General features: G+C 36.1%; 5 protein-coding genes across 8 annotated transcripts; 2 read left to right on the top strand and 3 right to left on the bottom strand.

Annotated features, from left to right (window-relative positions):
* Positions 1–4,265: 4,265 nt before the first annotated feature.
* LOC122000680 (APETALA2-like protein 2) lies at positions 4,266–9,147 on the bottom strand. The gene is made up of 10 exons (XM_042555097.1): positions 8,488–9,147; positions 8,374–8,399; positions 8,253–8,283; positions 8,073–8,160; positions 7,822–7,967; positions 7,311–7,355; positions 7,102–7,205; positions 6,863–6,984; positions 5,617–5,718; positions 4,266–5,117 (listed from the first exon to the last, which is right to left on the bottom strand). The coding sequence occupies exons 1-10, from the start codon at positions 8,958–8,960 to the stop codon at positions 4,887–4,889; spliced, it is 1,368 nt and encodes a 455-aa protein (XP_042411031.1). The 5' UTR covers positions 8,961–9,147; the 3' UTR covers positions 4,266–4,886.
* Positions 9,148–30,427: 21,280 nt separating this feature from the next.
* LOC122000679 (protein trichome birefringence-like 28) lies at positions 30,428–32,250 on the top strand. Its single transcript, XM_042555096.1, has 5 exons — positions 30,428–30,948; positions 31,020–31,191; positions 31,286–31,485; positions 31,553–31,708; positions 31,793–32,250. Exons 1-5 carry the CDS (start codon positions 30,569–30,571, stop codon positions 32,151–32,153), a joined length of 1,269 nt encoding a protein of 422 aa, XP_042411030.1. The 5' UTR covers positions 30,428–30,568; the 3' UTR covers positions 32,154–32,250.
* Positions 32,251–34,056: 1,806 nt separating this feature from the next.
* Positions 34,057–39,301, bottom strand: LOC122000677. 3 transcript variants are annotated; one of them, XM_042555093.1, is made up of 4 exons: positions 39,030–39,301; positions 38,857–38,925; positions 35,947–36,140; positions 34,057–35,841 (listed from the first exon to the last, which is right to left on the bottom strand). In XM_042555093.1, exons 3-4 carry the CDS (start codon positions 35,968–35,970, stop codon positions 34,183–34,185), a joined length of 1,683 nt encoding a protein of 560 aa, XP_042411027.1. In that variant the 5' UTR covers positions 35,971–36,140; positions 38,857–38,925; positions 39,030–39,301; the 3' UTR covers positions 34,057–34,182. The 3 variants fall into 3 exon arrangements, with proteins under 3 accessions (XP_042411027.1, XP_042411029.1, XP_042411028.1); XM_042555095.1 differs by having other exon boundaries at positions 34,057–35,876; positions 35,947–35,983; XM_042555094.1 differs by having other exon boundaries at positions 35,947–35,983.
* Positions 39,302–42,878: 3,577 nt separating this feature from the next.
* LOC122000675 (regulatory-associated protein of TOR 1-like) lies at positions 42,879–58,562 on the bottom strand. The gene is made up of 23 exons (XM_042555090.1): positions 57,928–58,562; positions 56,237–56,339; positions 55,393–55,475; positions 55,156–55,314; positions 54,953–55,069; positions 54,693–54,853; positions 52,816–52,970; positions 52,594–52,738; positions 52,417–52,495; positions 52,176–52,277; positions 51,741–51,824; positions 51,533–51,643; positions 51,017–51,370; positions 50,752–50,941; positions 49,955–50,545; positions 49,469–49,798; positions 49,217–49,340; positions 45,826–45,950; positions 45,592–45,737; positions 45,395–45,496; positions 44,371–44,456; positions 43,728–43,812; positions 42,879–43,599 (listed from the first exon to the last, which is right to left on the bottom strand). Exons 1-23 carry the CDS (start codon positions 58,225–58,227, stop codon positions 43,261–43,263), a joined length of 4,071 nt encoding a protein of 1,356 aa, XP_042411024.1. The 5' UTR covers positions 58,228–58,562; the 3' UTR covers positions 42,879–43,260.
* A 441-nt stretch (positions 58,563–59,003) lies between these two features.
* Positions 59,004–61,836, top strand: LOC122000676 (transcription repressor OFP1-like). 2 transcript variants are annotated; one of them, XM_042555092.1, is made up of 2 exons: positions 59,004–60,949; positions 61,337–61,836. In XM_042555092.1, exons 1-2 carry the CDS (start codon positions 60,152–60,154, stop codon positions 61,343–61,345), a joined length of 807 nt encoding a protein of 268 aa, XP_042411026.1. In that variant the 5' UTR covers positions 59,004–60,151; the 3' UTR covers positions 61,346–61,836. The 2 variants fall into 2 exon arrangements, with proteins under 2 accessions (XP_042411026.1, XP_042411025.1); XM_042555091.1 differs by lacking the exon at positions 61,337–61,836 and having other exon boundaries at positions 59,005–61,064.
* Positions 61,837–65,629: the final 3,793 nt, after the last annotated feature.

The raw sequence follows: 65,629 nt of genomic DNA, 5'->3' as shown, positions 1-65,629 counted from the left end.
TGGCGGGTCATTCAGTATACATTCTCTAATGCTTACCCATGTGTCAGCTTGATATCTCTATATCCATGACTTGTGAGATCAAGTCATCGAGCTGACCTACATGCTAGTCTTATTGTATTAACATTGTCCCTGAATGTTAATACTCGACTAGGAATGATTTAGAGTAGTGTTCCCTATATCATCTCACTATCGATTCAACTAATCGATTGATATAGGTATGAACCTTCTACTCAAGGACGCTATTATACTTAGTCTATTTGGCACTAATACAAATAAGTATAATAACCAAACAAATGCCTTTATTAATATACAAGAATATGATACAATGAGTCCATACAATCATCAAATGATTGGCTCTAGGGCTCTAACTAACACGGACAGGATCAATCGTCATCTTGTCTCTTGTGAAATTGTTCATCGAGTCACTTGTCCTCACACTCCAGAACAAAATGGCTCTGCTGAGAGAAAACATAGACATATAGTCGAAACTGCCTTAGCTCTTCTTCATCATGCATCAGTTCCACGTAAATTTTGGGATGAAGCTGTTACCACTGCTGTATATCTCATAAATTGACTCCCTACTCCATTGCTCAATCATAAATGTTCTTTTGAAACACTTTATAATCAAACTCCTACTTTCACTTTCCTTCGAATTTTTAGTTGCGCATGTTATCCATGGTTACGCCCCTACTCTAAACACAAACTTGACTCTCGTTCACTACAATGTGTTTTCCTTGGTTACAGCAATTTACACCATGGTTATCGTTGCTTACATATACCAACAGGTCGAATTTATATTTCACGACATGTTACTTTTGATGAGGCTCTATTCCCTTTTTCAGTGTCTTCTTCGATCTCTCCTCCAGATACAGGTGGCACCTTCTTAATACCACCTAATTGATAGGACCTTGATTATGGCTAGAGGGGGGTGAATAGTCTTTCTTTGAATTTTCACCTACAATTTGTTAGCGGAAACACACAAAGAAATGAAATTGTAAAACAATAAGAGAACAAGGCTAACTCTTCGATTTACTTAGTCTCCACCTCCTTGAGGTGACTAATCCAAGGCACACACACACCCAATCAAGCTCCACTAAGATCTTCTCCTTTTCAATCCAAGAGTGATGGTGGAGAAACCTTTACAAGATGATCTCCTCCTTTTACAAGTTTTTGATGAGCTTAGGGAGGAGAGAATAAGAGTAGTAAGACTGGAAGATCACTTGGAAAGCTTAAACAGTAATTTGAATCAGTTGTGTTATTCTTTCCAAGCTCTCAACTTTATATACAGTATGCTGGAATTCGCGACATCAGTCGACTGCTAAAACATGCAGTCGACTGGTATCACACAACGGCTACTGTTTCAATCAAATCTGCTGAGATCCTGTGCGTCATCATCCCAACGGCATTATACCAGTCGACTGCTAAAACATGCAGTCGACTGCACCAGTTGACTGCATGTTTCATCAGTCGACTGGTGACTGTGGACCGAGCGAACAGAGGCATTCTGTTCGCTCCCAGTCGACTGCATCAGTCGACTGGTGTCCGGAGTTGCTCTTGAAGTCTTTCTCCTCAGCCTTTGTCCCTCAGATGCACTCAAGCCTGCAGCTATTCTTCGTGCCATCCTTCACATTGCCTTGAGATTCACTTCCCTTCACTCCGTTTGCTTCTTGTCCGTGGTCCATCGGATGCACCATCCTTCACCAATCTTCAAGAACCTGAGCCATGAAACTTTCCAAGCTTGTGCAATCTACCAAGTCCTGCACAACTTAAGTACATATTAGAACCAATGTAAAGTCTAACTTAAACCCTTTGACACACACATCAAAAACAAAGATCACCTATTTAATCCTAGGTCGATTGTATCAACACTAATATTGTCAGAAATGATGGCATCCTATGTCCTGCTCTGCTCTCTAATAACTCCCCTATGCCATCAGAATCACCTCAGGATGCTGCTCCAATTTTGGAATACTCGCCAGTCGAAGATAATATGCTCTCTAGTTCTGGATCCTCGGATAATACAAGTCTGTCATCTACATCACCATGTCAGCCTACTTCCTCATTACCATCAACAAGTGATTCAGATGATAATGCTCCTCGTCACATGCTTCCCATTAGTGACATTTATGAATGTTGCCCACCAAATGCGACTCGATATCCTCTTCCACGGGCTCTAGTTGTCTCTTCAAAATCTATTAAATCAACTTGTTTTACGCAAGCAAACAAGGATCCAAATTGGCGTAGTGCAACGGCTACAGAATTTGATACACTTCTTCGCAATGGAACATGGAGTCTAGTTCCACGCACTTCCTCAATGAATGCTGTGGGCTCTAAATGAGTATTCCATCTTAAGTATCGAGCTAATGGTTCTCTTGAACGATACAAAGCTCAACCAAAGGTTTTAGTCAGCAACCAGGTATTGACTTCAATGACACTTAGTCCAGTCATCAAGATTACATCTGTCATACTATTATTATTGATAGTTGTTAGTTCAAATTAGCCTATACGCCAATTGGACATCTCAAATGCGTTTCTTCATGATTATCTTAAGAAAACTGTATTTATGGAGTAACCACCTGGGTTCATTCATCCACAATTTTCATCTCATGTTTGTCAACTTAAGAAATCCTTATATAGTCTTCGACAAGCTCCTCGTGCATGGTTTCATCGACTATCCAATTTGTTACAAGCTCAAGGATTTTCTGGATCAAAGACTGACTCGTCTCTATTTCACAAATATAATGATGGGTCCATGATATTTTTTCTTATTTATGTGGATGATATCCTGATAATCGGTAATGATCACAAGGGCATCATAACTTTATTAAGTCTTCTCAATCAAGAATTTCCTACCCGAGATTTGGGCATTGCTCGTTTTTTTCTTGGTATTGAGCTTATTCCACATGAGGATGACTATCTTCTCTCTCAGAGCAAATACATTACTGGACTTCTTCAAAGAGTTAAAATGGATGGAGCACGCCCGGTCTCTACACCAATTGCTATAAACAACTCTTCATCTTCATCCTCTCCTGCTCTGTCTGATCCATAGATTTATCGAAGCATTGTTGGAGCCTTACAATATGTCGCTATCACACGCCCTGATATTACTTTTGCAGTAAATCGTGCTTGTCAATTCATGCATGCTCCAACTGAACAAAATTGGGATAATGTAAAAAGAATACTTCACTATCTCAAAGATATTATTCTACATGGTCTTCTTTTATATCATCAATCATCTCGAGATTTGCATGCCTATAGTGATGCGGATTGGGCAAGTTCTCCTGAAGATAGACGCTCTACTAGTGGATATGCAATATTTCTTGGACGAAATCTTATCTCATGGAATTCGAAGAAGCAACCTACGGTATCTCGTTCAAGTACTGAGGCAGAATATAAAGTTATAGCAAATACAACGTCTGAAATTATTTAGCTTCAATCACTTCTCTCTGAACTTCATCTTGCATCAAATATTGCACCAAAAATTTGGTGCGACAATATTGGAGCAACATATCTCACAGCAAATCTAATCTTTCATGCTCATACAAAATATGTGGAGATTGATTTTCATTTTGTTCGTGAATGTATGACAACTCAACAATTATCCGTCTTTTATATCTCTGCTGAGGATCAAATTGCTGATATTTTTACTAAGTCTTTATCCAGATAACGTTTCAACAAGTTAACAAGCAAACTCAACGGCAAAGATCCCCCGTTAAGTTTGTCGGGGGGTAAAAGAGATAAAAGAGAATTACTATAATTGACCGGATCAAATCATCAAATCAAATCAAATTAATTTTAAGATTATTCTAATAATTCTGTTATAATTATTATAATAATTCTCAGAATAATTTTTAGAATTATTTTGTTATTTATTAATTGATTAATTGACCGAGTACTTATTTAAATCCTATATATTGTATTGTCTTGAGGACAAGTATCAATAAACAATAAGATTAATTATTACTCTTATATTTTTATCTTCTTTCTATTCTTCTTTTAACAAAGGATTGATTTCACATGAAATCGACTAAAATATCCTCATCATGTGATGACGTAATTCATAATTAGTTATCTTCTAGGGATGATCTAATGGTTAACATATCAAATGTCATCATCATGAAATCTAAAATTCGAATATTGACAAAATCGAGATAAATATTTCCCTTATGTATTAATTACTATTCCAAAGACTAGTAACCGCTCATGATTTACATCTTCTGTGTTGATCCTAGAATGAATTGATGGAGACACTGAAGACAAGCATATTCATCTTTCACCATCGTATTTCACAGTTAATTGTTAGGCAACTAACGGAGGAGCCCTCATTTGTTGTACAGGACAAAAAGAGCCATTACCGCATTTAATTAAAAGAAAGAAAAGATTACTTTCAGATCAATGGAAAATCTTCAGAGGTCACAGCCAGCCACTTACAACTTCCAAAGCTAGCACAGATCTCCTAGGAAAGGGAAAGCAGCAGCACCAACAGCAGCACCAGCAAAGCAGGAGCAGGTGGTAAATTCACTACAACCATAGCAAGTCTTTTCCTCAGGCCCGAGGTTACTGGAGCCTCAATCTGCCATGAGTTAACGAGCACAGAACCAAAGGAACGGACCAATGAACGAAAAGGGGGCAGCTTTTAAAAAACTACATGTTTTAAGCTGCAGGAACAGCTACACTGGTAAACAACACAAATAGCGGGATAGCGGGATAGGCATAACAGGTTCACAGCCTACATACGATCTTAGTACATCGAATGCATAGCCCTACTCGGCATTTAACTCTCTTTCCTTGACCTACCAGCTGCTACAGTGCAATATCATACAACTTAAACGTTACTGCAACAAGTACACACTTTCAAAGCTCGCAGACGGTCATCCAAAGTGTAATTAGTTTCTGTAGTAGTAGCTAGTGGTCGCTGATGGAAGGAAATGGAATCGACCGGAGTTTGGAGGTGGTAGTGCAGGCGGAGAAGGATAGACCGCCGCGACGGTGGCTGTAGAGAATCCTGATGATGCTGCAGAAGAGCCCAATGGCAATGCAGTCGGACCGCGCATATGCCATGTCCTGTCTGGGAGAATTTGGGACCCTAACGTGGGTGGTCTCTGGGGAGTCCTTTTCTGCAATGATGAAGACTGACTACGTACTATATGACATTAATTGATGATTCAGAAGAATTGCAAGCGATCTTACAGACGGTATGATGAATTATGTGAAAAGCACCGGCATTAACTTGTGTGTGAAATTAAATGCATAGCCAGAATATGACATTTGTGAATACTTAGATGCGTTGCAGAGATATGATACTTGAGTAAGCAGGCATATTTATATATAATAGAAGCAACAGAAACAAAGCCATACCAGCTCATTGTAAGTCTAATATCCTTTGGATTCCCAACGTTTTTTTCTCAAAAATAAATAAGGAATAGATAAAGATTGATATTAGATAAAAACATGTGACAGCATAGACTTGTTTTCCAGTGCTAAAATGGCATACAGGAAGATGAAATTTAAACTAAGATAAACTAGTGAGAAGGAAAAAAGAGTTAAGAAGCAACAAGAATTCAGCTGATATTCTGAAAAAAAAAATCCCAGAATGAGGATTAGAACTAAAATCACCTCACAGGAAGGAGAGAAGCCCAGGTTATAATTTAAAGAACGAGGATGCTGAGATGCCATATCCAAACGAGGATGAGTAACAGGATGACTGGGGCTTTTAGTCTGCGACAGAATTAGAAAAGAAAATGATACAGCAATATCATTAATTAAAAAATCTAGAATATTTTTTAAAATAAAAATGTGATGAAAAGACAAATTTACATCATTAACACTGAGGAAAAGAAATTGTTTTATACCAAGCACAGCATGGATAAATTGATCAGAGTCTCTATTATCATCTCCATTTCTCACAGAATCCAAACACAATTAAAATGGAACAACAATGAAAGCATCATGAATTTGTTCCTACCAATTCCTGAAAGTATTATTCTGAAATAAGTTTCAGGTGCCTTTTTTTATGTGATGCTGGGTACTTAAATTGTTTACAAACTAGATCAATGCTGCTATTTTTTTTTTTCTTGAATGTGTTCACAATCATGAAAATTCTATTCATACCTGATATTATCTCGCTCTCTCATATCCAGTGTGTACGTAAGCTGAGATGGTGGTTCAAATTATAGTAAGACAGGAATAAGTTTTGCACTACAAGCCCTTGGGGAAGAGCAGCTGCAACTGGCTGTAAGAGTTTATGTGCTACTCATCTGAATTTGACTTACAATGGTTGAAGATTAAGTATTTAAATACGAAGGTCTTCGAGTGTACCATAAAGAGAATTAAACAACACCATATCACTATCAATATCTGAAATTGGTAAATATACTTGAAGGTCAAGCTCTGTATGGAAGGTTCTTACACAGACTGTTTACATTTTGCAGCAATCATTTCTATCAGAGACTGGAACTATCTCTGAGTATTAACACACGATTCTGAACAATTTTAGTTACTCCTTAAAGGGATCAACATTGGATTGATCCTGTACACAATTTCAGTTAATTAAATATATTTGTCTTTCAAAAAACATCATGATTTCAACAAAGGTGCTAGGTACTTCATTTCCAATGATCTTGCTGAAGTTTCTCTCAAAATGTCTCGATGTATAAAACATAAACCTAAGAAAATTATGATTCCAAAGGGATATGTGCTATTGAAACTTTAAAGAGAGTTCAGGTTAAATTATGCGGGCACAAGTGTGATATTTTGAAACATTTTGACCAACCGGCTTCTAAAGGAACAACTCTACAAGCCTGCATTTCCCAGAAAATATAGACATGGAATATCTTGAGAATGGACTACCCTATTATTTTACCTGAGCATTTGCAGCTTCCATTGAGCCACAACTGACATTAGTACTAGTGTTGCTGCACCTCTTTGGGCTATGGATATTAGGTTGAGAAATTCTCAAGCGTAAATCAACATCATCAGATACATCTATTCAAAATATAAGATCAATTCCATTATGTACTGACTACCTAAAAGTAACAAAGAGAGGCAATAACTTAGGGGAAACAAGCAAAGAACAAAAGAACAAAATAATGATAATAACACCTTCATTCTCAGTCTCAGGGAGTAACTTCTCTTCATAAAGGCTTGGCTCAAAATTCGTGATAGCTTCTCTTCCATTGCATCTGATAGCAGCCTTGTCATATGCTCTAAAGATCAAAAGAAAAAATGACAAGAGTTTGAAAACTACCAAGTTATAAATCATTAATGTATTTAGTAGCATAATCTTTATCATAGCAAAAGAGAAGCGAGACCTTGCAGCTTCAACTTCACTATCAAATAAGCCTAGATAAATATACCTGCACAATAGAAAAGCCTTTTAAGGTAGTCTAATAAGAAGATCAAATTGTCTAATTTGCATCAAGTTATTTTTCTCTTTCAAGACTTTTCATAGGGTACTTCTACTTATTGACAGAGAGAATCGAATTACAAATATGAAGATATTTCTAAACCTTTTTCCTAAAAAAAAGAACATTACATGCCATTGAAGAACTAGTTTTGTTAGTCTTCCAAGTATTCCATTATTTAGCCGACACTTTTCTCATTACGTATCTGCACTGCTAAGTTCCTATGACAGTTCTAATTTTCTTGATTGGCAAAGTTGTATTTTTATTTTTCAAATTTTATAAAGTTAAGACCGTGAGCTCGATCGATAAGGACACACCTGAAAAACATTTGGTAATGCTTATATGGATTTATAATGTCAGTCAAACTTGACAATGAAGAAAGAACATGAAAAGCTGCTACCACATAGCCACTCCATACTTTTTGCCAAGGAACTGCCCCATGCGAGCCTCCCAACGGCCACATTTGTGAAGTGTCACCCCTCTGTACTTGGAGCTTCCTCTTGCAAATCCAGTGCTTTGCCGACGAAGAATATGAACAAACTCTTCCTTGGAAAGGTTTCTCATCTAAAATTAAAAAGAAACGAGAAGGGTTAAGGCCCTCAAATGTTTCGTCCTACATATGATTATGAATAATAGACCACCAGTACCCACATAGTGTTCTGCGATTACCTGCTTCAAATCCTCATCATAATCACTGAGATTAAAATTGATGTCAGCGTCAAGCCCCCGGAACTTGATTGCTGCGCGATCATATGCTCTGCAATACATTTATAGTACTATAGCTGATTTTTAATTCATGAACTACTGAGTATATAAAGCAACCGTGTTCAAGAGGAGGGGACACCAAACCTTGCTGCAGCATGAGCAGTATCGAAACCTCCTGAAGTATCCGTCAAACGGACAACATATATAAAACTCAGAATCAGAGGAAAAAAGGATAATCTTTCGTCAGTTTAAGCCAAATTCTTACCCAAATAGACTTGTTTGCTGCAATCCCTGTCCAAATTCAGAGAGGCAAGTATCATATCATTTTTAACAAAGAAATTAATGAAAGATCAAGGAGAAGTGGGTAAAACTTGCGAACCATATGTGGGATTCCCATCTCCCAGTCCTCCTGTAGAAAGTAACTCCGCGGTACTGCGAACTACGGGACCTCGGTCCTCGTCTGCTCTTCTTCGCCAGTTGTTGCTGCCTCTGTAGCAATGAGTTCCTCTCCAACTCCGGCATGGCTGCGGACCCCACCTTCTCCTTATCGTTACCGAAGCCAAAAGGGTTTGCGGGTTCGTGAGGGTGCAGCGGCGACGATAGGGGGAAAAGCTGCCGAGTCACCTTGCTCGTCTCCAGAGACAAACCACCGACCTCCACCACCTCATTGTCGTCCTCGTCATCGTCAACATCACTTATCGGCTGTTTTAGGCGACCCACGAGGACGTCGAAACCGTTGGCAGAGTGGGAGTCCTCGTCGCAGGCCGACGACGCGTTGCTCGAGGATTCAGAGACATTAGGCAGCGGCGCATGGGACTCGCCAGCTGAGACCACATTGAGATCAAACTCCATATTCGCTTTCAACCAATTCAGAGATCGATAGCACACTTCGCCGAACGCGATGCGAGACGACGCGGTGCAGCGATCCGAACGAAATCGGCAGGAGAGGACGAAGACGATACTCCGGACCGAGGCGATCCCCGACGGCGGAAGACGGAGGAGCGACACGGAGAGCGAGAGAGAGAAAGCAAGTGACCAAGTGATATTTAATAATTTAATCCTAACATTTTATGTTTTTCGGAAGGGGAAAAAATATAATAATTCCAGTTGCAGGGTCGCCAGTACGTACGGAGTTTACAGGTGACCGCCGGTCATCCGGTTCGCTATCACGTGCCGCTATGCTAGCGCTACCGATTCGTAGGTTGTTTCACGAAGTGTGGGCCAGTTAAACCTGGGACAGAATCATGCAACCTCTCCGTTTGCCTATTTTATTAATAGTCAACAAATATAGTGCAGGTTTTTTTTACAGACTTTTGAACTAAAACATGGTAAGAAGGAAATGATCCACACATCCTTCAATTGAATATGTTTTTATTTCAGGATTCCGTCCACGTAGAGTTAGGAAGCAATCTCTAACTTATGTGGTAAAAAGATGATTCGTTTGTCCTCAGTGCCCTCATCAATTCATCTCTAGATCAACACGGAGGAGGTAAATCATGGGTGGCTACTAGTCATTAGTGCAAATGATCAAGATATGGGGGAGGTTATGCTTAGTCACGCCGAGTTTCGACCCCAAGACCTCATGTGGTAACCCCCCATGTTTTAACCATCGCACCGCCCGAGGGGACAAATCTCTAACTTAATACATTACTCTGGTGGATTAAGGCGTGATCCTGGTGAATTAATAGCCCCAATGAAATAAGGCGTGACTCTGGTGAAGTAAGACGTAATCCTGATGAAGTAAGACGTGACCCTGACTTTGTTGTAGTCTTTCCAAACTTGTTTCGACGTCTAATATATTTCATTTTTATTTCTAAATACGTTCTACTAATTAAAATATGAAAAGAATATATCTCTGAATTAAAAGAGTAAAAATATTATATAATAATGAAATAGGGTGTGATATTATAAATAATGCTCATGAAATGTAAGTAAATATATGATAAATAATATCTAAAAGTATATATAATTTATACACATCAACTACTAACTAACCTATGTAAGCCCAACACCTACATGGCTAACATTGATGGGCTACTAGATGTAAATACTCCGAATTAATTTTGATGTGATCAACTAAGTTAAGATAGACCATGTATATTTGATACCTTGTATCTGAGTATGCAGAGATTTAGAAACATAAGAAGTTAAGCGGAAGACACAGCGAGTGAGAACAATGGCACAGGAAGGGAGTCGATAGGCTTGGTGCATCCGAATGACGAGGAACTGTGAAAGAGTACACCGGTGGAGCAAAAAGGATGCACATGGTGCATCAGAGGGACGAGAAGTCGTGGAGGAAGCCTACTCGAGGAGAAAATCGAAGTTGAATTCGGGTGAACTCAATTCTAGATGACTGGAGATCGCCCAAACAAGTAGGGCCTGAAAATGATCAACTCGGATGTTGACCATGAAGACCCAAGGCACCTCAGTTGGCTTGAGGCACCTCGAATGCCCTAGTAGAAGAGCTCCCACTGAAGTGACTCGAGGCACCTTAATTGAATTGAGGTGCCTTGGATGAACAGTAGCATAGGTGCCTTAGTTGACTAAAGGCGCCTCGTATGAACAATGTCCGAGACACCTCAGGTCAACTGGAGGCGCCTCCAAGTGATATGAGGCACCTCCAATGCCACGTCAGCAATGGTAACTTTTTTTAGACTGCTATAAATAACACCCTAGAGCTAGAAGTTCAATACACACTTGTACTACAACTTTTGTTCTTAAGTTTTAAGCTTCTAACTACTGTAAGAGGCTTCTTTGCCTTTGACCTCTATCGAAGGAGTCTTTTTAGTAAGCTTTCAACTGTCTTAGATTAGCAACCATCCAAGTTAATTATAACCAAGTAAATTTTATCTCTTATTCTATTTTTTATGCTTATATTTTATTTGATTTAATTTGTGTGTCCTTGCTAAGCTAAAGTAAGATATTGTTAAACTTCCTTTTGTAGGGTTATTTACCCCCTCTAGCCAGTCCATCCACTTCAACAAGTGGTTTCAGAGCCCAACTACTTTAGAAGGATTAAACATCAACTAAAGCAACAAGAAGATCCCGATCTAGCATTTATCCACCAAAATTCGAGGGGAGTTCACAGTATGGAAGAATCATATGAAGGTATTTTTTAAAACTGATTTTCATATTTTACTTACAATTAAATATGGTTTTGAAGTACCTACGAATCAGAACGGAAAAGAAAAAGAAAAATACCAATGGAACAAGAAGCAGCAAATTGAGTTCATGGCAAACGATAAGGCCAAGTTCCACCTTCTGAGCGTGCTACAATCTTAAGAAGTCAACTGAATCGACGCATACAACTTAGCCAAAGAACTCTAGAAGAAGTTCTTAGAGTTGCATAAAGAAACCTCGAAGACAAAACTAGCCAAAAGAGATCTACTAAGAAACCAACTCAGTAACCCTCGGCTTGAAAAGGGAGAAATAGTTGCTCAACTACATGCCAAGCTAAAGAAGTTAATAACTGACCTCAACAACCTTGGTGAAATAATAACAAATCGAGACTCTCTCAGATATGCTTTAAAAAAAGGGCTTGCACTTATTTAAGTTGTCTACATATCCTCTTAGGATCTAGAGCTCATATAGTTCTCTTACCTTTTTACCCTTTTACCTTATGAAGTGACATTGTTACTCACTTCCATTTCCTATTTCCATTGTATTTGTTCCTTTTGGTATCAAATTCTTTTACTTCATCATCTGAAAATTGCATTTATTGGATTCTTTTTTCGGCTCTAGTCCAATCGTCAAATAATGTTTGAGTTTTCAATGAGTCGAAAGACAAAGTTGACCATCGTCTATCTAATATGTTACCGCTATCACTGAACATTTGTTCTACAATAACTGTTGACACTGGATCAGCAAAAAATTTTTGGTGATCATGGAGAGGATAGAAAAACTTTGACTCTTCTGTAACCACATTTTAGGACATTGAAATCTACTTCGTTGTCTGCTTTATTAAAATCAAAAGAAGTCATAAAATATTTTTTAAATTCCCGTGTAAAACTTGAGAATTCTCATGGATGTTTTGTCTATTCTTTTAATAAAGTTTGTGCTTTTATAAGTTTTAAATTACTACTACTAGTATTTCAAAAATATTAGGTTGTATTCTATATTTTATACTACATTATTTATAAATATCATATAAATAATTTCTAATATTCTATACAATATTATTTGAATCAAGAGAAGAAATTTTTTTAAATGAAATTACAGCGTCATAATACAAACCTAATATTTCTTGTAAAACTTCTAATTTATATCTAGGGTCTAAAGCAAATGCAAATAAATAAATTTTAATATGAAACAAATATTTTCCCCATTTTATTTTCATTAGTACTATTTTCATTTAAAACTAGTACTATATTACAAAAATTTCCTAAAAATAAATGAGAAGTAGGATAATAAAAATTGAAAAGTTGTTCGATTACATTATTAAATATTTTCAAAATTTTACAAATACTATTACAAATATTCTATTATTGTAAAAATAAATATATATTAGCATTATTAATATTTTGTGTAAAAATAAACATAATAATTATTTATATTAAAATAAATTTTGTAACAATTGATATGTTGAATTCCAACGTATTGTACATCACGTGGAAAAATTTTAAATCTCATTCATTAATTTTACAAAATTTATCTCTTTGTTTCATTATAATGGATACCACCATAAATAAGAAATAACATTTCTAATTGGTTCAATATGATTTACTAAAATTCTTAATACATCTTGAACACATAAATTTAAAATATTACAAATATAATGAATAGGCAAAAATAAACCATCAATAACAGGTTGATATATAAATTTAAGTTATTCAATACTAGCTATATTAGAACTAGCATTATCAAATGCTATTAAAAATATTTTATTAGTTAATCCATATTTTTCTAAAATTAAAAACAATAACTGTGAGATATTATGAATATTATGTGATTCATCAAAAACTCTATAAAACAATCATCTTTTTTGGATATTGAAGGAGTTATCAATCTAATGTAAGTCACATCCATATGAATGTGTTTGTTAATGATCGTTCCAAATATCAAAACATAAAAAAAATTTATTATTTAATTTACTAAATTCTACACTTAATTTTTTCTTCCCTTGTTTTACTAATCTTTTAATTATTTTTGTAAGTGGAGTTTTAGAAACATATTTAGCAGATAGATTAAGAGATTCTTCATAAAAATCTTCAAAAGTGCATTTAGATCCAAAACTAAATGAAAGATGTTCTAAAAAATAAATCTAGGTAGTGATTATCTTAATTTATTATCAGAATATAAAACTAAACTAGAATAACGAATTCCGCTGGTAGAAAATCTAAATAATTGTGCTCGAATATGATCAATTCCAAATTCCATCGGGTGTTTCACTTCTATATGTCATTTCAATGACTTATAGCCGTCGCCGACTTGGAATTTGTAAGAAACATTATAGTGCTTATATTTTTCACGGAATTCTCTTGATGGAAGAGTAACCTTATTAAAATATTTAGTAAAAATAGAAGATTTTAAAGGAGAAACTTTCTGAACCTTAGAAGTAATTATATCGATACTTCCTTGTATTTCGGGTGTCGAAGTTATTGGGATCTTGATGTCTGGCTAGAGGGGGTGAATAGTCGATCACTCACACTTTGCTTACTATACTTGTTAGTACGCAGCGGAAATACAAAACAAAATACTAACAAGAAAGCTAAATCCTAAAAAATACAAAAATAAGAAACACAAACCCAATGACACATTTATGTAATGTGGTTCGGAGATTAGGGCTCCAACTTCAAGACTGTAGTATATAAAACCACTTATTTAATTAAAGATATTTATTAGATTAAATTACAATTTAATTAGAATTCAGATTTATTTAATTACGAGGATTTATTGGATTAATTATAATTTAATTAGATTTTAAATTTATTTAATTAAAGGTATTCATTGGATTAAATTAGAATTTAATTAAATTTTAAATTTATTTAATTAATGATATTTATTGGATTAATTGTAATTGTTCATTTGATTTAATTAAGAATTTTGCTTACATAAATAGATTTAACTAATTAAGTTAGCCTAGAAGTAGGAAATTTGTATTTGTGAATTATATTATACAAATATATAAAGACTTAGCATTTATATAATTTATGTGTATAAATTATCCATCTAATCATAATGGAAATGAAATTTAAATAATATATAATATATAATATATATATGATATAAATTGTACAGTATAAATTTAATGTAACATGTGTATGATAATTAAGAAACTATAATAAGTGAATTATAAATGGATAAAACTTATTATCTATAAATTTTTAGAGATTATTCATCTAATTAATATAGAAATAAAATATAGATAATATATTACATAATATAAATGTATAATATAAATTTTAAAGTATAAATAGAATTAAATAAGAACAATATAAGATTAATATATATAGAATGTGCACATAATAACTAATTAACAAACTATAGCATTATAAATTATATATTATTATGTACCATGAATAAAGTTTATATGACTAAATAAAATATATATGAAATTATATAACTATGGATATAGGTTTTAGTATTAAGTTTTATAAAAATAATATAAATGACTTAGCATTTATAAATCTATAACTTACTAATTTTATATATGGGGATATATATGAAATTATATATCCATGGATATATATTTCTATTTAGACTTAGTATTAAGTTTTATAAAAATAATATAAATAACTTAGCATTTATAAATCTATAACTTAAGAATTTTATATATGTGTATATATATGGAATTATATAACCATGCATATAGGTTTATATTTAGACGTAGTATTGAGTTTTATAAAAATAATATACGAGACTTAGTATTTATAAAATCTATCTAGTATTTAAATAAAAGTATAAGAATTTGTATATCAACTTATATGCCTCACGTGTATATACATAACCTATAAAATAGATATGTTGTAGATAATAACTAAGAACTACAATATGATAACATACAAATTATATATGTATATATGAAATTTATATAATTATGGATATGGATAAAGTATAGGGATAAAAACTTAGTATAAGATTTTATATAAAATTTATAGGAATACGAAATTTAGACCAAGTCTTAAAGCTTCCACATTATATAAAACTCCCCCCTAGAACTCCACCTTATTTTCTTATTGTCGCCGGCCCTAAGCCCTCACCTCACCCAATTCCACCGATTCTAGAGCTCCAAGAGAAGACAACTAATGGAGGTGTTGGTAGCTAAGATTTAAAGGCACGGTCGCAACTATGTATTGCTTTGAGTTAGTTTATATGTCTAGTGAATTTCGGATACCATAGGTTGAGGTTTGATGCTTTAGTTTTAGTTCTTTACTTAAAGTTTTGAAGGCTTGTATAAATGCATGATTTCGGATTCATGAGGAGTAGTTTCCTCATTAATTGTTAAGGGTTGTTTATTATGTTTTCTTTACAAATTGTGCATGTTTCCTACTTTTCAATGCACTAGTTAGTTTCTATAATTTTGTGGAATTCAGATCCCTTTAGTTTTGATATTCTTGGCTATTTTGGGAGGATGATATCATGATTTAGGTCCTTTCCTTATGCTCCAAATAATTTGTATAGATGGTAAGTTCCAGATTTTTATAGTTTCTCCCTATGTTTCTCTCAGTTTTGAAAAGATGGCACTATGGTTTAGTTTCCTTTCTCATCTCTACTTGAAAACTAACAAGCTTTGATGCTCTAGTGGTGCTTGGGATTGGTTTAAGTTTTGGATCCTTTAAGAGGGAGTTTAATTTCTGTTTTTAGGAGTTAGTTATATGGATGTTCTACCCAATATGTTATATGCTTCTAATTGTTTTCCCTTGGAAGGTAGAAGACCCTTTTTATGCGCAATTATAATTATAAAGTTTGTGAGTTTTAGATTTATAAGAGGGTTTTAACCACTATTTTTTGGAGCTATTTATTTGGATGATGTACAAATATTTCCTTCACATTTTGCTATTGGTTTACCCTTAGAAGTTAGGGAATTTTTCATGCTCACATGGATTGTAGGCCTAGTAAGTTGCGGATTCTATAGGTTTGGTTTTAATCACTGTTTTTAGAAGTTATTCATCATGATGTTGTCCTATAATTGCTTCATGTTCTTCTATTTTGTTTACCTTTAGAAACTAGAGAACTATGTATGCTCAAATTATGTTATAGACCTTGCAAGTTTTAGATATAATAGGAGTAGTTTAAATTCTATTTTAAGAGTTTATTCATCATGAGATTATTCTACAATGGTTTCATGTTCTTTTACTTGGTTTCTATTAGAAATTAGTGAACTATGCATGCCCAAATTGTGTTATAGACCTTGCAAATTTCATATATGATAGGAGTAGTTTTAAATTTTGTTGTAAGGGTTTATTTATCATGACACTACTCTATAATTGCTTCATGTTCTTCTCATATCATGTTTTATTTTGGTTCCTCAAATTCATATATGTTTAGATACTTTAGATGAGTTTCGGTTTTGAGTTTGGTAGAATTAGGTTACCACTTGCTCTCACCATGAGGACCATATATGCTATATGTAATTTCAGAATTTGCCTTGTATGCTTGTGTTTACTCTTGCTCTACATCATGATCGTTTAGTAGGCGATAGATATGATATGAATTTGCATACTCTTATGTTTAGGTTCATGATTATGCCATGTTTATGTTGCTAAGCATGCACATGCTAAGTTGATGTACAAGTTTTTGCTTAAGCTTACGATATGAAATTACATGTTTATGTTTAGGTTCATGATTATGCCATATTTATGTTGCTAAGCATGCACATGCTAAGCTGATGGACAAGTTTATGCTTAAGCTTACGATATGAAAATTACATTCTTACCTTTAGGTATAGAATTATGTCATGTTTATATTTATGCATGCTCATACTATGTTTATGCACAGAATTATGTTGAAATCCATGCTTAAGCTTATGTTATGATTTTGCATGTTTATGCTTAAGTTTATATTCATGCCCCTCTTATGTCTGATTACGATACCTTAAAATTGTAGGACCGTTACGGCCGGCTAGAAGGGGGGTTTGGATAGCCTGTAAACACAAAAACAAAAATCAACCCTTCTCGAACTCTTAAGCTAACACTTGCATAAATAAAGTAAACAATAAAACATAAAGGAAGTAAAAGGCAGACAGAGATTTACTTGCTTACAACCGGAGAGGTTGTTAATCCAAGGAAGATGAAGCACTAGTATCTCCTTCAGGCGGAGAAGCCTTTTACAGCGTTTAAGCACAAAAACAGAAGCTCAACTCTAAACTAAAGCACACAAGCGTTGGAATTATAATTCTTGAGTTCGTTAAAAAGCTTCTAGACCAAGGCTATATTTATAGCCTTGGTCGGGGCGCCCCGAAGGGGTTCCGGGCGCCCCGGGGGATAAAACTTTATCCCCCAACGTTCAGATCAAGTTTTGACTCGATCTAGTCAACATTCAAGTCCGGGCGCCCGGAAGGATTTCAAGCGCCCTGGACTGCTCCGGGCGCCCCGAGCCAGAAATCAACTCTGATTGACTTTTTTCGTCCGGGTTCTCTGCCCCAGTTTGGGTCGTCTCGGTCCGGATCTTCTACTCCGGATCCGCTCGCTTGGGTGATCTCTGCCAATTGGAAAAGGGCTCACCCGAACCCAAGTTCCGGTCTTCTCGAGTAGACTTCCGCTTCGGCTTCTCTTCCCTCGAAATCGCCACATGATTCCTTCTCATCCGCCAGCGTACTCATCCGTAGTTTTTGTCCCTTGGTCGCACCGAGCCAGTCGGCTCTCTCCCGTGCCGACTTTCTCGCTAGCTACGTCTCTTGCTCCCCGAGCAATCTTCCGCTTCGGCTTCTCGTCCCTTGGAACCAGCGCACGCTTCCTTCTCGTCCGCCCGGTACTCCTCCGCGGCACCTCGGCCCTCGGACGCACCGAGCCCGTCGACTCTCTCCCCGTGCCGTCCTTCTCACTAGCCACATCTTCCGCTCGACTACCTGTGCTCCTAAGTTCCTGCACACTTAGACACAATGTTAGAAACACACAGGATCTAACTTAACTTCTTGATCACACCAAAATAACCTTGGGGTTCCAACAAAAGTGATAATAATAATGATAAAAATTTAATGAGGATACCCGTGAGAGAAAAGACCCTAGAGGGAGTCCGTTTACGAGAAAAAGCCTCAGAGGAAGTCCAATATTAGGTAAGTTAAATATAACAAAGTGATAATGATAATAATAATGATAAAGATTTAATTAGTATACCGTGAGGGAAAAGTTCCTAGAGGGAGTCTGTTTACGGGAGAAGGCCCCAGAGGGAGCCCAATATCGGGTAAGTTGACTGTGATAGAATAATGATGATTAGATGGGAACACCATAAGGGAAAAGACCCCAGAGGGATCCCGTTTACGAGATAAGGCTCCATAGGGAGCTCAATATTAGTTTTCCATGTTAGGCCACAGCCCAATAACGAGAGTTATTGATGCCCTACCGCTTGGTACACACTGTTTACAGCTGAGATTGATCAATCGACCATAGATAGCTAGTCACTTTCAATGATCATTACCTTAAAAATATTTATGATATATTATGCTTATGTTATGTTTATATATATGCTCATAATTATGTATGCTCGTATGCTTATGTTTATGCTTATGTTATGTTTATATACATGCTCATGATTATGTCTGTTCGTATGCTTATGTTATGTTTATATACATGCTCATGATTATGTCTGTTCGTATGCTTATGTTATGTTTATATACATGTTCATGATTATGTCTATTCGTATGCTTATGTTATGCTTATATACATGTTCATGATTATGTTTGTTCGTATGCTTATGTTTATGCTTATGTTATGCTGATGTATATGTTCATGATTATGTCTGTTTGTATGCTTATATTTATGCCCTCATGCTTATGTCAATGTCTATGCGTACATTCGTGGTATGTTAGTAAAAAGGTCCCTAGTTCCCTAGAACATGATTTCCCTTAGTACACTAGATTATAGGCGCCAATTGTTGTATGGTATGGTTTTGAATATATTGAGTCTCTCGACTCATGGACTTTAACCTTTCTTTTTTAGACAATGGAACAAATGAGATAGAGACGTTGACCAGTGAGCCAGCTCAGAACAATGGCAGTACAACCCGAAGACCTTACAATTTAATTTCCACATTTAGCTATGTTATTTTTTGAACCATCTATATAATTTTATTTGAACTAAGAAACCGCTATGGAAGTATGAGCAAGTGATGTTTGCAGTTACATTTATGAATGTAAAAAAAATAAAGAAAAAACTAGGGATGTTACAACGGCTATCCGTAAGGTGGACAATCCTGATCCGTTGGTGGATGACTCATCGGAAAGCTCCGGCTATCTCAAGTAGCTCCTTGTGAGTAGAGAAACTTCGCCATAGCCTCGCACAAGCACACTTGATCACACGAGAGCTTGGAAGACTCTAATAGGGGTTAACCACCTATATTTCATCAACCATGGTTGGCCACCCCAAGCTTTATTAAATAGAGCTTGGAAGAAAACACAAGCTGTGTTTCCCGTCACAGTCGACTGGTAAAGTCACCAATCGACTGACCTCTATGAAAAATTAGTCGTTACATCATAAAGGCTTGATACCAGTCGACTGTCATACTTACCAATCGACTACTACACTAATTGCTATAGTACCGGTGGACTGCTACAATACCAGTCAACTGCTACAGTGTCATTCGACTGGCTATAGTACCCGTAGACTAGTCTTCACAACCGTCGAGCATAGAAACATTCCGTGTCTTGGTCCAATCAACTGGTCAGTTGCTAGTCGATTGATAAAATTCTAAACCTAGGATTTTATACTGAGTACAATCTCAAATGCACTCATCCTTGCTCGCATAACCTCGACCTTCTCTTCTAGCCTCCTCTATCAACTTTGTGTTTCTCAGATGCTTCCCCATCTTTCACGGCTTGTCTTTAAGAACTTTCTTTGGCCTTGTCCTTTACTGTCGGGTCTTCCATTGCCAAGAAACTCCTCACCTCCTGGACTTCATCCTTTGCCAAGAACTCCTCGCTCTGGGACTTCAATCATGCCAAGACACACTTGGACTTATGTTTCGAAGACTACATATTTGGACTTACACCGCCAAGACTCCACTTGGACTTTCACCATTGCTAAGATCACATTTGGACTTTTCCTTATTGTCTATACATCCTGCACACTCACAAGTGCATATCAAATACAACAATAAACCTAACTAAACCTTTGCCCAAACATTAAAACCTAGGACACCCAGATTGCTCTAACAGAAATCTGATTTTAAAGTTGCTCAATTTCATTATCAATGGATTAAATGTTTAGATTTGCTATTTTCTTGCCCCTCCGAGATCGAAATGATAAACCTCCTCACCCTCGACCTCCTTCCATTGTATTTGAAACTCAAAAGAGGAAGTCAAAAGTGTGGAGAACTGGAGTCAAAAGCATGTAGAGATTGTAGAATTGAGAATGAGAGTAGAGAAGATGAGTGAAAATAATAAAATTAGCTCTCTATTTATAGAGTTTGGAGAGTAACAAATACTAAATCGTAGTCATTGATTAAAAAATAGTCAAATAATCTCAATCATTGAAAAAAATACAAAAACCTCTTTTTTATCTTAATCGACGATTCCAACGGTCGTGAAAACAGTCCAAAAAAAAAAATTGAACCGCTTGTTTTAGCACTGCCAGTTAACCACCAATGGGCGATTTTTAGAAGGGTTGAACAGGAACCGGGTCAACGAATACCCGGCCCGTTGACCCAGTTTTGGGACTGGACTACAGGCTCAGTCCAGGGTCAAGCCTAACTCCTACTACATCTCCAAAGATCTCGAAGTAAGTAGTTAAAAAAATATATTTTTGACATTAAAATTTTACGAATCTCGATGTACATAATTAAGAAAGAAAAAAGAGTCAAATCAGAACATAGCACTGCAAGTCAAGAAAAATGAATCGGATTCAGAGTCTTCTCTCGACAAAGATGAAGAAGCTTTTATGGTAAGAAAGTTTTCAAAATTTTTAAATCTAACAATTTTGATAAGAAATATGCAACAAAGCTACTTCAGAGAAAAAAAAAGTTTGGTGCTACAACTGTGATGAAGAATGACATATTAAGAATAATTGCTCCAAACTAAAGAATAAGGGAAAAGAAAAAGGCAAAGGGTCAAGAAGGTCCAAGCACTAGAATCTCAAAGCAACATGTAGTGACTCATCGTCTCAAGAGAACGAAGAATACGCTGGACTAACACTAATGGCCAGCCACCGAGAAGAAGACAACAAAGCTACTTCAGAAGATAGCATCAATGAAAGGGGAGCATCTACCTGCGAGTCTGACACAGTAAATGAGGTACGACTCTTACCTTCCGACCAATTATATGATACTATTAAAATGTTGTTAAGAAGTCTATTTAAAATTAGGACTAAATATATAAATTCAAAGAAAGAATATGCATGTTTATTAGATCAATTTGATAAACTTAAAGTTGAAAATGCAAAATTAAATGAAGAATAGACACATTAAAATAAAAAAATTCTGTCAGTTCAAATTCAAATATTCTTCAAATTTTAAATTTTAGAAATTATGGAGAACTAAATTGATATTTAAGAAAATCATACGAGTCAAATTTCAAAATTAGAAAAATGATATTCTATGAAAATATTTGATAAATTTAATAGATAAAAATTAATTTTTATTTTAAAATCATGCTTAACCTATTAAATTATCATTACTTGCATGCAAGAAATTTAATTTGCTTGAATTTTTAACATTACTAGCAAAATTATTTTTTCCATAACCTTGTTGTTCAACTATTTCTTGTTTAATTTTTTTTTTGTGATAAAAAATTATGTTTTCTGTTGATAGAAATTTTTTTGAGATTTTTCGATTGATAAATATTTTTTCATGAAATTTTTATCAAAAAAAATTTAATATTAAAAATTTCTAGTAATAAATTTTTGAAAATTTTGATATTTTCCAAACTAACAGATAGATTTAGAATGTACAAAAAAAAATTAGTAAAATTTTTAGAAGTCAAAATCTATTTTTAAGTGTTTAAGTTTAAAAATATATATTTATATACAAAAATATTTATTTTGATTATAATAAAAATATTTTTCTAGTATAAATTTTTATCATGATTTGAATAGTTCTATTTGCCATTGATAAAAATTTTGAGGATTTTTTCCTAGTAGGTCGAGTGGACCGAATGGTAAGGAAGTCCTAGTAGGTCGGGTGGACCGAGAGACAAGGAAGTCCTAATAGATCAGGTGAACTGAGGAGCAAGGAAATCCTGGTGGATCAAGGATCAGATGACATCAAGCGGATAGGCTTAAAAGGGTGATCCTTCGTTTGAGGGGGATTGTTGGGTTACAATAGTTGCAAACAAAATCTCATATTGAAAACACATGGAAAGGGTTATGGACTTAGAAGGGAAAGATATTTTCATTGGTATAAGACTTTTTGGATAAAGCCCAAAAATAAAATCATGAGGGTTTAGGTTCAAAGTGGACAATATCAAACCATTATAGAGATACTTGAATGCTTTTGGTCTTAAACATCTCAACCTGAAAATCTCTGTTTGTTTCTTCAGCGCCTAAGGTGTTATTCCTTCCTGGACACATCTCATTGTACTTCCTGTAAGAGTTTACCTCAACTCACCTGTCAAACATCGGATCCTCCAGACCTATTTAGGCTTTAACTGTTCAGCATTGGATCGGCTTACCAAGGCTTCAACTTGATTCAATATCGGATCCTTCAGGCCTATCGAATCCACCTACTGGATGTCAGGTCCACTTAACTCATTTGGATTCCTGCTTGGTTCCATGACTTGCTGAGACTTTGCCTAGTATCGAGTTCAACTGACCTAATAGAACTTTCCAAGTTGAGCATCTGCACACTTGATCAATTCATCATATAACAATAAGATTTAATTTGAATTTTTGACAACATCAAAATAAAAGTTTGATAATGGTGCTCCCTGTACAAAAAAATTTCTCTTTTTTGATATTTGACAATTCAAATTCAAAGTTAAGTTAAATAATTCAAAGTTTAAAGTAAAAAATCTCCTTAATTTAAATACTCCCCTTGAGTTCAATATCTCTACGCTTTTGACACACATCAAAATATGAAGTCATCATAAAAGATATTTTAAGTAAGAAATAAAAAGTAATTTTGAACCAAAATTTTGAAAAATGTTGCTAAGTAGAAATAACATCAATTTTCAAAAATGAATTAAGAAAAAAGGCACTAATTTTCTAAGTTTAAATTTTGAAAACAATAGTATTTTTCAAAGTGAAAATATTTTTCAAGATAAATTTTATAAATTATGACTAATTGAATAAGTCTGAAAATGATTTTTTGAAAATGAATCTAAAAAATTTTAAATGAAAATTATTTTTGAAATTAATTTTTAAAGTATTTTTTCTAAGTAAGATTAATTTTCTAAAAAAATTAAAAAAATGAAAATGATATTTCCTAAAATATTTTTCAAAAAGAAATTCAAAAATATTTTTCAAATTATCAATAACTTTTGAAATTTAAGTCTATGTACCGATGGTACTTGAAAATAATTTTTTTTAAAAAAAATCAAAAATGAGATTTAAAAGAATTTTTCAAAGAGAATACTTGTCCCTAATTCGACACTTCCTTAAAAATTTCTTGTTAACCACAAGAATCTTATACCTATATGTCTAAGGGTCTAGGAGTTCATAGGTTACCTTAAGGATCAATGAGCTTAAGTATTAGTCAACAATAATTTTCAAAAATTATGTTAATTTTTAAAAAGTATCTATATATATATATATATATATATATAATTGCACCCAATAAATCAATATTTTGAAATTAATTTTAAGAAAATAAATTTATTAGTTTAAAAAAAATCAAAAATATTTTCCATTTACTATTTTCTGATCATCTCACTCATTCTAAATGATCAAGCAAAAGAACCCTATAGTTTTGTAAAATGATTTGTTTAATTATAAATTTTATATTAAATTTATTAATTAATTTTAAATTAATTTTGGGTTAACTTAGATCAGTTGAAATTATTTAGTTTATTTAAATTTGGATTGAGTTAACTTTAATTAATTCATTTGGTATTGAGTTAAATAATATCTGAATTAATTAATTTGATTAAGTTGAGAATTAAATTTGCATTAATTAGATTTGTAAAGTTAAATTGATTAAATTTGAATTAGTTACGTTAACATTGATAATTAATTATGAATTAAAAGAGAGTTAATAGTTTAATTATAATTTGAATTAATTACATACATACTATTTATTGATTTATTTAGTTTTTATTTTGGATTAATTTAATTTATGTCTAATTTAAGATTAATTAATTTAGAATTATTAAGGTTAATTGTTAAAGTTAATTAATTAAGGATTAATTTAAAGTTAATTAAGTTGAATTTTTAAGTTAATTATTTTAATTAGTTTGGATTAAATTAAACTTAATTAATTTCAAACTAATTAGGAATTTATCAGAATAATTTATTAATTGATTTTGAATTAAATTAATAATTGATTAATTTATTAATTTTGAATTAAATTAATTTAGGATTGATTGATTAATTATTAATTTTAAATTAATTTAGGATTAATTAAAAATAATAAATTAAATTAATTTAAGATTCATTAAAGCTATTTATTAATTAATTTTTTTAATTATTTATTAAACTTAGAATTAAATTCGAATTATTTATTTATTTATTTATTAATATTAATTTATTCTGATTTCATATATTAATTGAATTGATTAATTTATTAACTTTCAATTAATTTAGGAATGAATGATTATTATTTTTGAATTAATTTGATTAATTATTAATTTTGGATTAATATAAGATGATTAATTAATTATTAATTTTAAATTAAACTGATTAATTTAAAATTTGAATTATTATTTGAATTAATTATTATTCGTATATGGACTTTAGTTTAATTAAGTAATTAGTTAAGGTTACTTTTGGATTAGATTAATTAAGTTTACAATAAATTCAAATTTAATTAATATAATTGTTAGATTAATATTTACTTAATTTCATTTAAAGTTGATTAATTAAATTGGTTTGAATTATTAAGAATTTTTTAAAAAGGTTGTTTGATCTTTATTTGTTAGATTCAAACTCAGCTTTGAGTTCATCAAAAAGTAATTTATAGAGTAAGCTTCTAGGTTGTGATGAGTCACAAAAGACATCATTAAAGTAACCATGTGCTTAGACAAAACTTTCCAAAAACGACCAACACAAATAACTTAATATTATATTTTGGTCTAACTAGCTCATGTTTGACTGAGATAGCTTCAACTAGATCCACTAAGTCTAGTGCATCAAATAGAACACATATGATTCAGCCTAGACATGTCTTCAACAAAATTTACTTAGCTACTATCATCCCAATCCATTTTGATGATATGTTGTCAAAAATTAGTTAAATCTTTTTATTTCTAATCATTATAAATTTTCAATTAAAACTAAGCGGTCATATTTAAAGCAGTAAATCAAATAATTATGCATTAACCGAATAAATTTTTTTTTTTCTATTGACTCCCACTAAATCATAACTTTGATATGGTCTATCCAGATGATGAATTTAATCCTTAGGAATTTAATATTGATTTGGTTCATTTAAGTTAAGTAAACTTGCTTTAGGGACCTATGTTTGAATTTGGTTTCTTACATTTTGACTAATCAAAGACAAGTACGACTTGTTTGTCGTGTTAACTTTGTATTCGAGTCCAGATTTATTATACACAACTCGTTGGGACCCAAGCATCATATCCAAACACTTGGAATCTAAGTTGAACTTCTTAAACATTTTCTTGAGTCCCTCCACTTGACCTTTCAAGGTGGAATTTTCTTCCTCAAGTTTTATAACTTGAGTTGAAGTTTCATCTTGAACATAGTTAGTTGAGGGATTCAAGTTGACTTGTTCCTTAAGGTCTTTGACTTCCTCAAAAAGCAAATTAACCTGATCCTTAGATTTAGTTAATTTTTTAAACAAACATTTAATTATTTTAAGCATCTATATTTAGAAGGGGTGATTACCTCATCTAATCCTTCTGAAACGGATATGGATCTGTGATATTTCTTGGACTCGAATTTTAGTTCGACTATTTGTTCTTTTGTCATTAGTGGCATGAAGTTTCTTTGCTTTGATTCCCCGTGTTTGACTCTTCCGAAGACAATTCGTCTCAAGTAGCCTTGAACGCTTTTCTTCTTCTTGAAGATTTGGGGTTCTCCTCTTTTAGGTTAGGGCACTCGTGTTTATAGTGACTCTTTTTGTTGCACCCATAGCACGTTATCTTAAATTCCTGTTTTGAACTGGTTCTCGATCTGACTAGAGTTAGACTACTCATGTAATTCTAACTCACAAAACAATTAGTTTGATTTAATAATGAAAAAATCATTCGAAACTTGCATCTACGATAGATGCCTACGTTGCATTTCAAAAGAAAGAATTTAGAATGTACCTTATTATGTCCTGATTTTCGAATTAGTGGCCGATGAGGTGAAGTCATGTTTTTGTTTCCTGAGTATAGTTAAGTCGTAGTTTCTCCTTATAATATTTTAATGTTAAATAATTAACTGAAAAGAATGTCACATTTAGTTACCTTTCAATCATTGGTTCCTTCATGTAAATTGCACCAAAGGCAATTTATGACTATTCGACAGGGTCATTTATGACTAGCCATTCAAAATATAGAAAGATCTACCCTCTCCTTCGACAGCTGTCTGGTTTTCTTCTGTACCAAATGCTACCAAATAACCTAGAACTCAGAATCCCTATAATTGCATATAAGACATCTGAGGGCAAGGCTAACGAATCTATTCAACCCACTCTACGGTAGGCAATGCATCTAATCTTATTTAGAAGTTCGGATGCAGCTGTATAAGAAGCAAGTCATTCACGACGGCTGCTCTATTGGCACAATTAATATATCACTATTTTTGTTGGCAATTAAGTTCATATAAAACATCATGGAAAGCATGGTACGAGTGATAACGACGTGCGCCTCGGCTCAATAGGGTCTGGATTCAAGTGCCACTGTCTCTTTGTTCTAGTCCGATCTTTTTCACTCAAATTCTGTAGCTCCCATTCAAGGTTCGGACTGACAGGACTGACTTAAAGGAAAGGTGAAACCAAATGACACAAACGTTCGTCGCTTTGCTCGTTCCTCTACATGAGTTCACTTTGTTCTTGAATTTGAATTCCATTTGATCGAGACCGCCATGAGTGGAAGACGGTAAGTCTCACAAACACCTCTTCTTCAATTGCCCAATCAGCATAGCCCTATATAAGTTGGTTGTTATGGGTCTTCAAAAAGGAGATTAGAAGCTCGGATCACATTGCCAAGACGAGGACTTTAGCCATATCCTATATGTTCTACCTCATTTGACAGTCCCAAAATCACTGTAACTTGGAGAGTGGTGCAACAAACCTCTGCAATTTCTTAGCCCAAATTAGAAAATGCAATAATATAACCTCCTTCCTTTAAACACTAAAGAAATCAGCAAATCCAACAAAGCAAGCAAACTAATTTTCCTTAGAAAAAATGAATTCTCAAATTTCCATAACAAACCTCATTAACCATCTTCATCGAGTATTACAGTTAACTAGTCTGAAAAAAGTGTTTCACTTCCTGAGTCATCATGCTGAGCATCTAATAATCATATTCAGAATCCTAATTTCCATGAATATATTTGTATAAACCACATGATCTGACATGCTCAAACTTGCAGAAAATCATTTTAATCAGCAAAAGTCCTAATTAATTTATTAACCTAGGATCACTTACCTATATTTAATGTATTTTGCACAAAATGAGAAAATAACCGATGACAGTAACAGATTATAGATGATCATCCTAATTCCCCATCTTCGACATATTTAGCTAAGTTGTCACTTGCCAACGAGATGGACTGCTGCTAACATTTGTGATTTAGGGGTGGCCTAATCTAGCCAACGATTGAGTTCAACCAGCCTCATTGACCATTCAAGAAAGTGGTTTGAAAAGTTGAGCAAGTTTGATGAGTAATCAAAGAGAGAAATTTCCAAATGAGCATGCTTAAGCTTTTCCTCCAACTTGCAAAAGCCAACACTGAGGGGTTCTGGTGATGGAAAAATGGTTTGAGAAATTTTAACACAAAATCCTAAACTCTATTCAATTCTTAAGAAATAAACATAATGATTAGAATTTCGGAAGCATGCCAGAATCCATGTTTTGCAGTCAAATTTAGGGAATAATTTTCAATTTTGCAGATTTCTGAATCTCCCAAGAATTTTGCCGATGGGATACAAAACATAATCATTTCTCTACGAATGTGGGTCATAACCCTTATTTATAGAAGTCTAAGTTTGTTTATTTCTAATTTGGTCTCTCAACAAATCAGAAATTGCACATGATATCCACATTATTATATTCATAACAATTAAGCCCTTAAGTCAATCTTTAATTCTAAATTTGACCACATTGATTTATGACTTATTTAGATGATGACATTAGACATTTACAATTACAATTATGACCCAAAATTCTAATACCTGATACAAGCACTTTAACGCTTAAGTCAATACAAATCCAATCCAAACAGTCTATACCAAAGAGCAGGGACAATTGCTATGGGAATTACCGTCATTTTGAAGGATGATTTACTCAACCCTTTATAGTTTTCAGAAGGAATAGGCAATGTATCCTTTCATCACTTATTTGGCATGGGTAGGCTATGCAGGGGCAATCAAAGAGCGTCACTTCATCCTCATATGTTCTAAGCATTGAATCATGAAACTAGTCACTTCAAACACGAAGAGACTCATCGCAATTAAAAGGTCATACGTAAAGGTGTGCTTGTTTTGCAAATGCCTTCGATCACAAGGGGTTGCTAGGGCTGAGGCATCGTCCAATTATTGCACTTCATAGGGAGGCTAGAGTGTTTGAAGAAAAAGTTAGTATGTATACCTACAGTGCTTCCAATTCCATATCCCCTCTAGCTGATATGGAACCTGGTTTAGGTTATCAGATTATTCATATGGTTTCTCTTTATCACCACCTGGTTCGACCAGAGCCCAACAACTATGATTAAGGCTGATGCAGAACAATGCAGATTCACAGCCGATCATTGCACATAACAAATTTAGGGAATGAGCACAAAGATTGAGCTATAAATGAGAGGATTAAACTTCATGGAATCACCACGGAAATACTCTACTGTATTTCAATCTGGTAAATTCGGACCAAACTTCCCCATCTAGTCCCTCTAGCCATCCTCTAACAAAAACCTAGAGCAGGCAGGAAGTTAAACAAGCTTTTCATCACAACATCAAAAATTGGACCTAGGGTTAGGCTACCCGAAATGGAAGACAATAACCATCAAGTACTAAATAGCAAGGCATACCTCGGAGCCTATGAACTCCTAGCACAAGAGGAACATTAAAAATGGTGCGATCAGAGCATTAAATAGAAGGAAACTTAGAATCAAAGGCCCGCCAAACCTTCCTTATAGAGCAGCCTTTTAACCCTTCCACCTTGCCTAGGACTAATTTTGATGAAGCCTAAAATGTATTTACGTTAATGTCTTTTTTTCTATTTACACTAAAAATAATTCCAAGATTTATTAGTAATTCCACAAGCGAAACAATCAGTGATCTAGAGTTCAAGACTCAGTTACAACGTATTATTATGAATTTTTCTCATCATTAATTTTTTCTGATTGTTTTATATAAAAAAATTATAGTTATCTTTAGTCCCATATCTTAGAATTGACAACATCAAAAAAGCTTTTATAAATATTTTAGACCGACGATATTAAAAAATATATTTTTTTAGTTTTTTTTACTAAGACAAGTATAATATTAAATTAAAATAATTTTTTGCATAGGAAAATCTGTTACAAGGATTCTCTTCTCTAGCGTCACTATTGTATGGGTTTGACGAATCTTATACAAATAATTAATTCTTAGTTTATAAGGGTGATACTAGAAAATCTAAAAAATTAAGATTTTCAAAGACCTAAATAATTTATATATTATTATATTACACACACGTTCAATCACACTAGTAATTAAAAAAAAAACTTAACCAAAGTTTGTCTTATTGTCTAAGAAATACAGATGGAAAAATAATTGAAAAAAGTTTTAGAAATTCACTCCAATTATGAGTGAATTTGGATCGAATAATATCCCTGGGGATAAAATGGTACGAACAGTGCAGAAACATCTCATTCGGTGATGCCCGAAAAGCTAATAAAATATGAAACACTGGCTGCGTATTCGAGCACGTACAGCCTTTCAAAGTCGGTCAGCGTTGGTGGGCAGATTTGTCCGATCCAACTCTTGTACGCTCTACAGACGGATAGATACCCTACCGGCTACCGGAAGCGACAATCACTGCCTCGAGGAGCTAACAGATCGCCGGCGAGATGGACTCGCCGCTCGCGGCGGTGGCCAAACTCGCCGGATTCTACCTCCGGAAAGGCGGTAAGCTCCCCATCTTAATCGTGGCCGTCGCGGTCTTCCTTCTCGCTGCCGTCCTGTACGGCGAAGACATGCGTAGCTTGGCTGAGTACTCCTGGTGGCGCTACAAGGCCCTCTACGAGACCGACTACGCCCCTGGGGACCCCTTCGTGCCGGAGGCCTGCGACCTTTCGGATGGCGACTGGGTGTTCGACCAAGATTACCCCCCTTACCGGGAGGGCGACTGCGAGTTCCTCTCGAAGCAGGTCTCCTGCTTGCAGAACGGCCGGCCGGATACCTTGTACCAGAAGTGGCGGTGGCAACCCAAGAACTGCTCCTTGCCCAGGTCAGTTCCTGTTTCTTCCTCGGTTGACTCTGTGCTATGCGAGTCTGATCTGTTCAAAACTCGGTCTCCAGATTCGACGCGAGGCGGATGCTGGAGTGGCTACGAGGTAGGCGGATGGTATTCGTCGGGGACTCGATTAATCGGAATCAGTGGGAGTCGATGGTGTGTCTGATGCAGACGGTGGTGCCGCGGGGGAGGAGAAGCCGCATCGTCGATGGATCTCGCATCATCTTCCCGATCAAGGTACTCCCACCCATTAGGGTTTCTCTAGATTCGGCGGTAGCCCCAAATTTCTCAACCAATCTGCTACACCCCATCCCCGCCCCCAATTTCGTAGGAGTACCATGCGTCGATCGAGTTCTACTGGGCGCCGTTCCTGGTGGAGTCGAACTCCGACGAGCCGGAGTTCCACAGCATCCCGGTGAGGGTCATTAACCCCGACAGTGTGGAGAAGCACGCGGCCCACTGGAAGGGGGCGGATGTACTCGTGTTCAACTCCTACATCTGGTGGATGAACGATCCCCGGATGAAAGTCCTGTGAGTAATCACTAGATTTGAGCTCATTCGCCTCTTTGCTCGGTTGATCATCGATCTCTGTGAGCAGGCGTCCGGGAGCCAAGAACTGGACAGAGCACCAGGAGATTGGAAGAAGGGAAGCTTACGAGCGAGTGCTGCGGACTGTGTTCGATTGGGTGGATCGCAACTTGGACCCCAACAGCTCCTCTGTCTTCTTCATGAGCATGTCCCCTCTCCATGGCAGGTGCTCAACTATCCGCGAGCATTGAATTTAATCCGCCATTGTTGAATTGAAGCTTCATGTTGCATTCCGCTTGGTGACGTTTAGGAGCATGGACTGGGGCAACCCGGACGGCGTCAAGTGCGCAAAGGAGCGAGAGCCGATACGGAACATGTCGGGAGTGCACATCGGAACGGAGATGGGCCTGTGGGCGCTGGCGAGGAAGGCGGCGGCCTCGACGGCGCGCGTGCCGGTCACATTCGTTGACATCACGGCCATGTCGGAGCGGCGCAAAGACGCGCACACGTCGGTGTTCACAATGCAGCAAGGGAAGGTGCTGACGCCGGAGCAGAAGGCGGAGCCGGCCAAGTTCGCCGACTGCCTGCACTGGTGCGTGCCCGGACTTCCCGATACGTGGAACCAACTCATCTACGCCAGGTTCCTCTCAGGCCGGCGGCCTCAACGATAGTAAATGGTTTTCACAATTTGGGGAATGGAATTTTGTGGTAGTTTTGACATGAAATTGATGAAATTATCATCAGCCCATCTCGTGGATTCAATCTTTTTCTGAAACCTAGTGATCTCTTCACCAAACGACATCTTGTCCTACCTAGTTTTGTACTCTAAATTCAACAGGAAAGGATTAGATTTGGAAAGAACACAAGCACCAAGATTCACCACGAACTGATCTGGCTTTTGGTACATTCTGAATTGTTGCTATCTAGAAAAACATAACAATCTCATTAGAGTCATTAATAGCCACCGGGGAGGCCAGCTCGGACTTGAAAGGTCTTTAACTGATAGCCACTCGGCCAGCTCCATGATTGTCAATTATTGCTTTCACTGAGACATTTGACAGCAGATGTCCGACTTACCAAACAAGCGCTTGATTGCCCCGCGGACTATAGGCATGGTAGATTTTTGACACTTGTGAATACTATTTTAGATTATCCTGCATCTCTATTTAGTAACGTGATTAAGACTGTATAAGTTCAGATTTACTCTCTTGTAAAATATATGAGGTTGTTTTAGAGGGGCTACGATAAACGATCATACTTTTTACCACCACCAAAACTAGCGCTTGATTAAAAAGATATACATAATATTTTTTTTAAGAAATAATTTTTAGATAATATAATGTCATATTAGTTTCTCACATTATAATTTTAATTTCCAATAATATATATATATATATATATATATATATATATATATATATATATATATATATATATATATATGCGATTCGCTTGTCCCAGCACTTCCGTCAATTTATTATTGATTCAACATGGAAAAAATAAATTATCAATGACTATTAGTCATTAGTATTAATAACCAAAATATATATATATATAGAGGGAAAGGAGGACTCAAACTTCTATGTTTACGTTGTACTATTAATCTATAATTTGCCTAAAGAAATTAAAAAATTTCCGTAACCCGCGAGCTTTGGCATGGAAGCCCAGGTTTAAAAATTGATCAACCCAAATGAATGATCAGATTGCACAATACAGGTCCCGCTTTCTACATCTCCACTTCTCTAACTTGAGCGTCAGAGTAACTATATGTGTTATAGTAGCTACGTCAGGACCTGGCCTACTTATTAATGCTCCTTCTCAACTTAGTGATCTTTTGTAATCATCTCATCGATAATTCAGCTTTAATCAGACGGTATCAGTACTCACTGATCAATTGTGTACAGTTGGGATCAACGAACGGGTCGGGAAGCCTTTAATTAGTGGAAAGGATTTAGTTGAGTCGTCACAATGATTGAAAATGAATCAGAAGAGGTGGAGAAGACGATGGTGGCGGGATGCGACTTGTTCGCCGGGGAATAGGTGACGGACGAGGAGTCGAAGTCGTTATACGCGGAGGATGTGTCCTTACATCCACCCGCAGCTCACGTGCCAGGCGCACTATCGGCCCAATGCCAACTACCAGCGGTGGCAGCCATAAGGATGCTCCCTGCCAGTGCGTTCATCTGTCTTCTATGTAGTTGAATCCTGTCACAGTTAGTTCATCAAACAGTCCGTGAGCAGCTTCAATGCGACGCTGGCACTAGAAATGCTCCGTGGTAAGCGATGCTCTACGTCGGCGATCAGGGACCAGTCGCACCGGGAGGAAGTATGAGCAAAAGCAAGATGCGGGTGGTCGGGGAGTTGGGCAGGATTACACTGCTGAACATTATGCAGCTGTCGGAGTACAGGAAGGATGCACACACGCAGATATACAAGAAGCAGTGGAGTCTGTTGACGGCGGAGCAGCTAGCAAACCTGAGAAGCTACGCTGACTGCGTCCACTGGTGCTTGCTCAGCCTTCCTGATACATGGAACAAGCTCCTTTACGCGAAACTCTTCTTACCCGATTGATCATTTGATCATGGAATGGGAATATTTCAGATACACTACAATAACTCGTTCAGTCTGTGGGCAAAGCCAAATTTACAAACAATCACAAACTCAAAATGCTGAAAGAAAAGGAGTGAAAGAGAACACAATTTACTCTGCAGTAGAAATAGCCGGTGACATATTGCCTTCTTTTCGTGTAACTGATGGAAATCCTTGTGCAGCAACAGGCGAATGCATCTCTGGAGTCTGTCCCGCAGAATAACTTACAGGAGTCGTCCTATATTCCATCCGAAAGATCGACGGACTGGACCGGCCTTGGAAAGGAGAACCCGGAGTGGATCTAAACAGAGGTGTGCCATCTTCGAGCTGGCCATCGTCGTTCTGTTTGTCACGTAGCTTGTCCTCCACGATCTCATAGTAATCTGCTGTCCTCACCTCCTGCGCGAGAGAGCACGAGCAACAGAAAAGCCACTGAAAGCAGTCGGTCGATGAGGCGTGCCCGCAGCAAAATGTGCTTGAAGGAAGATTGTATTTCTTCCTCATCTGAATCCTCCAAAAGCCACCGTAGAGCAGACCGAAAAAGCACAGCAGAATGCCTGAAACCCCCAGTGCCTCTCTGACCGCCTCGTTGTTGATATTGACAGCTGCCAGGTTGAAGATGAAGAAAGGAGCCAGGCAAAAGAGAAGAAAAGTCATAATATGAACATACATGTTGCCGAATCCAAGCCTCTCCATATTCCACCCAAATATGCAACAGCTGCAGAAGATTGAAAGATATGCGAGGGAAATGTCGTCCCAGAGATCAAATAGACCACCTACCCATTCTGGTTTACTCTGTGCCAAATTTTGGTCTTCTTTTACAACAAAAGAGAACTTTTTTTCAAGGGATTTTACCCGTGGAGTCAACCCCTCAGCGGTTGAAACAATCTTGGCTGGTGCTTCTGGATCAGTTTCACTTGTATAATCCCTCCCGAGGGGACTGAGAATATTGTACACGCTAGCAAAAGCTGGAGCAGCAATGGATACCGAGATGCACAATGCAACTCCAATTGCAGGTCGCTTGGATCTGGGATAACCCAAGTTGAGACCACACAGAGCATACTGTGCGAAACAATTCAGATGGAGAAGAGAAACCACAACCATCATATGCATCCATTCATTAGGTTTGTACATGCCGTTTTTGCAGTAAATTTTTCTGAGCACCAGAATGTCATTTGGTCCCCATCGACACAGAAGCACAAGATGGTAGAATCTCTTCGGGTGCTGATAGAGGCACATTAGAGTGAATAATGCATTCAAGATCTGATTGTTAACTTCGAACCAGGCGTCTCTTTGAGACTTATTTGGTAAAGCGGAATTTAGCATTCCTGTCATAACCATGAATAGGATAGCACCAGATATTGCGACAATAGAAATCCAGATGAAAAGTGCGATATTCATGGGATCTCTAAACCATTCTTTGCACATTGACCATAAGGATGCCCAATCAATTCTTCTGACCAAGAACACACGGGACTGTTGTGTAGGACTCTGCTCAGAGATCACTGAACGAGAGAACTCATCTCGTTCATATGCAAATTGACGAAACTTGGCTGAAGGGGAAGGACCAAGTTTCCTAAACTTGTTGCCATGAGGAATATTTCTAATGATATCCAGGAATGAACATTTCTTAGTATCCTGAAATACATTTTCATGCTGAGATGGCTGAATGTAAAGAGTGTTTTGATCCTTGACAGTTGGTGAGATGACAGAGCCTTGTTCTTCCACAATTTCCTTTTCATCTCTTTTATCGCCATTGGATTCCATTATCTTTGTAGATTTTATCCCAAATTAAAAAGATTCAGCTTGTAGAATGCAATGACCGTCAAAGCTCATAGAAATACAAAATAATCATGTATCTTAATATATATATACCTCCACCATCTTCGGTTGAAGCATGCAGAGTCAACTCCTAAAATGATAGAATATTCAAAATCTCAAGTTTTCAACAGGATGTACTCGAGTCAAGTGAAAAATTAAATGGCAGGTGATAAAATTAAGATATAGTCCAGGAACCCGAGTCTTTGATTCAAAACAGAAACTACAATGCATAGCCATGACACAATTTTCTGCAGAAGAAAAAACAAGCCATCATCACTTTGGGAAAGCTTGTCATTAGTAGATACCAAATGATTGACTATGCTTAATTATATTCCACATAAGCTCTGTGAAAATCCAAATCTACTAAGTTGTAAAACAATATTCGCTTACATGACCATCATACTTTATAATTAGATCTAACTAGATTATTTATTCAGTTTATTTAATTAACAAAAAAACATATAATAAAAACTACTGAAATTGTTAAAGAATACCATATAAGCCAATATGTTTTGTAGAAAAAAAATTCCACAACTTATTGGTTTCTATGACCATCAGTCTTTGTCTAAATGTATTTCACCACTGATGTTTCAAAACGTTGGCCAACAGATAGACTACTAATCAATCATTCTTCAAAACGATAAATACACTTTCACGATAAATCCCTTTGCTCAATCATCTCACATTTGCAAATCTGAGTATTTATCTTGTGACTTTTCTGTCTGTGACCTTTATGATCATTGCCCACCCATAACAAGTTTGTGATCCCTATTGAAAGCATGCCAATTCAATTTTTTAATGACACAATGCCACAGACACAATGTCTCTGCACTTTATGCTAATGATATTCTACTAACTAGCAAGTGATACGCAGAGTACCATCGAAATTAAATTAGAAGCTAAATTTGTTGCTTGGTATTGAGGTTGCTTGTAGTATTGAAGGAGTCTCCTTATCTTATGAAATATGAATGGATCTTCTTGTACCTCTTCAGCAAGGTGCAAATCTACTTGGGTACAAACCAGTAGGCACTTAGATTGTATTGAAACATAAATTGTGGCCACAAGAAATGATGATCTAGGAAATCACATTTTATTGATGATTTCAGGGAAAGCCTATTTTTCTTAAAGTCACAAGACTGTATATCTCAATTACTATTGGTAAGTGAGTTAATTTATGCAAAGCCTAAAATACTACAGCACTTGGAAGCAGTAGGAGTTTTACACAAAAAATATCCAAGGAAACAAGTACTTTAATAGGAAACATGAAGCTCTAAATATTGAAGCATTCATTGATGTAGACTATATCAGAACTGCTAATACACATAACCTCTTCATGCGACTACACTAGTATCCTAATGTTATAGGTAATATAGTAACAAAGGAGATCAAGAAACAGATTCATAGTTTGAGTGTATGAATAAACAGTTTGAGTCTCACATTGTTTATTTATTTACCATTGTACTTGGATCTTTTATACATGTAGTGTAATTGTTTTATGATTAACTCAATTACCATCCTGTAAAAAAATCCTAGTATACAAACTGCAGTTACAGACATTTTCTAATCTAAATGTCATGTTTGACATATCATGACATGCAAGTAAACAATACATCACTAAAGTTAGCATTTGTGTAAGTGCATAAGTCAATTGACAACAACATGGCTAATTTCAATAATCAAACATTCCCTATAAAGCATAAGGTATGCAAACAAATCAAGAAGATGGTAACTTAATGCCTTAACAAAATGCTTTACCACACCTGTTACACAAACAAATCCTTTAGAAATAATTCTATAAATCCTTGATCAAGGAAAAACTTTTCAAATTGAAATTATTTTATGTTTCTTTATGTGACATACTTATCAATTAAAAGAGCTAGGTATGTAGGCTTTTACCAGGGAACTGAAAGAACTCAAAGATGCTTGTAACAAAATTTTCACATAAACCATCCAACTATGAACTTTATATGTTTGTTTTCTCTAAAAGACTGAAGCAAGAAAACCAATGAAGATGACCTTATCTCTACAATTGAGCTTTTTTCCACAGGAAATTATCACAAACGCATTAGTATACCAAGCTATAATGGCATAATAAAGAAACTCAGAAATAGAAAAGATTTAAAAATAATAATAATAGAGGAAAAAGACAATAGAGAACTGCAACAATAAAGTTTGGATAGTATAGCATCTCTTCTAGAATAAAATTACCCTAAGAGCATAAGAAAAAGGAAATGTAATAGATGAAGTGCAAAAACTTTAAGGATGGACTAAGAAGAACTCCATGAAAATTTGAAGGTGATCAATCCAGCTACCTATCTCTATCTATCAACTATGATGATTGCCTCTAATTCCTTAATTTCCACACTAAAAGATTCAAAAGATCCTTTTCCATCATTATCACCGAGAAGCTATTTGTCTCAACTATTTATAGTCCCATGGATCATATCCCTACATTTAAGTGAATTACTTAAATATGTATTCTCCATTGAACTAGGTCTTAGGAAATAAATACCATTCAGGAATTAATGTAATGTTCAAATTAGGGAATAGTTCTCTAGGGAACTGGTAACAACACCATGATCTGAATAATTCAATTAGTCATGGCAAGATTTGCATTGGAACTCTGGGAAACTATTATGTATATTTCACTACCATGAATAAATAATAATAGATAGCAACTGATTTAGTAAATGAACGCAAGCATCCAAAATAATAATGATACTTGCAATATAATTTCTTTACACCTTTTTTCGGTCAGACTGTCAGCATGAAATTGCCAGTTTATTCTTTTTCACACCTTGTTTCAACAAATTTTGAGTGTGGATCAACTATGAAATCACATGTAAAAAAATATATGTATATATTAATATCCCTAAACATGCAAGTGCTTCAAAAAAGAAAACAATCCTAAACAAACTAGTATAAACAACTTCCCTTTAATCAAAACTCAAGCTATCAATTTACCTTGCAGTATCCGCTTGAAAGGGAGTTGTAGCAGATTACATCATCCTCTTCAATTCTTCAAAGGGGTGACTAATGAAAACAAAAACAAAAAAAACTTATAATTTTGAGGGAACAATAAACCCATTTGCCCAATAAAATTCGGAAATGATTAAATCAAATAAAACCATTCTGACCTTGATTCTCGACTCCTCGGTCTCCAAGTCGAGTAACCCTTGACTTGATAATTGGAGACAGACAACCTACAATCGAGACAGCATAGAAGCCCTGGTCGATAATCGATCTGCTAATTGAAAATCCAAGCAACGGCGGATGGCGATTCGGTAGGCCAAAAGCCGGCGGGGACGGCGGAGAGACGCTGCGAGATGAGGCTGCGTTGCGGCCACAAAGGAGTCTGCTAGAAGCTGCGTTACTCTTCTGAAACGCACCGAGAGAATTTTTCTTTTTCTTTTATTTTTCTGCTTGAATTCTCATTGGCTGATTTATTTATATCTAAAATTTACATTTAAGAAATAAAATTCGTTAAATAATGCTATTATTATTTGAGAAAATTATTTAGTCAAAATAAAATTATGTAACCTCTTTAAAAAAAAGACACATGGTATAAAATAATATTTTTTAAAAACTAAATTGTTCCTGTATAATAATATAATATACAAATCAAGATTGAATTATTAAATTATATTTAATATTGACAGATGTCGTTATTGTCGTGGTGAGGTGGACAAAGTATCAACCATGGAGGTAGCGTAGTGGATATGGCATGTTAGGCTTCATGCTTTGTTTCAATTAAGAGGAATCAATCGAAGCTTAAAAGAATAAGAATATAATTTTCGTTAAAAATAAGACTATAATTTTACTTCATGAGGTATTTCTTTATTTTATATTCCGTTTATCAAATGACACCCTGATTTGATAATTTAAATGGATTTAATAATTTTAGTAAAAAAATATTATAATATACCTTATCATAAATTGAATTTTACATTTGAGTTTTGTTTAAAAACAAATACTAATATATTTTTAATATATTTCTAAAAAATATTATTTATATGATAATTTTAATAATAATAAATGCTACTGAATTTATTGGGCAGGCAGTTTAAATTTTTTATAGTGCCCCATTTTGTCTATTACTTTCCAATGGAGCAGTTTGTTTCTCACATCACAATTGACAAATTTCAGCCCTAGCAAAATCTGACATTTTACTCTTATTACTAGCTTCTCTAACTTTGACATCATCAAACCCTAAAACCAAACCATGAAAACATGAACTTAATGCTTAGGTTTTGTTGCAGAATCGATGGGGAATAATATGGAAAAGGGACAATAGAAGTCCTTGGTGATTAAAATAGAGAGAAAAAATATGTAACTTTTTGAAAATAGAGTAAAGAATCATTAAGAAAGATTAATAACTAAGGCGGCATTTAGTAGGAGGTAATCTGTCTTGTAATTAGTAATATAATTCAGATCATATTATAAGGTTGATTAATTTGTTTGGTTTCATTTTTAACTTGTAATGCAATATAATCTGGATTACAAAATGTAATGATAATAGACATCAAACAAAAGAATATAAGCATCCTTGTAATCAAAGATTACATACATTACATTGCCAAATATAGTAATGTAATCAGGATTACATTACATTACATTACAAATTTGATTACATTACAAGCTCAATTACATTACACCCAACCAAACTTAACCTAAGAATAATTGATTGGAAATTAAGGGAAAGCTTGGTATATATTTGGCAATGGGAATGATGATGAGTTTTGATTGAAAGATTAATGGAAATGGAAATGATTATTGGATTGATATGCTTAGTATAGATAATGGAATGACTATTATTCCCATTAATATTGCTTGGTTTGGCTTAAATTATGGAATGAGAATCGGCCAAAATTCTCATTTTATCCTTATAAGTAAAATACAAAATAATCACACAAAGTCATAGACCGAACAATTTTATAAAAAAAAACGCAATATGATGGCAACAACTTTGTCAATGGTCTTGCATAATTAAAACGTCTATCAAAATATCAAAAATGATAGAAGCAAAAAAAAAAATATTCATAGAAAATAAGAGATGTCATGACGAAGTGATCGAACGAAAATGATAAAACTATATCCTAAAGAGAGAGATCTCAAAAGTGACGATCGAGTTCCATAGTCCTAGAAAAAGGACCACTGTTGTCATCAATAGAAAATAAAGAGGCAATAGAAAATAAAGGACACTAATTCCGATTGACGAAAATTAGGTTAAAAAAAATGTTGAAATACGAAAATCAAAAAAGAAAGAAAAACGAATTGAGGCAACTGACTGACCTTCGACAAACCAGACTGTGACAAAGAGGCGAGTTGAGGCACAGTGGTGAGTAAGGAAGAAAGATGCAGAAATATGGAAATCAAAAGAAAAGAAAAAGTTCGACTCGAGGGGTTGGGCCGTCAAAAAAAAAAATCACATGAATTGGGAGGAATGAGTTTAACGGTAACCTAGGGATGGGTGGATTATGAAAGTAGGGGTATCAAATCCATATTTGGATTCCGATTCCCATCTACCAAACATCAAGAATAGGAATGAAATAGATTTCATTCTCATTCCAACATCTGAAACCGCCTACCAAGCACCTCCTAAGATATCTACAGAAGCAGTGTGAAATTCTCGGGCAAAGAAACAACCTGATCTATCCTGAACTGTTACAATATCCACGAAGATACGTTGTATGTTGCTGAATTTGTGCAGTTAAGCCAGAAGTTATATAGATCAAAGGGCTGCTAAATGCTAATAAAACTACTAATGATTTTTGGAATGGCGTCAGAGGTTTATTAAGCTTCATGTCAAACTAATGCAATAAAAAGATAACTTTTACCTTCACAGATATGGTACAGCAACAGTGTAGCGAAATTGTGTTTTAGATTTATCTGATAAACAAAAAGAAAAAACCATCTGCCTCTAGAATTAGTCGAGCAAAGCTCGGATACCTCGAATCATAAAATTAAAAAAACAAAAAGATTTGACTGCACTATAACCCTAACATTGAGCCAATGAAGGTCAAATGCATTATATAGGCAATTTTAATGGAGGCCAAAATGATTAGTATTATTTGGCCAGCAATTTCAGTATCACCTCTTTTGTGTGAACTAGATTGCCACCCGTATGACCAAGCAAAATGTCTCAGTTTAAACTTTGCGATGACTCCAAACTGTGCGTTGCAGGGACACATTCTGTGACAACATTGTGCAAAATAAGAAAACTCTGAGAAGAAACCAAAACAGGAGACAAGACTTGCCTGAAAAAGAGCACCAGACCCATTTCATAAATAAGTTTTTTCTCGATCTAAAACAATACTCAGCAGGATACGAGCTAACAAATATAAAAAATCTTCTTTAACCGCATACCAGTAAACTCAGCAACTTTACGCCATAATAATGACCATAAAAACTAATAAATGTACATGAAAAAAAAAAATCTTAGAAATTTCTTAAATTGGATAAGGACCTTTGGACTGTTGAGTTCGTACTGATAACATTGGTGGCAAAAGACGAATACGCTCATCCTCAACGCCCCCGCCAACCCGTCCCAAAGCCAACACGAAAAAGGTAAATCACGGACGACTACTGATAACATCGCAAGCAAGGATGGAAGGAGAGAGAGAGAAGGTCCCGGTGGACAGAAATCTCACTCATTGGCTCAATAAATATCATTCTGGGTTTATAAGTAGCTGTTGTGCCAAGATTGAAAATGATTTTTGTTACCATTATTGCAACAGTACAATCAGAAATAACAAATACAACGAAACAAAGACTTAAATGACTCAAACAATTCTTCTTTACTGCATCACTGCAAGGTACCAAAAGACATTACAATCTTACGGAATTTTGATACCATTCGGTACTTGTTCAGTAATTAAAATGATCGATCAAAGCATATGCATGAATAAGCAAAATTTATGGACATCAAAACATACAAAATCAGTAATGAGAAGCCAAAAACATTTTCAGTGACCAACATCACAACACTTTCCTAAAAGCAGCCAATACTTAATTTATAATATGAAAGTGCAATTTTTACAACTTTGAACAAAACAAAGCAAGAAAATGATCAAGAAAAATTAAATAAGAAAAAGAAAACATAAACATAAAATAGACTATGTACAACTTTTACCTAAATATTATTATTAGTGAGAGCCTCCAACGGTGATGCAAGAATTCTGATGAAGTGTGACCCTCTTTTGAGGAGGCTAACGAACACTGTAAGATACAAATTTCACATTCAAAGCAGGATTGTGCAGCTTGATGTCACAATCTGGGGCAAATGCAGTTACCATCTCCTTGATTATTAAATTGAAATTTCCATGTTCCTTAATCAGGTCTGAAGGTTTGAACGTTGCCAAAAGCAAGTCATCTTGTTTGGTAAGTGTCATCTGCATAGATAGATACACAGGCATCGGCAGCACCAATAGCAAGGAGTACTCTGTACGGGTGGAAAGTGAGACAGCTAACAGAACCTATTCTCTGAGCCATGAAAGTAGGGTAATATCTGATGATGCTTAGCTGCTCTCCTTTTAGACTGAAAACCTTCACAATTTGCTTAGCAGAACCACTTGCAATAATTGGAGCGTGCCGATGAATTGCCAAGGCAGCAAGGGAACCCCTATGTGCATCAATGGTAAGATATGGTTCAGATTGGTTTCTAACATCCAGGAACTGTATATCCCCTGCTAGCGATGCACTGACAATCTGCATTTGAATAAATGAAGTTAAACGAGAAAAGAAATAAAATAGCTGATATCCACCAAATATTAGCTAAAAAAATTGTAGGTCGAAAATGTAAATACCACCAGATTTTTTAGCCTTATATTTCTAACCTTAGTTGTATCAAGTCCAGGCTGAAAACCAATTCCCACAACCTTCTCTACCTTCTGTGTGTGAGGCTGAGCAGTGCAGACCGGCCTACAAGATCAGAAGTACAAATTCAACAAAGATATTCAAGTGGAGAATGAAAATAAAAGGAACATTCAATACCAGAAGAAAGAAAAGGTTTTAAATTCAGATATTATGAACTCATTGGCAGACATGTGCATATATGATGTTTGAGAAATTACTACATTGCATGTTTCAAGGAACATAGATTATCTGTATTAGTATATCGACTTAAAGCAAGTTACATGCAAACATATGAAACTTTATAAATGATTGCATATTATATACAAGTTTGACACCTTTACAAAGCAACAATCAGATTTGCATATAGTGGACATTTCTCATGTAGTTGGCAGAAATTTAAAGATTAAACCAAAAAATGAAACTTAAGTAACCACAAGTAGAATGAAGCTATGATGGGGCCATATGATGGCCAGGGAGAATATTACCACAAAATTTAAGATACAGTCACAACTGTTAATTTCTGCATAAATTGTTTCTAGATAATAGGATCAACTAAAATGTGCACAATATTATATGGGAAAACACCAAAGCTAAGTCAGTGTAAATCAAGTAAATCATTCTCACATTTCAGGAGTACGAATGTCGTATATCCTGATAGTACCATCAACAAAGCCAGCTGCAAATTGACCACCCTGAACTTGAGAAGCAGACTGCAAGAGTGAAGGAATCCATTGGTATAAAGATTAAAGAAAAAAACCAAGCAAATAAAGTAATAAACTGAGAACACTGTGATGTAGACATGAGAAGAACAGTTATAAGTATATACAAATAAGGAAGAGCTAAATCTAAAATATGAAGATTTAGATAATTTGAAAAATACTAGGCAGATACTTTACCATACTAACACCTTTACTTTTTTTTTTCATGCACTAGATCACAAATACAGAGGTACAGAGAATTTCAAATAAGCTTTAGACATTTCTATTTCAGCACAAGAATGAAGATACAACAATTCCAAAAGAAAACAAGCATGAATAAAAATTAAGGCACATATGTAGTTCCAAAACAATTAGAGCTGAATAATTCACACAATATATTTCAACCATACTATTACTAATGTATCATCCCAATCTTTTAGAACATATTTCAGAATAATGATACCTTGCAAAAATAACAACAAAAAAACAGATAATGTTGCCAAAGTGAATCTGGTGCTTTACGAAAGCTTTTAATTAAATGGGTGATCTTTAGACCAAATAATGAGGAAGAAATCTAACATATCTTGCAAAGCAGAAGAGTCTAGCATAAGATGCTAAGAAAATAAATATTAACCCATAAAGCATCTTATAGTATAGTTTGTATGGTAGATCAAAATGTTAGGGAGTACAGAAACTATTCCTCTAGGATTAAGGTTGAGATGTCATCTCAACTTAATCTTTGGTTGAGTTCCTGTAAGCAAAGAAATCAGGAATATAATAGGCGTCTGAAGCACATCTGATGAAGAATTGAACATACAAAAAAGACATATTTAGTGGTTCTTAAATTGGATGGAAATTAAGAATAACTAGCCGCAAATGCCTATGGAGAAGTAGCCTTCTGAATCACTCTTCTACATACTGAAGAAAAGAATAAGCAAACCAGCTCTCACCAAAGCTGATATGCAACTGTCAGATGATGATGGGATGGAGCTAACTAGCTGCTCTTTGTCCAGATCCCAAAGCAGGACAGATGATGTGCCTCCAGAAGCATACTAAAATTAAGACGGAAAGAATTGCATCAAAATCACATACATGATAAAATACAAAGGGAACCCATAAGGTGGAACAAGAGTGGAAATTGTAGTACCAAATAACCAGACTGTTGCTGCCAATCAACAACAGCAGCTGTGCCACGAGCTGCATTCCGATGACCTTGAAGTGAAGAGAATGCTGATACAAGTTTTTGTTTCCCTCGTTCCGTGAAATTTTTCCAAAAGCGAACATTTCCATCACCTATAGTACACGAGTATGCAAAACCAGAATATTTTAGTTCAAAAAAGGCTCTCCTGTAAAACAGTAGGTGATTAATAAGGTGGCTTACTTGAAGCAACTAGAAGCAAGCTGTCATCAAGTTCATTTACAAGGGAGAGCTTGGATATCCCTCTATCAGATGATTCATGATTATCAAAACTGTTCAAAGTAGTAGCTTCTTCATAATTCCATACCCTGAAAATATTTCAATTTTAAGATTGAGCAATTATAAGCACGATACCCACAGTTATTTCAGGCAATTAATATCTTACATTCAGGATGAAACCTTATTGAACATTTTACCAGAGGAAATATCACAGCACAAGCTTTAAAAATGTCACATAAATAATTCATTTAACTTGTTGATTCAAATTGCAAAAATTAATGCTATGACTATTAAAAAGATGAATCCATCCTGTAGAGATATAGAATAGATATTTCAAGCAAGGTTGAGAATTTCATTCTGTGCCGAGCGGAACGGACGAAACTTACCGTTCCGCCCGCTCACCGAAACCAGCACCAATCCAGTGACAATTTCGTCATGATGTTATCGCGTGCACGAGACAGAAGAATCATGCACGTGACAATCGCTCGCGCTCGTCGTCACGCACGCTCGTCGTCGACAATTGCGTGCGCTTGTTGTCACGCAGCAGAAGGCGTGTCGTGATTCCATCGCGACCGGCGCAACCAGAGGAATAGCAGGACTCTTCCGACGGCGCCGGAGGAGTCCCTCGCCACTCTCGGACGCTGCCGGAGCAGCATGCCGCGAAGATCGTGCTTTTACTGTTAAAAATTAATTATTTTGATTTAATTCAAACATTTCCTAAGTGTGATATTTCAAAGAGGCTTTTATAAAACCTAATTAAATTATCCCAATAAAATATAAATATATTTAAAATTAAAAAATAATAAATTTTGTTAATTAATATTCTGAAAATTAATTTTACTAATTTAAATTTTATTTTAAAATTCTAAAAAAAAATCAAATAAATCAGATTAATATTCTGATATTTTTTATTATTTTATATTTTTTTCTGTTTTACTATTTAATTAATATTCTGATTTTCTATCATTTTAAATATATATTATTTAAAATAATAATTAATTTAAATAAAGAAATAGTTAATTTATAAAATTATTATACATAACATAGCATTTTTTTATTAATTTATATATTTATTATAGAAAAAATATAGAATCAATTTAAAATTTAGATCCATGAATATTAAAATATTTAGCTTTTTTACTTTTTAGAATTCTTATTTCCTGAATATATGAAAAATATATTTTTATCTTAGAATGTCTCTACTAATCTGCTTAGGAAACATTATATGTCCTTTATTTAAGAATTTTAATAAAGGTCTATCTAATTTATAATTTCTAATAAAACACTTATAAGCTTGTACACCTCTGAACATTCTAAATTAAGATAGTTGAATTATTATAATTAGAAGATTATTTCAAATTTAAATAAAAAAATACCGAAACCGCATCGGCATGGCACGATACCGAAACTGTATCGTTCCGATCTGGGATCGAAACCTCGGCGTGGGTCGAGATTTTAAACCTTGATTTCAAAGTTCCATATAAGTGTTGGGTTACAAGAAAACAATAGCTCCAACAAATTACAAAATGTGAGTAATTGGACTAAGTCATTAAGTGGTATGGACATGTTCAAAGATGGCCATTGAGATTCTATAATCAGAAAGAAAAAAAGAAATGATTATTGTTGAAGCTCAATAGTGGTTCGATCATAGGTCAAGATTACTATAGCTAAGGTTTACATCGAGGTCTCGTTCCTGTACCGGAATAATACATATTCGGTACCATATCGTGCCGATATGATTTCGATATTTTTTTAATATAAAATATAAACTAAAATTAAGAAATTAATCTAAATATTTACAAAATAAAAATAAAATTTTTAATATATATATATATATATATATATATATATATATATATATATATATATATATATATATATAATTAATGAGATAGTTTTATTAGAGTTTAATTAAGAATATTTAAATTATCCCAACTATAGCTAAGAGTTTATTGAAATTATTAACTTATGTTTTTTTAATTAAAAGATAAGTTTACTGCTTTGCTTTCTTTGTCCTACTCCATGCCGTGTTCTGCGTGGCATCTGCCACGGTCGCGAGGCTTGCTTGTGGCCTCACGACGATCGCGAAACCCGCGCGTGGTCTCCATGGCGATCGTGAGGCCCACACGTGATCTCCGCGGTGGTTGCAAGGCCAGCAAGTGGCCTCCGAGGTGGCTGCGAGGCCGGCACGTGGCCTCCAAGGCAGCCGTGAAACCATCGCGAGGCCTCTGCGACGACAGCGAGGTCAAAAGTTCCAGTTTCAGTCAGCAAGCGAAACGAAATATTTCGCCCTTACCGGGCTACACGGCACGATATTTTAAACCTTGTGTGTAGCAATACACAAGTAGGAAACCTACTTATTGTTGTTCTACTTAAATTTTTGGGTGTGATCAATCACCTGTTGGTGAACGTAAACACTGAGCATAGTTGAATCTATAAATTATAACCATCAGGTTCTGATTCTTAGGTTTCTCCGCCAAGAGTTGACTTTGTTCAAAATAGCATAGTATCTAGGAACTTTAATTAAGATTTAACCTAGATTTAAGCCATTGGATGAAAGAAAAGATTTCTCCAATATTCACCCACTTCTTATATGTAAAATGTTGACAACAATGTTAGGATAGTCTAGACAGAAAACTTCGTAAACATCAAGTACCAACAAAAATGCCTTTTCATCAGATAAGCACCTCACTTCAGACCATCCAAACCTACAGATAATAAAACCTGCTCAATTGAACCACTCTAAAGAGTCAACCATATGTAGTTAAATCAATTTATTCATATTCAATTATCATAGATGTTGTGTGCATTAATCAGTTGGGCATTTGGACTACTGGTTTAACCAAGAAATTTCACCAGAATTAGCTTTGCAAGCTTATCATCTTCAATGGGGAAAAAGAATTATGCAATTGCTCATCGAGTCTACCAAAAAATATATCCAATCAACAAAGTAGAGCTCAATTGGGGAAAGATTCATGTGTCAACTTAAATTAGTTGGATGACATTGTTTAAAGATGAGAATGATGATAAGAATGATGTCAAATGAAATCTTTCAATCTAAGAATACCAATATAGTTGACAAAATGAATCAAGACAATGCCATTGGAATTTTAGGATCTCAAATATTTCATGAATGGTGCAAATGATAACAGGACTAGAGAGTGTCAATAAGTATCTTATAATATAAGCTATGACTAACAAAATAAAAATTCAAAGAACAACAAAAGGTAACTATTCTAGAAAGCAAGTTCCATAAGATGAATATTTTCATGTAGTACATGGAAGTTCAAAAACTAATTTTGATATTAATATGAAAGAAAACATAGTAAAAATGTGAGTTCATTAAATGTGTTACCTGATCTGTTCATTCTCATCAGCAGCAACTACAATTGGAGAAAAAGGCAAGAGCAGTGAAGCTTTCATGCCTGTTTCAAACTTAGTGTCCCAGCTAGCAATTTGATTGGCAAGTTTGACATTAGCTGGAACAACATACAGTGTCCAAGTCAATTTCACACAGATGGAAAAAATAACCAACGCAAGTCATATTATGAAAACGGGTGCAATACAAATAAAAATTTTGTGCCATAATAACTATCAGAATACTGACAAGAATGTTGGCATTTAACTATGCGATCTAAAGCAATCCTCTCTCTTTCTTCCCTTCTAGAAATAGTTTCTTCATTGTCATCAGCTCCAGCGAGAAGTGGTCTAGAAAAATGGCCACAACTCCAATTGTAGATAGTTGATTGTGGAAGTAAACTACGCTCAGAACCACCAGAAGATCCAGCAGCTCCTAGAAGTGGATCAGCTAATCCAGTATCTGGAGAATTCAGTTGATGTGGCCTGAACTCGAGAGAGCATACTCGGCGAAGTCCTGCCATATAATTTTGACGAGGAGGACTAACAGGAGGCGTCCGGAATGCCACAGATATGTGACCTGCATTAATTAATATCTATATATTTAAAAATCGAGAAGCAAAAAAAATCAAATTTTCATAACTTAAAATAATAATATAAAATCCAGAAAGTTTATGTACAGCAGAAAATTTTAAAGTTTTACATATCAAAAACAAAAACAAAAACAGATGGGTACCAGCATTCAAGTCAAACCACGAAGATGAGCGCGCCAATCCTGGAAGATTAGAAGTGTGAGATGGAACAGAAGAATCGCCATGGTTTATGCCTAACCTTGGAGCTTTTGTGACCACTAGTTCAATACCAATTATGGAAAGTGCTCTTCGGGCAAGGTTTGCAACACGAGGAGAAGGATCCTTTGTCATATTAAACAAAGCCATAGTAAACTGAGAACATAAAGCATTGTCAAAAGGTCTTGCTCTAGAGCAATTAATGACCCCATTACTACCAATTTCTTTGGTCAGTATACCAGAATCAGAATGATGAGAAGAATCATCAGAGAGTGGAGAACCATGCATTATGCCAACTGATGCAATGGGGCTACTTGAGGATATCCTTCCTTCTCTACCAGCAGTGTTACTCTCACTATTTCCTCTTAATACAGGACCAATATGTGAGATTGAGCTTCCCACCTGCACAAATTGGCTGGGTGTATAGTTGTTAAGATGATTTATGCTGGCAAGAGAAGGCTGAGAGGTCAGAGGCTTCCAATTTTCAACAGCAGTTGACTTGAGAGGTTTGTTGTAAGAAAAGGCAAAGCGGGCAAGAGCTGTAAAACATTTGAGCCTTAGTTAATAACATATGAGTTGTGAAATCAAATTAAGAGCAGAAACTTGAGAATCCAATAAAAAGAGAACAATCTATCCCATAGTGATAAGGTAGAAATCTCAACAAAAAGCACAGCAAAGAAAAGCCTCAAGAAGTGAATGACATTTTGATGTGTAAATCCATAAAGCTTTAATAGTTTGCACATACCTACAGCAACCTCAGCCCGCACCAAAGGACTTCCATCCACAGCAAGTTGTAGAAGGTTTTTAATGATATTCAGCTCAGCTTTTATCTTTTCGTCATCATCAAAGTCCTCATCAACGCCATGTCCATCACCAAATGAGACAGATGCAACATCAATAAGGGTTCCCAAAGCAAAAGCAGCAGAAGCTCTAACCTGCCAAACAAATGTTGGACTAGAAAATTGAATTTTCCAAGTAAAATATAGACTACAAAGGTGTAGAAATTCTACCTCAGGTTGTGGCTCCAATAATAAAGGTAAAATTATTGTTGGTGCATCAGCTTGCAAACCTATGACTTGTGCTTCTGGAAAATCTTCCCATAGCTTTCCCAGACATAGACAAAGCCATTGAAGAAGTAAAGGCTCAGTTTGCCCATCACTTGGATTAGCAATTTGTAAATGCTTCAGGCACACATTTATCAAATTTGCTTCAATGCATGCTTCTTGTCCCCGCCGATGTCCGTCCACTACAACTGCCAAGACAAAAGCAGCCATTGCTCGCTGCTCAGGATAGGCATCCATGCTATCAAGAAACCTGATAAAATATGTGTGCCCGCCATCTTTTACCAGATCTACCTGACAAGACTAATCTCACAGCAAACAATGTAAGCGACAAATTAGTTATTATCCAGAAGCTGGCATATCCATAAATTTGAAACAACAAACTGTGGATGCCTTTGCTCTATTCTACAAAATAATTTCACACGCACATACCAAAAAAAAAACACACTACTTATAACCATATACCTTATCAAGGGCAAGAATTTTGGTCCAAATGAACACCAGTATTTGTCGCAATTCAGTAGCAGTGGTTTGTAAAAGCTTTAGGACATAAGGAAAGATGCCAACAGATAAGGCCTGTAAAAAAAATCAGTAAGAACCAATTTAAACAAATTCATCGCTATCAGTCATGAGAATTAAAAAAGAACAAAGTCAACAAACAGCATTCACCGACCAGATCAACAGCCCAAGGTCCCATATCAAGGAATCTTCCTAAGAGAACCAATGCCCGGAATCGATGAGACTGGCTTAGTAAAACCTGAAAAGAATTGGGTAGGTGTAAGTTTCTACTGTATTGTAATATATCAAATTTTTGGGTTATCACCTACAATATAAGTGAAAGTACGATAAAATAGGGGGCAAGAAACTCCTCTACGATTAATGCTCAGATGATTAATTTTGTGTGAAACTATTGGTAGGCTCTATGAAGATAGTCTAGATGGCAAAGGCTCTATGGATGTAGCCATCTACTAATATATTTGATGGTTCACTTCACTGTTGAACCATTCCCTGAATTAGGAAATTTTAATGGCACAGCAGAAGGATACTTCAACATAGAAGGCACTAGACTAAGGGTGTTGGAGCATTACCACTATGTCCAAGTGCTCACCTGAAGAACTATTGGTAGCTGCTCTGGTGGTTTCTTGTGTTCGGAACCATGGTCTAGCCACACCTCAAAAGCTGTGAGTTGCTCGGTGAAGAATGGGCTTGACTGATTTAGACATGTAAAAAATATCAGTGAAGAGACTCTAGACATGACATAAAAATGAAAATTAAATAAAGTATGCCAGCAATCTACTAACAACCGCATAAAACCTAAAGAATGTAAATCTATACTGAAAGAAGGGTACCTGGAAATCAGCATTAGGATCCGCAATCAACTGTGGAAGTTTAGACAAGCAAATTTCAGCAGCCATGTCCCATGCATCCCTGAAATAAATAACACATATGCTAAGTATAGGAGCACAATAGGTCTCATTCATACAAAAGAGAGAAGGAAAAAGCCAGGACAATCACCAACTACCTACCACATATGATGCTGATGAGTTGGCGGCAACAATGGATATGAAACAGGAGAGCAGTTGGCAGCTCTCATAATTCGCTCAGCAAGTAAGAAATTGCGAAAGAGACTTGCAACTAACAGATCTTGCCTAAATAGTCTTTGGAAAAGATCTGCACAGATGAATTTAACCCTATTGTACAATCCATTCACCTTCAAGAAAACCTAAAAATTACAATATTTCTAATACCATGGGGAAGGACATTCCATGCAATTGTGTCAGTGACAGCAGTAAAAATCCAATTCAGCTCCCCTAGAAGTGTCTTTCGGTCATTTTGACGCCCAGGAATTTGATCGATAAGAGAGTAGTTGAGTGAATCACGAAGCAAAGATCGAGAGCAAAACCTGAATGACAAGGATTGTGAAATTTTAATGAATTCAAAGTCCTAAAGACTTTCCAGAAGTTGCAAATATAAATATAGATGCAAGATTCTTCAACCCTTCATTAGACCCAGGTAACAAGATATAGGATAAAATTGGGCTCTTTAACCTATACAATAAATAAACTCATATAGAAATAAAAGTGTAACAATTGGAATTTTTAGAAAATCTATATGATATATATTACAAACAATCCAAGAACTATCTATGAAAGTGCAAGTCCATTCATGTGTACGCCAAGATGATGTCATTAACTGAAAATAATTCAATAAGATTAAAAAAAATCCATTTCTGAGATGTAGCATGCTAGCAAGAAGGCAAACTAATGTGCAATTCAAAATGACCTAATGAAGACTCAATAGAAATATGGCATTACTATTAGAACATGTTTAGTTCTTTACCACTTTACCTGGTCCTATGAATTTATCACTTTGTATATTGATCAGTTATTTAAGCTGCTGCTTGGCAGAGTCAAAAAAGTCAAGTAGCCAAATTTGTCAACAATTAGAGTAACTTGCACGTCTTTTCATGTAGTTTCCCATAAAAGTGATTGCTAATCTCATTCGAATTGCAGGGGCTGCAACTCTTCCTAAGCCAGTACAGTGCTACAGTTGCAATTGCCTAATGGGCACAGTAATTATAAGATTTAACCACCACATCCACGGGTGAGGAGTGGGATCTCGATTTGTTCAACTCATCTCAGCCATAAGAAAGGACATAAACCCAGTGTGATAATGCAATTGCATGGAGATAGAGATGTATAAGTGAGCACTGGCTGCGTCACATCTAAGTCTAATACAGGCTCTGATACTGGTAGGTAAAGATAAAGAATGAACCCAACAATTTTACCCAAGGAAGCCTTTCATCTGGTTAAGACTCATCAAACCTCCTATATTCCCTTCCAACACCTCATATCAACCATTCACCCTAAATCTCTGTCAAGATTAAGCTTTTTCTGGCAGAAATCTTGTGAAAAATTAAATATCAAACTAATAAAAAAAAATATTTTGTAGTAAAATAAACAATGTGAGATTATAGATAAAACATTCCAAAACCGGGTCACTGCCAATCCAATCAGTACAAGATCAACACATTGATTCCAATAGAAGGCCACAATAATTCAATGAATTTCTTACCTACATCAAACAAGATTTATGAAACCCCAACTGTTCAATAGGATAAAGATAAACCCAATAAAAAATAAACAAGAATACTCAGTAAAGATTTAAAATTCAACCACCATTACCCCTTTTGAAGCCAAGTTGCACAACCTGATGTAGTTAGCAGATTATTCAAATGGAAATTGATATCTCAGTAAAGATTTAAAATTCAACCACTATTATCCTTTTTGAAGCTAAGTTGCACAATCTGCTTAATGCCTAAATTCTACTTCAAGGGCAATGTGTCTATCCTAATGTAAGACAAAAGTGAATTCAGTTCTATCTAAACCTTATTTTCCAGACTACTGTTGCAAACATAAATGAAATATCCACTATTGAGTACTTTGATGCAGTCAGCAGATTGCTCAAATGACAATTGAATGAATACAACATTGCTATTGCTAGCATTAATTTAACAGACTATCTGCACCAATAATTGAACAATGATATCTACAGAGTATAAAATTCATGAGCAAATGAATTCCCAAGAAAAACAAGTGAAGCACAAAGTCTCAAGATAACTGACCAACGCAATGCCATTTTAATAGGTGTAGTGAGGCAGGATGTGAACACATCAGCAGGAAATTCAACACTCTGTGGAAGCGTCTCATGGGCTTCACAAGCAGCAAGCAAAATAAAATCCTTTGATGAGGAACCAGAAGAACCAGAAGTGTTCCAATCTTGGCGCTATGAGAACATACAAGATGTAAATGCATCATAGCTATTAGCAAATCATTTGTCAATATAATAATCAAATGTATACTATCTGTTGGGTAAGATATAAACCTCTAGAAAGGCTTTGACAATCATCCCTGCTGCAGAACAGTCGAACACATAGATCGAAGGTGTCTTAAGCCACGAGTCAAGCTCATTGATTGGTAATGGAATATATTGTGTGTAGCTCTGCTAAGAATGGAAAATTATAAACAATTACCATGCCAAACAACACTCTCAAATATTAAAGGGTCATATTATAACCACAGAAAAACCTTGTTGAAGACCCAAATTTCTCCATTTGCTGTAGGCTTAGGCACTCCGTGCCCATTATAATGGAATAGAACCCTTTCCGCCCTGGCATATTTCCGGCAAGTATTACAAAGCTTCTTCACTTCCTCCACAGTGGGATCAAGTTGGAGCTTATAACGAGCCTGTTGCACAGTTAAAGATTATAATAATATTGAATGAAGCTAATAGATAAAGCATTTAGAAGTTAAATATTGCAATACCCGAGGTTGCCAGCGCTCATATTGAGCATGCAATGCCCTTCCAATTGTTTCAAGAGCTTTTGGAGCAGCCATAGAATGTGGATCTGTTAGCAACAAAAAAAAGTAAATTTCAAGTTCAAACATCAAACAGCAATCTGAAATCAGATGAAAAGACCAGTTAAATTCTTAGTATTAGACAAGTTGATACAACGATCAGTAGCACTGAAATAGTTGTATCAGCTCTTCTAGTACTAAGAATTTAACTGGTCTTTTCATCTGACTTTAACACACAGTAAACTAAATCATGTAAAAAAGTTCTAAAGTCAAGCAAAAGAATGCAGCCTGACTAGAACAAGCACCAGCAGACCACTAATTTGGTGTTTACAAAAAACTTGCAGCCCTCCATACAAAATGGGACTCTAATTCCATTCTGTATAATAGTGCATCTCATTTAAAATTACAAGTTCACTATAAGAAATTGAGTAGACTAACCTAGAAAAATGCACATATAGAAATTGAAACAATTTGGTAGAAGATATGCAATAGTTTGGTGATTTAGCAATGAATATAATGAATTTAACCTTTTTGTTTCTGTTCCCTGTTCCCTAATTATCAACTCATAAGAAGAGGAAAGCATGAAACACCTGTAAAGTCAATCTCAGACCATCTAGGGAAAACGTGATTCTCATTCTAAGTTATTCTTGTAAAGCAGATTTTAAAAAATAAAACATTCATATCACACAGGCATGGGAAATATACTTCATAAACTATCCACCTCTCAGTATAGCCAATGACTTCAAAATATTACAATAAACTAAACTCAATGTAATCGACAAAAAATAACAAAGGTAGAGTCCCAATTCACCTATCCAACACTCCATCCGGGCACAAGGAGATATTTTAATAACATCAGGCGGGTCAACACCAATATTTAAACATAACACGAGTGCCACGCATCCTGTCTTAAGCTGCATTACGAAACTCATAAAATTAATATATACGAAGACATTCAAATTAAAAAATATAGAGACAGGAACAATAATGCCCTTTATCAACAATACCAATAAAATACATCGTGAGAAGTATAATGAACAAAAAATCCAGAATATAATGAAGAAAAGTCACAGATAAACACAACCATTTTACTCATAAATAATTAGCATTTAAAGTGCATATTTTGTTATCCATGCATTTTTTTTCCTTGCTATCAGCTTAATTTGAAATTTGAATCTTGGATAATTTATACCCAAGAACACCATTGTTTCCCAAAAGGAGAGCCATAAGGTCTCCAACAAAGTTTAAGAACAGAGGAACTATTTTTACATAATGTGACACCATGAATTGGGAAATCTATTTCATAGTCATCATCTCTACTAAAATTTGACATGTAGCTAGCTAATTCACGAATTTGGCATCCAATTGGGTATTGTAAGATTTGCAGTCAAAATCCATTTACTAGTTCTAAAAACTAATGATGCCAATAATCATGTTCATCGTCTAACCTATTCTTGTTTGATGGCTGAATGAAGGCAGCAAGAAGGTAATGGAACTTAATTTATGGAGTGTCTGATCAGTACTAATGGCAACCTAAATCAAGTAGATGAAATGATATGCTGAATCATTTAATGTAGACTTCAACATATTTATGCACAAAGTCCATTGAAACAGACAATATACTATAACAGATTCACTTAGACCTAAATGGAATAAATTGCAGAAAAATACTAGTATAATACAAGAAATCATATCCATCAAAAAAATGGCTACTCTACTTTGTAATTTCAACTTGTCTTCTAATGGTTTTTTTTATACAATTTCAACATCTATGAATCCTTCCAGTTGACAAACTTTATTACCTAATCCACCATCAAGATAATTGACTCAGTTAAGAACATACATAAGCATAATTATAATTGTATCTTCTAATTCAAAAGTGGATTATATATTTGTAATAATATTTGCAACAAAGGTCAACCATGGTGTTTTCATAATACAATTAGTTGATAAGCAATTTACACCATAATCCAAAATTGAAGAAGAAAATTTGATTTTAATCTTATAATCAAGTGAGTAATACTATAACTGGTTTTTTAAGTGAAAGAATACTGAATCAAGGATAACTTGGTAGCTTAACACTGACATTGTCAAATATACAAAATTACAACTCAATAGCAAATGACTTGCCGCACCATTCATGTTCGCTGCAAATTCAAACTATTCCCTCAGCAACAAAATGAGAGTTGAAGCATAAACAGGCAGAAGATTTCCCAAGAAATTTAAAACTAACAAATAATCGACAATCTTACATAATTTATAATTGACTTCGGTCAAATAACAATTTAAATTCCTAGTAAGAAAATAAAACAGTGAGTTTGCATTCATCATTTATCTTTCCAGCGCAAATCTTGCTCTCTCTGTTCCAGTCACACTAAAAACTAGTGTTTTTTCTCAGGAAAACTAAAACCTCATGAGCCATCAAATAGAATTAGGCACATCGTTTCGCCGCGGAGTAACATTTCCAAGCAACTGACGGGAAAGAATACAGAAACACATTACCCGGTCCTTGGGCCGCCACTTCGACACCAACCCACTATCTGAAGGCCCCACCTCGGCGCAATCCTCAAAACCCTCATGCCGGAATTCTGAGAGCACGACTGTCTGAGGCAAGTACGCCATGCTGGTGGCTCCCGCAGCTGCCGTCACCGGCAAGTTGCTCTCAGTCGCATGCACCGCCTCCTGTTCCCTCTCTCCCACGGGCGCTCCCCCATCCTCCCGGCCAGAGAACTCATCCAGATGATTCGAAACGGACGGCGACGACACAGACAACCTGGATGCCATCAGATCTCCCAATGCCATCCAGTCAACGGTCCCCCAGCCCGGCCGCCGCCATCATCACGGAAGCGGAAGCCCTACTCGACGACGGCGCCGGCTCTTCCCCCCTCTCCGATCGACGGAGATCCGACGCTCAGCCTAATCGACGAAGCCGCTGTCCCAGCGGCGCATGGAGATCCGGAGGAGAAAGGAGAAGCAATCCAGCTCTGTCCTCGACGCTCGCTGCGGTGGCGGACGCAAACCCTAGGTCTAGGTTTTTTCCCCTCGCGAGGTCGTGGAGGCGGGCGAAATAGCAAGAGGAAAGAGAGGTGAACCAGCAGAAAAACAAAAGAAAAATGGTAAAAAAAAAAAACAACAACTAATTGCAGCTAGCTATTTCTTCGAGCTAACAAAAATAATAATAAACTAGTTATAAAAGGAAACTTCAAAAAGTGAATAAATTAAAAAATATATATTAAGCCGCCCACCGCGCTCTGCATCCGTCTGAACCATTCCTGCCTTTTTTTGCCTTTTAGCTGTAATCCTTGCCTTCCCAAAATACCCACGACCATCCCACCCGTCCATTCGCCTAAGCCAGGCGATGGAACGCCGACGTCCGCCCGATGCGAGAGTGGGGGCGATGATGGGCGATTGGATGAACGGTTGGCTCGCACTTCATGTCATGAGGCGAGGGCGGAAGTTGCGAGTGGAGTTGCTCGCCAGCTCAGCAAATCGCATGTGTCCAACGAGCAATAACTGGATTCCGACAGGCGATCGGTAAGCTTCGGTCCCCCCTTCCTGGCTCTTTTCTCCAGCGTGCTACCCTCAAATCCACACATGGAAATCGCCGCCAAATCGGCGTCGATCGAACTCAAGTTCGTTCGTTCGTTCGATCTGAGCCGACGGAGTGCTCGATTGACTCAGCTCCACTCGACACGGTCGAGAGGGAACAAAAGGAAAGCAGCAGGCGACCTGAGTACGTCACGGAACAGGTGAAAACAACATTGTAGTCGGATCACTTGTCAGTTAGCCAAGGGAAAGTAGTGTCGACCTGGCCTGGCATAGCGTGGGGGACTGGTCTAGATTCGGATCCTCGGATGCTCTAATGGGAAGGCTTTCATGATGATCCTTGTATTTTTCCCTCGCCCAATCAGATTGGTACGCCTTCTATTTGCTCAGTCCTCTGTCTCGTAGTTAAAATCGAGTTTGTTCGCTCTCGGCTCGTGCAGGCCGTTGGAGGCCCAACTGACTTGCTAGAAGACCAATTCGAGTTGTATTACGAAGACACGGACATGAATCGGGCAAAATGTCTTAATTAACCAATACGCCGACAGATAAAAGTAACGACGATCATAAAGCAGCAGGTAGCGGTGGCATCGTCCAAGTGGCAGACAAAATTAATCAGCAGCAGTGTGCATGGGAACGAAGGAGGATCCAACGAAAGGACAGGTTGAATGATGTGGAAGACGCAACGCGATGCAACTCATTGCCACGTAGTGAAATGCTCGTTGAAGACGGGCGTCGGAGCATCCAGTTGCACGTAATGAATACAGGCGTCGGAGTCAAAACTTCAACAGCCTTTCGCGTACCTGACTATCGATCAGGCTCGCCATGGAAACAACTAGAGAGGACCCTGGTTGGTCCATCCTGGGAACGCGACCATTTCTAGTAATAGAATACTCTCGTCTTTATCTGCCCAATAAACAATTCATCCCATCACTCTCGCTCTTTCTCCCTTGTTGCGTAGCTGCGTTGGCCTTTATTTTAGTTTGCACGCATTCGTTTATCTCTTCACAGGACACGACGGACGGTGACCCCCACACACTGCACTGCGTGCGTGCAAAAGCTTCGTCTCAAAAGTCTAGTTCCTTCCCCAGACTCCCCTGCTCCTGTTCTTCTCCCTTATTTATCTCCTCCTCCGCCTCCAAAAAGGATGTGTTCTTGAGCTAGATAGTGGGAGATTACATTGATGGGGAACTATAGATTTCGGCTGTCTGACATGATGCCCAATGCTTGGTTCTACAAGCTCAAGGACATGAGTCACATAGCAAATAGGAGCAAGAAGCAGGCGCCTCCGCCGCCGCCGCCGGCTAAGCTCCTCCCGGGTAGAGCCTCCTTGTACTACTCCAGCAGAGCCGAGGCGGAGAGGTTCTCATTCTCCCCCACCAAAAGCAAAGCCCTGGCCGACCGTTTCGAGGAGCAGCCGCGGAAGTCCAAGAGAGGAAGCAGGAAGAAGCCCCCCGCCGCGCGGCCGCGGCTGGTCGCCTCCGCCGCCGCCGAATTAGCACCGCCGGAGACGCCGCGCGAGGGCTCCGACTTCGCTGGCGGCGAGTCCGACCCGTGCTGTTGCAGAGTCATCTCCTCTGCCACCGACATCATCATCGACTTGGGCGCCGGAGACTCCGTCGAGCTCAATCTCCGGCCGGTCGCGACGAAGCCGGTACTGCAAGGCGGCACGTATTCTGTGGGGTCTGACGAGACGCAGGAACAGAGGCGACCGTCGTTGTCGTCGTCCCGCCGGCTACGGGTGCGCGCCAACTCCCCGAGGCTGGCCCACCGGAGCAGAGCAGCGCGGAGGCAGAAGAAGGCGCTGCCGGAGAGTGCCTTGGCGGTGGTGAAGACGTCGTCGGACCCGCAGAGGGACTTCCGGGACTCCATGATGGAGATGATCGTGGAACACAACATCCGCGCTTCCAAGGACTTGGAGGAGCTCCTCGCTTGCTATCTGTCGCTCAACTCCGACGAGTACCACGATCTCATCGTCAAGGTGTTCAAGCAAATTTGGTTCGATCTCAATTAATTACGTACTAATCTCTATGATCACGAGAGTTGTAGATCGAATCCGTTCCTGAAATTTATAGGAGATTATGTAGTCTTCAACGATATGACTCTTAAATTTATTCAGAAAGCTTCCGTAAAAAAAAACTAACGAGTATCACTATCACTTATTAATGATGGTGACAACAAAATCTTTTACAACACCAAGAAAAGAGCTTCAATTTGCTCATTCTAATGGTCCCGTATATGTGACAGATAGTAGAAGAGGCAAGAGTCGACAGTATAATTAAAAATAAATAAATGCCCTCTTTTCATAGAAGAACACCGAGGGAAATAAATCCACTGACGTTCCTTGTTACCACTGCTTAATGAACAGGCAACCTAAGAAGGAGGACAGTTTCTGAAAGTGATAGCTGGCCAAATTCTGGCTCAAATCTAACTAAATCTTGCAAGGAGGGGACTGCACAATGGAACTCTGCACGTTAATGGGTGTGCATGTTTTTAAGTCTGCAATTAAAGTTTCTTTTTCCATAACAATCGAATGCAGTTTCTGGACACGGCAGCGTTTCATGAACCATGATGCTGGCAGAAGGTTTCAGTGAAACGTAAAAGGTACAGAGATCCTCTTCATGGTATCTAATACAACCTGCAGTTTTCTGAAGCTGTCGAGACATCGAGTGAATCTGAAATATTTAATCTGGACTACATAAAGGACCTATCACCTAAGCCTTAATATTATCTGCACAGCAGAGACACTGGTTTGGAGTAATGTTGGGATTTGACGCATCATATCAGAGACACGGACTTCCAAAAGAAACATGCAAATGTATAAACTCTCTTCTTCCCGGCGAAGGAACCTATTCATGGTGGGCAACTAATTTACTGGTTTTGAGCTTTTTCATGTTTCTTCCGTCTGATATGTTCCTATGCCTGATTCATGTTCGACACATTTCTCAAATAAGCATCTATTTTCGAGTTCTTCTCGAAAGGGGCAGATATCTCTGTTTTGTTGAATTAAATTCCTATCTTTTGCAACCATTTTGATAGCTAAAGATAAACCTTTTTGAATGCCTCGAATAGTGTGTTCAGGTACGTTTGAGATTGAATAGTAGACGAATGCTTTTGATGACCATTTTCCAGAAACATTTTGGTATGTTTTGTTATTAAAAAACTAACTTCTTTTAAGACCAATAAAAAACTTCTTTCGACTCATAATATTCACAGACCTTAAAATTGTTTCAACCTTTTCTGAATCTCTGCTAGTAAGGTAAGAAGAAAAAAGAGAGATAAAATTCACCGATCTACGAGTACTTTCCACACAGACAAAGAGAAAATGCATTACTGAAAAGAAACTTAAAAAAGCAAAGTAAAATGCACTACCTTTATAGATGATAACTCCAGAAATCTGCCTTACTATACATTTTGTGGGTCAATCTAATTGCAGTGCAGTGCAGTGCAGTGTGTCACTTTCGCAGCTAGTCCAGCTTTTTTTGCTCACTTTTTCAGCGTCGTTCCAAGTAAGGGAATTACGTGAACATGAATCCATGCGTGCGTTAGGTATTCCTTGTAGTGCGGCTAAAATGAACCCAATCACAAATCCCGCTTCCTTTTTCCCTAGTTTCTCTCTTTTCATCTCTGTTCATTGAACCCTAAAAAAAGTGAATGAAAAACATGGGAATGAAAAACAAATAGAAAGAGATTTCTTTATCTATAGATTTAGGTCAGTCTCGTGACATTATTATTAGTTTATATTATTATATATGATGAAGTGAATAAATGAATGGGGAGATACTTTCTCTCATATATGGGTGTACAAGCTATAAATCTAGGATCTGTATTGTATTGAATTAAATTGACTTGTATATGAGTACGATTTACGTGTGTCGAATGTCAAATCGATCAAAGTAAAATTTGTCCAAGCACTACGAAAATAATAATTTAGGAACGAAAATCTGGGACGAATATTTTTCATCCCAAAATCACAACAACTTTAGCGACAAAAACAAAAATCGACCAAAATTGGCAATGATATCTACAACAAAATATTTTCATTAAAAATTTAAACGAAGTTTGTCCCAAAATTTAGGACGAGTGAAGGATTCGTCCTAAAATTTGTGACAAATACAGGATTCATCCCATGTTGGAAAAAAAAATTAAAAATTTTAGAATGACTAAATATGGACATAGAGATATCAAAATTTTAAGAAAAAAAAAATTCTATGAGTTCGTATTATTCTCCTGATCAAGAAAGTGACCTCATCCATAATTTTGACCCAATAAATTGAGTGTGGTAGTTTTTTTAAACACAAATTAGGTCTTATACAAATAAAAAATTATCACACTCAATTTATTAGATCAAAATTATGGATGAAGTCATTTTCATGATTAGGATAATAATACGAATCCATAGAAATTTATTTCTTGGATTTGTCCTAGATTCAAATCAAATAAAAAAATTAAAAACATATAAAGCCTAAATATGGATTTAGAGATATCAGAATTTCATAAAAAAAAAAATTCTATTGGTTCGTATTATTCTTCTGATCATGAAAATGACCTCAGCCATAAGTATGGACATAGAAATATCAAAATTTCAAGAAACAAGTTTTTATAGGTTTGTATTGCTCTCTTGATCATAAAAATGACCTCATCCATAATTTTGACCCAATAAATTGAATGTGGTAATTTTTTAACACAAATTAGGTCTTATACAAATAAAAATTATTGTACTCAATTTATTGTGTCAAAATTATAGATGAGGTTGTTTTTATGATCAGGAGAATAATACAAACTCATAAGAACTTATTTCATGAAATTTCGATATCTCTAGGTCCATATTGATTATTGAGGCATTCTATTTTGTCAAAAAAAAATATTTTATTTGAATCTGAGATGAATCCTGGATTCGTCCCATATGATAAGGCTTAAATATGGATCTAGAGATATCGGGAGTTTACGAAACAAGTTTCTGTAGGACCGTTGGGCCGGCTAGAAGGGGGGTTGGATAGCCCTGCAAAAATCAAAACGCAAACACCCTTCTCGAACTCTTAAACTAACACTTGTAAAATAAGAGAAATAAATAAAAGCAGAAAAGTAAAAGGCACACCGAGATTTACTTGGTTACAACCGGGAAGGTTGTTAATCCAAGAAAGCGTAGCACTAGTATCTCCTTTAGGCGGAGAAGCCTTTTACAGTAATGAAGCGCACAATAGAAGCTTAAAACAGAAAAGCGTACAAGTGTAGAATGAATGCTTGAGTTCTCAGTTGATTTACAGCTTCTGGACCAAGGCTATATTTATAGTCTTGGTCGGGGCGCCTGGAAAGGTTTCGGGCTCCCTGGGGGGATAAAACTTTATCCCCCAACGTCCAGAACGCGAAAGACGCGTTCTGGTCAAACTTCACGTTTCGGGCGCCCCGGACTGCTCCGGGCGCCCCGGAGCAAAAAGTCAACTCTGGTTGACTTTTGCGTCCGGGACCTCTGCTCCGTTTTAGTCCCGCCTCGGTCCGGGTCTTCCGCTCCGGATCTGCTTACTTGGGTGATCTCTGCCATCCGGAAAAGGGTTCACTCAAACCCAACTTCCGGTCTTCTCAAGCGGGCTTCCCTCCGGCTTCTCGTCCCTCGGAATTGCCGCGTGTTTCCTTCTCGTCCGCCAGCGTACTCATCCGCAGTCTTCGTCCCTAGGTCGTCGACCTTCTCGCTAGCTGCGTCTCTTGCTCCCCGACCAATCTTCCGCTCCGGCTTTCGTCCCTTGGAACCACCGCGCGCTTCCTTCTCGTCCGCCGGTGTACTCTTCCGCAGCACCTCGTCCCTCGGACTGCCGTCCTTCTCGCTAGCTGCGTCTTCCGCTCGACTACCTGTGTTCCTAAACTCCTGCGCACTTAGACACAAGGTTAGAAAACAACGCAGGACCTAACTTAACTTGTTGATCACACCAAAACAACCTTGGGGTTCCAACAGTTTCTATAGGTTTGTATTATTCTCCTGATCATGAAAACGACCTCATCCATAATTTTGACCCAATCAATTTGGTGTGGTTATATTTTTTAACACAAATGAGGTCTTATATAAATAAAAAATTACCACACTCAATTTACTATATCAAAATTAGGGATGCAGCCATTTTTATGATCAGGAGAATAATACGAACATATAGTAACTTGTTTCATGAAATTCTAATATCTCTAATTCCATATTTAGGCCTTCTATTTTTTTTATTTTATTTGAATCTAGGATGAATCCTAGATTCTTCCTAAATTCAAATGAAATAAAATAAAAAATAGTAGGATTCGTCCTAAATTTAAATAAAATAAAAAAATATAGAAGGTCTAAATATGAACCTAAAGATAATAAAATTTTATGAAACAAGTTCATATGGGTTTGTATTATTTTCTTGATTATGAAAATGATCTCATATATAATTTTAACCCAATTAATTGAATGTGGTATTTTTTGTAACACAAATTAGGTCTTCTAAAAATAAAAAATTATCACTCTAAATTGATTGGTTCAAAATTATGGATGAGATTATTTTTATTATCAGAAGAACAATACGAATCATAGAAACTTGTTTCATGAAATTCTAATATCTCTAGATTCATATTTAGGATTTTACATATACATTATGAGTTGAACAAAACTCTAAGTGATTGCTCATGAAACCTAGAGATA

Source organism: Zingiber officinale, chromosome 7A (assembly GCF_018446385.1).
Source record: "Zingiber officinale cultivar Zhangliang chromosome 7A, Zo_v1.1, whole genome shotgun sequence".
NCBI classification, from domain to species: Eukaryota; Viridiplantae; Streptophyta; class Magnoliopsida; order Zingiberales; family Zingiberaceae; genus Zingiber; species Zingiber officinale.
This window is presented reverse-complemented; position numbering and strand designations above follow the sequence as displayed.

Excerpts from the sequence above, each read along its gene's own strand:
- LOC122000680 (XM_042555097.1), bottom strand. The coding sequence starts at position 8,960 with ATGGAGTTTGATCTCAATGTGGTCTCAGCTGGCGAGTCCCATGCGCCG. Across the intron at positions 7,206-7,310 it reads AGTGAAGTTGAAGCTGCAAG|AGCATATGACAAGGCTGCTA; the intron begins GTCTCGCTTCTC and ends TTTGATCTTTAG. Across the intron at positions 5,118-5,616 it reads GCTTCTCTCCTTCCTGTGAG|AAAAGGACTCCCCAGAGACC; the intron begins GTGATTTTAGTT and ends TCATCATTGCAG.
- LOC122000679 (XM_042555096.1), top strand. The coding sequence starts at position 30,569 with ATGGACTCGCCGCTCGCGGCGGTGGCCAAACTCGCCGGATTCTACCTC. Across the intron at positions 30,949-31,019 it reads AAGAACTGCTCCTTGCCCAG|ATTCGACGCGAGGCGGATGC; the intron begins GTCAGTTCCTGT and ends CTCGGTCTCCAG. Across the intron at positions 31,192-31,285 it reads GCATCATCTTCCCGATCAAG|GAGTACCATGCGTCGATCGA; the intron begins GTACTCCCACCC and ends CCAATTTCGTAG.
- LOC122000677 (XM_042555093.1), bottom strand. The coding sequence starts at position 35,970 with ATGCTTCAACCGAAGATGGTGGAG. Across the intron at positions 35,842-35,946 it reads TTCAACCGAAGATGGTGGAG|ATAATGGAATCCAATGGCGA; the intron begins GTATATATATAT and ends AAATCTACAAAG.
- LOC122000675 (XM_042555090.1), bottom strand. The coding sequence starts at position 58,227 with ATGGCATTGGGAGATCTGATGGCATCCAGGTTGTCTGTGTCGTCGCCG. Across the intron at positions 52,278-52,416 it reads ATCCTAATGCTGATTTCCAG|TCAAGCCCATTCTTCACCGA; the intron begins GTACCCTTCTTT and ends TGTCTAAATCAG. Across the intron at positions 49,341-49,468 it reads AGTTAAATGCCAACATTCTT|CTAATGTCAAACTTGCCAAT; the intron begins GTCAGTATTCTG and ends ATGTTGTTCCAG.
- LOC122000676 (XM_042555091.1), top strand. The coding sequence starts at position 60,152 with ATGGGGAACTATAGATTTCGGCTGTCTGACATGATGCCCAATGCTTGG.